At 35.9% G+C, this 62,650-nt stretch overlaps 6 protein-coding genes and 1 non-coding gene across 11 annotated transcripts in view; 5 read left to right on the top strand and 2 right to left on the bottom strand.

Annotated features, from left to right (window-relative positions):
- Positions 1-10,330: 10,330 nt before the first annotated feature.
- LOC116137863 (galactoside 2-alpha-L-fucosyltransferase-like) lies at positions 10,331-13,835 on the top strand. Of its 2 annotated transcripts, none has more exons than XM_031423557.1 (2): positions 10,331-10,843; positions 12,175-13,835. In XM_031423557.1, the coding sequence occupies exons 1-2, from the start codon at positions 10,678-10,680 to the stop codon at positions 13,617-13,619; spliced, it is 1,611 nt and encodes a 536-aa protein (XP_031279417.1). In that variant the 5' UTR covers positions 10,331-10,677; the 3' UTR covers positions 13,620-13,835. The 2 variants fall into 2 exon arrangements, with proteins under 2 accessions (XP_031279417.1, XP_031279418.1); XM_031423558.1 differs by lacking the exon at positions 10,331-10,843 and adding an exon at positions 10,895-11,023.
- A 1,734-nt stretch (positions 13,836-15,569) lies between these two features.
- On the top strand, positions 15,570-20,171 carry LOC116137865. 3 transcript variants are annotated; one of them, XM_031423561.1, is made up of 2 exons: positions 15,570-15,730; positions 18,146-20,171. In XM_031423561.1, exon 2 carries the CDS (start codon positions 18,173-18,175, stop codon positions 20,045-20,047), a length of 1,875 nt encoding a protein of 624 aa, XP_031279421.1. In that variant the 5' UTR covers positions 15,570-15,730; positions 18,146-18,172; the 3' UTR covers positions 20,048-20,171. The 3 variants fall into 3 exon arrangements, with proteins under 3 accessions (XP_031279421.1, XP_031279422.1, XP_031279423.1); XM_031423562.1 differs by having other exon boundaries at positions 15,574-15,730; positions 18,149-20,171; XM_031423563.1 differs by lacking the exon at positions 15,570-15,730 and adding an exon at positions 17,375-17,395.
- Positions 20,172-20,777: 606 nt separating this feature from the next.
- On the top strand, positions 20,778-25,820 carry LOC116137871 (putative KHG/KDPG aldolase). The gene is made up of 11 exons (XM_031423577.1): positions 20,778-20,938; positions 21,053-21,107; positions 21,682-21,717; positions 21,806-21,850; positions 22,283-22,366; positions 22,577-22,642; positions 22,870-22,908; positions 24,251-24,350; positions 24,792-24,942; positions 25,101-25,109; positions 25,573-25,820. Exons 1-11 carry the CDS (start codon positions 20,784-20,786, stop codon positions 25,610-25,612), a joined length of 780 nt encoding a protein of 259 aa, XP_031279437.1. The 5' UTR covers positions 20,778-20,783; the 3' UTR covers positions 25,613-25,820.
- Positions 25,821-26,121: 301 nt separating this feature from the next.
- LOC116137851 (zinc finger protein 1-like) lies at positions 26,122-26,739 on the bottom strand. Its single transcript, XM_031423550.1, has one exon. It carries the CDS (start codon positions 26,737-26,739, stop codon positions 26,122-26,124), a length of 618 nt encoding a protein of 205 aa, XP_031279410.1.
- A 14,690-nt stretch (positions 26,740-41,429) lies between these two features.
- Positions 41,430-42,074, bottom strand: LOC116137850 (zinc finger protein 8-like). Its single transcript, XM_031423549.1, has one exon. The coding sequence runs from the start codon at positions 42,072-42,074 to the stop codon at positions 41,430-41,432; it is 645 nt and encodes a 214-aa protein (XP_031279409.1).
- Positions 42,075-54,271: 12,197 nt separating this feature from the next.
- Positions 54,272-54,378, top strand: LOC116137874. Its single transcript, XR_004129238.1, has one exon. It is a non-coding gene; the product is annotated as a small nucleolar RNA R71 (small nucleolar RNA).
- Positions 54,379-61,161: 6,783 nt separating this feature from the next.
- LOC116137842 (putative pentatricopeptide repeat-containing protein At3g08820) overlaps positions 61,162-62,650 on the top strand; it is a 5,065-nt gene continuing 3,576 nt past the window's right edge. For both annotated transcript variants that reach the window (XM_031423544.1, XM_031423543.1), the window contains exon 1: positions 61,162-61,301. The gene's annotated coding sequence lies outside the window, so the exon portion shown is untranslated. The remainder of the gene's footprint in view (positions 61,302-62,650) is intronic.

Here is a 62,650-nt window from a genome sequence, read left to right as displayed (position 1 = left end):
TAAAGGATAATCTTATAGAGTTTTTGCTTCCCAGTATATAATAAGAAACCCTAGGATAAAACCCCTCTGCTAATCACCCGAAAAATCACTTTTTGCCCCACCTCTCATACAACAAAAATACACAACAGATTAGAGAATATATACACAAGAAAAGAAAGAGAACAGATGTGTAATAATCAAAGATGCCAAATCTCACCAATCTGTTAGATGCATCTTGCGATCTCCAAGGCTTCACCTCAATCTTCATTGTAACATATTTTCTCTCTTTGTTAACCAAGAGAGAAAAATCGGGAAAGAAATGACCCAAAATGTGATTAGCTCTAAAAGGAGAAAAGACATGCCCCTTAACAATTCTTTAAATACCCTCTAACCACATGTATTAGCATTGACTCCACATAAACACAAATTAGGTGCCACATCATCACAAATCTCCACCTTGACATTTGATTTCCTTATTCCCTACTGCCCTGGGAAATTTTTTCACTTTACTCAATATGGAGCAGGCCCTTGAAGAGCCTTAGTTTATCCAAAGTAACAACTTTGGTAAACATGTCTGCTGGATTCTCTTTTCCAGGAAATTTCTCTACCTTGATAACTTTCTCTTTAGTCATGTTTATGATGAAGTGCAACCTCACATCAATGTGTTTCAATCTCTCATGGAAAGCTTGGTTTTTGCATAGAAAAATAACATTTTGGCTATCACTTTTGATTGGAATCTGTGTCTGAATGAACGCCAGTTCACTAAGCATTCTCTTGAGCCAAATTGCTTCATTTGCAGCTTTTGTAATTATAACATACTTAGCTTCTATAGTTGATAAAGTCACAATAGCCTACAAATTTGCTTTCCAACAAACCAGATTACTTCATAAAGAAAACACAAAGTCAGTCATTGACTTCCTATTATCAAGATTCCTAGCATAATCAGCATCAACACACCCCATAATAAAGTTCATTAGATCTTGCCCCTTATTGTACACAATCCTAGTTGAGATTATTTCCCTAACATATCTTAAAATCCATTTCACTACTTCCCAGTGAATTTTTCCAGGATTACTCATAAATCTACTCACATAGCTTACTGCAAAAGCTAAATCAGGTCTTGTACAAACCATTAAGTACATTAAACTGTCTATTGCATTTGCATAAAAGATATTGGCCATTTCCCTTTTTTCATCTTCTAAACTAGGACATTGATTCAAACTTAGTTTAATATGTTGTCCCATTGGTGTCTTGATAGGTTTACAATCAAGTATATTAAATCTCTTAATAACTTTTTCAGCATACTCCCTTTGGGATAGTACTATACTCCCTGTTTTCCTATCTCTTTCAATGTTCATGCCTAAAATCTTCTTAGCCTGCCCCAAGTCTTTCATTTCAAACTGCCTAATCATTTTAATCTTAAATCTAGCAACTTCAGAAGCATCCCTACATGCCAACAACATATTATCAACATAAAGAGCTAAGTAAAGATAACAATCACCATACAAACATTTGAAGTAAAGACAACCATCAAAATTGCTTCTCTTGAAACCAGCATTAATCATATATTAAACTATCAAACTTCCTATACCATTGCCTAGGTGATTGTTTCAACCCATACAAAGGCATCTTTAAAAGACACACTTGATTTCTATAACCCTTTTCAAACATTTCAGGTTGTTCCATCAAAATTCTCTCTTCTAAATCACCATGCAAGAAGGCCATCTTAACATCAAACTGCTCTTATTCAAGTTCAAATTGAGCTACCAAAGAAAAGAGAACCTTAATGGTAGTATGCCTCACCATCAGTGAAAAAATTTCAGTGTAGTCTACTCCCTCAACCTGTGTAAAGCCATTTACAACTAACCTAACTTTAAATCTAGGTGCCCTTACCCTTGGAATTCCCTCCTTTCTTTTGAATACTCATTTACACTTGACAACCCTATCTCTAGCCAATTGGCAGTTTTGGAGCTCATTTTCTTCATCACGAGTTACATCATCCTCATTCTCCACTAAGGCAGGTTCCTCTTCTTGGGATTGAAAATCTTCTTGCTGATAATCTAGCTTCAAACCACCAAGATTATCAGTAGTAACTTCATCACCCCAATTCAAATCTAATTACTTCAATTCTTTCACCAGCTTCACCAGCCTTTTCACTCAGACCACCTAATTTTTCTTCATTGAACCTAACATCTCTTCTGACTATACATTGTTTCTTAGCAACATCCCAGCACTTATACCTTTTTACCCCACCAGGATAGCCAATGAAAAGACACCTAATGGCCTTAGATGTAACTTATCTGACTTGCCATGCACAAAAACAGTGCAAAAAAAAAACCTTCAAATTGTTACAGTCATTTGGATATCCAATCCATCTTTTAATAGGCATTTTAAATTCAATGGCTGAGGAAGGAATCCTATTAATTAAAAACACTGCTGTATGAGCAGCTTTTGCCCAGAATCTGGTGGGGAGTTTGGCATAAGACAATAGACTTCTAACATTTTCCAAGATAGTCCTATTCATCTTCTCAATTAGCCCATTTTGTTGAGGCGTATACCTAACTGTCATATGCCTCAGGATTCCACTATCCGTACACAAACTATCAAACTCCTCATTAATGAATTCTAATCGATTATCAGTTCTTAATTTTCAAATTATCTTCCCTGTCTGATTCTCAATCATAACTTTCCAGTTTAAAAATTTATTAAAAGCTTCTCATTTACTCTTCAACAATTATATCCACACCCTCCTAGAGTAATCATCTATGATGCTAATGAAGAATTTACAACCTCCCAAGGATGGATATTTTGGCCCTACACATCAGAATGAATGTAGTTTGGGATGGACCTAGAGCAGTGTTTCCTTACACTAAACCTAATCCTACTCATCTTTCCATAAATATAATGATCACAGAAGGTTAGTTTCTCTATTTTGTCTCCTTCGAAGACCTTTTACTTGCTCAGCTCAACTAAACCCTTCTCACTAACATGTCCTAGCCTCCTATGCCATAAAGAGGTCTTGTTAGGCTTCTGAGATAATGACACAACTGTTGTTCCGGTGATGGTTGAACCATTTTGAGCATACATCCCATATTTCTTCTCTCCCTTCATCACAACTAAGGACCCTTTAGTGATCTTAAGAACTCCACCTTGAGCCTTATAGTTATACTCATTTGAATCTAAGCTTTCTAAGGAAATTAAATTCCTTTTTAACTCAAGTATGTATCTGACCTCTGTGAGTAATTTTGAACTGCCATCATGCAAGCTTAGCCTAACTTCTCCAATTCCTAAGACCTTACATATAGCATCATTACCCATAAAGACTTTCCCAAACTCAACCTTCTTAAAGTTCATCAAAAAACTCCTATTTGGAGTCATGTGAAAGGTGCACCCTAAATCTAGAATCCACTCAGAATCTATTTCCCTTTCAGAAGCCACCAATACATTTGAACTCTTATACCCATCAGAAGCTACATTTACACTCCCACTAGCATCCTTTTCCCCTAACTTTTTCTTCCTATCTAGACAGTCTCTTTTGAAGTGTCCTTCCTTATGACAGTGAAAACATTTTCTCATAAATTTCAACTTTGATTTTGATCTCTCCCTAAAATACCATTTCTTATGACTTTTCTTTTTAGATCTACCTCTCATATTAAGCCCTTCACCATCTAGCTTCCCCTCTTTCCTAAATTCAGTATCATTTGCAGTGATTACCACCACAACTTCATCTAGCTTAAGGGTTTGCCTACCATACTTCAAGGTATCAACAAAGTTTGCACATATTTTTGGCAAAGAATTTATGAGAATGACAGTTTGATCCTCATCCTCAACCTTGACACTTAGACTCTCTAAATCTTGAACCAATTTCATTAAATCATTCATATTCTTTCCCAAAGACTTATTCTCATCCATATTAAAACCAAAGAACTTTTGTTTTAAAACCAACCTATTAGGAGATGATTTGGACAGGTACAGAGAATCTAACTTTTCCTAAACCCCTATTGCTGTACTCATTTTCTTTACCTCTCTCAAAACTTTGTCTTTTACCCCAAGTATCAAGGTGCTATGGACTTTGTCTAAGAGTTCTTTCTTTTCTTTCTCAGTTAAGGACTCTAGCAACCTATCCTAACCCTCTAAGATAACTGACAGACCATCCTTAACTAACACGACTCTCATTTTCATCTTTCATAAACCATAATCATTGTCTCCAGTGAATTTTTCTACCTCAAACTTAGACATATCTAGGTTTTAAACCCTCATAGTTACTAGGAGATGAAAAGCCCCAAAAATCAAGACCTAGAAACCCTAAGTCAAGAAAGCACGTAACCAAAAGTTTCAAATCTAACCCTAACCAGTCACAAATTCAAACAATCTTAAATACCTAGACCTAATCTGGCTTTGATACCACTTGTTGAAACAAAAGACTATTAGAAAAAGTAAAACAGGAAATCTTAAGTTTCTAATTGGGCAACAACCATAACGATTAATACTAGAAATGAAAATAAGCATAAAGAAAAATTAAAGAACACACAAGATTTATAGTGGTTCGGTAATCAATTTGATTACCTACATCCACTCTTTAGGACAGTAAGGAAAATGCACTATAAAGGATAATCTTACAGAGTTTTTGCTTCCCAGTATACAAGAAGAAACCCCGAGATAAAACCCTTATTTTAATCACTTGAAAACTCACTTTTTGCCGCACCTCTCATACAACAAAAATACACAACATATCAAAGAATATATGCACAAGAAAAGAAAGAGAACAGGTGTGTAACAACCAAAGATGTCAAATCTCACCAATCCGTTGGATGCATCTTGCAATCTCCAAGGCTCCACCTCAATCTTCATTATAACAATTCTTCTCTCTCTATTAACCAAGAGAGAAAAATTGGGAAGGAGATGACCCAAAATGTGATTAGGTCTAAAAGAAGAAAAGACCTCAAATGCCCCTTAACAATTCTTTAAATACCCTCTAACCACATGTAGTAGCATTGACTCCATATAAGCACAAATCAAGTGCCACATCATCACGGTAGGGAAGAAAAAGATGTTCAATGTTTCCTAGTATCCTTTAGATACTTAACATCTACCACGTACGAGTTACGAATTTCTTCCACATTACAAAGTTTTCATAATACACAAGCAAACATATGACAATGCTTTGCTTGAATATGTTAAAGCCATCATTTTTTCCCCCCAACTTTTCCAGCATGAGCAAAGATTGACTGAAAAAGTGCTGGAAAATGAACAAAAAAAAATATAAAATTCATTGCATTACATAAGAGAGTTAATTATCACTGAAATTATTGCTTTGAAGGGAAAATGTAGGATTCTCCATTCTTTTGTTTCATATGTGACAAACAACATGTTCCTTCAAGTTAGAGATTGATGGAGATGTTAACCTACATGTGTGAGGATCCCTAAATTGATGTCTTGTTTTATGATTCATACCATTTGACATGACACAGATCATGAATGCCATATCAAAACTACAAATAAGCTATATTTCGAATAACATACTTTAAGATGACACATCATTTGAACGATACCGCCATTGAACACTGAACGACACTCATTCATGATTTAACTATTTGATTCTTAAGCATTAGAAACACATTTTCCTTTTTACCACTTTAAACTGATTTGAAAATTAACAATTTGACCATAGTTTTCAACTATTATACACACAAATGCAAGCCAATATCTCTATTTTAGCGCAACTCGTAACCATTAACAATCCTCAAAATTTTAGTTAACATGCTTAATCAATACTTTCAAGAAATAATAAAACCCCAAAATATGATCATAGTGCCATTAACCTTTTGGTTTTTTACCTAAATTTTTTTTTTTTTAAAAGAAACTAAAGTATAGATGTAAAAAAAAAAAAAGCAACATGTAAAGAATGATGAATGGAAGAAAATAATAGAAAAAATAACACAACAAGGTAGAAGGACTTTAAGCGAAAAGAAAATGAAAAAGGAAATGTTAAAATTCTAGAGAGAAAGACAAAGAATGAAATTGTATTTCAAGTGTGCATTTTCCAATGTAAGCTCATTTATACTTACAATACATGCTAGAATCATGCTAATGATTATGCTAATCGCTAAAATCAAGCTTTGCTTGATTCAAGCCATGGATCAAGTTTTGCTTGATTATGGCTAACACCCTCAAGCTTAAGGTGGTAACATAGATTCCAACTTGAAATTGGAAACTAACTTTGTGAATCGTCCTAGGTGATGAGCTTTTGTGAAGATATCGGCAAATTGATCAACAGAGCAGACAAACAAGTCAACAATGATGTGGCAAGTCAACGATAACGTGGAATCGATGACATGACAAAAGCCAATAATGGTTTGGTGAGTCAACGATGGCACGGCATCGATGACATGGCAAAAGCCAACAATGGCTTGGCGAGTCAACGATGACATGGCAAAGGCCAACAATAACCTGGTGAGTCAATAATGACATGGCAAAAGCTAAGAATGGCGCATCGAGTCAATGATGGCATGTCATGGATGACGTGGCAAAGGCTAACAATGACCTGACAAGTCAACGATAACGTGGCAAAAGCCAACAATGACCTGGCGAGTCAACGATGACGTGGCAAAGACCAACAATGACTTGGCTAGTCAATGATGACATGACATCAATGACGTGACAAAAGCCAATAATGGCATGGCATGGCGTGGCGAGTCAACAATGGCACGGCGTTGATGACATGGCGTGGCGAGTCAACAATGGCACGGCATTGATGACATGGCAAAGCCAACAATAGCACCCACCAACTTGGCGATGTGACATAAATTCAACTTCAATACCCTTTCTCACACTTGGCGTGCAAGGTTGAGTCCAAACTTATCACCACCTCAAACAAACGTGGCTCTGATACCATGATAAAGTGGGCTTGGATAGAACTCATTTCAAAAAACTAGCTCAAGGGAGGAGGGAGCCCAACAACATATATACACTATAACACCCCACCAACTTGGCGATGTGGAACAAATTCAACTTCAATGCCCTCCCTCACGCTCAGCGTGCAAGGCTAGGTCCAAACCCATCATCGCCTCAAACAAACATGACTCTGATACCATGTTAGAATTCTAGAGAGAAAGACAAAAAATTCTAGAGAGAAAGGTAAGGAATGAAATTGTATTTCACGTGTGTATTTTCCAATGTACAAGAGCTCTATTTGTACTTACAATACATGCTAGAATCATGCTAATGGCTAAAATCAAACTTTGCTTGACAAGCCATGGATTAAGCTTTGCTTGATTGTGGCTAACAGGAACAATGCAAGTTACAAGAAGGTTGCAGATTAACGAAATGTTCTGACTCTGGCCATGTGACAGGTGGTAGTTGGAGAAGGTTTGTGAAGTGCAGTGACTGGTAGCGGGGACTATGAGCTTTGAGTGAGACTGGGAAGAGAAGAAGCAAAGCCAAAATGGAAAATATTATTAAGATTCACTATTTGAGAAACTAACAAAGACACCCCTAGATTTACCATGAAATGATGAAAATACCCCTGTTCATGTTCAAAAGCCTCACATTTTTCATGTAAGTATTGATAAGTTTTGAGTTATTCGATTGATTAATTTAAATGTTTGAAATTACATATAAGTTGTGTAATACAGCACAAGTTGCATTGAATCTTTGACCATTCAAAAATATGCTGATCTAATGCCTATAAAATTATATCATAATTTGTGTAAAAAAAGCTATGTCATCCAACTTGTCTCATAATTATAAGGTCAAACGACATGCACCCACCCATAGTTTGTTGTAAAGACATATTGGTATCCAAAAAGTTTGGAGATGACAAACACCAACTTTCCGTCAAGTTCTGTTAATGAATTCTGTCTGTTGAAGGATAGAGTGGTAAACGGTCGAATAGTTGGTTGCTGGGCAGATTGGGAGCTGGATACAACAAAAGGTTGAATATGTGGTGGGTGACAATAAAACAGCAAGATGGGGGAGCGGTCGTCGACAAGAAAAAAACACCACAACAGCAACACAAACACTTCTAAACATCAACCCACTGACCAAACACCAAAAAACCAACAAAATGCTAAAGAAAATGCCACAAAACACGATTGTCTCGCGGCGGCAGATGTAGGTCACAAGCGACAAACATGCTGCCACCATTAGCACCAACCAATCCCCACCATTGACATCGACACCAACACTACCACCCATAGCACCATATACCCTTAATCTAACTATGGAAACACAAATCTCTAAAAACCTTTGAATACTAACAAATTAGCACAATCTCTATTAGTGGTAGTGTGGGTTTATCTGTTTTTTTTTTTCCTTTTCAAAATCATGGTTATTTGGTCTGTGGGTTTGGTGATCTTTGTTAGGAAGAGGCAACGACCAGTGGGATTCGCAAGGAAAAACATGTATGGTAGGGCTGTGGGGAAGGAGAGAATCAAGTGGGTTGCGTGTCAGTGCACGATCGCTTGGTCGCTTGCTACTACATTGTGGCTACTGTTGCGGTGCGAAGGACAACAGCCAAATCTCCAAACTTCGTCTTTTGCAAGGGTGAAGATGGGTCACAGAAAAGAGGAAATTTCAGCCAAAAATGGGTCAAATCTGGCTGGGGATGGAGGATGGTGATGGCAGGTGAGATTAATTGAAAAGGTGAAGGAAAAAGGAAAGAAAATCGACGGCGACGATGGCGGCTTTGAAGAAGAAAAGTGGAAGATGAAGAGTACTTGAGAGAGAAAGGTGAGTTTAATTGAAGAAGAAAGGGGTAAATGACCAAATTACCCTTTATTTGTTTTTGAATTTACTATGCTAACTTCTTCCGTTAAACAATATTAACGAAAAGTGAGTGTTTGTCATTTTTGAACTTTTTGGTTACCACAATTTGTCTTTACAACAAACTATGAGTGGTTGCATGTCGTTCGACCTAATTATAATAAATGTAATTTACGTATGCATACAGTGTTAGTACGAATACACTTTCATATTGTGCACTTTTCAAAAGTGTAATGTTTTCGGTTCATAAACACTTTTCAAACTTTCCTTTCAAATATTGACTAGAAATATCATCATTCAATTACAAATTAATAGGATTTCACTTATCACTGACCATATTTGAATCATAGATGTGATATGCAATATAAACACAAGTACAAGTAAGGCTTTTCACAAAAAAAAAAATACACTCAGGGTTGGAGATAAGAGTTAAACCTTATTGCATGAAAAAAACACGTATCATATTTTAATGAGTCCACCACTCACATATACGAATGCATCCACATATCTTATTGTATGAAATACACATACCATATCAAAAACTTGGACAATTCATGAAGGATACTACACACTTATAAAATGACTCCACATAAATGGCATATCAAATAAGTGCCCTACTAAACATTAAAAAAAAAAATAATAATTTCTTAATACAATTAAATTACATTTCTAAGACAATTATCAAATCTTTTAACTATTCATTTGCATTCACCATGAATAAAAATGATGCATATGTCAATGCACCTTCATATATCAACGCTCACAAATGTATATATAAATTACATATCACTTTCAAAATTGGTATCTCACGATGAAAATAACATTATTCAAAACCTTCTTGAATGTAAACCCTTTTCTTGAAATCTCAACATTATTATTAAACAAAACCTTAAATATGGAAGTTAAATGCATTTTGATCCTTTAGGTTTGGTCTAACTAACATAAGGTCCAATAAAATTGAAACTGACTTTAGATCCTTATCACTTAACAATTATAAATTATTTGAAGAATTTTGTTAAAAATCTAAAATACCCCTCATCTATTAATTTTTGTTTTCTTTTAATTAGCAAAATTATCAACTAGCAGCTGTTTATTTATTTGTTTATATATTTTTATAATTCTGTTAAATTTTAATGCTATTTACTTAAGACAAGATTAGGGGTATTTTAAACTTCAAAAAATAAATAAATAAATAAATAAATTAAATAACTGTAAACGGATAAGGATTTAAGTGTTAGTTTTAGATTTTACTGGATCTGAATAGATTGCGATTAAACCTTAGGCACCAAACTAACTATTAAAAAATGCCACGAACATTCCCTCTTGAATAGAGTTAATTCTTAATTCCCTAAGTTAGGATATAATACAAAAGCTTGAGGATTAAAAAATAACTTAAATCTTTTTGTTGTTAAATTTTAAATATTATAATAAATTATTTATAATAATATAAATTTTAATAATTTATTATTTTGAAATCCTGTATTATACGTGGAAGATTAATATGATTAACTCTCTTAAATATCGACACTTTCATTGGTCACTCCCGCTAGCTGGCCAAGGCCAAGAAGAAACGGTAGAAACGACAGCGTAATCATCTTGTTTGTGTTGGGTTTTCTCATTCTTTTTCGTCAGCCTTCCAAATTTCAATTCTTAAATTTTCTCTTGTTTGTGTTGGGTTTTCTCATTCTTTTTCTTCAGCCTTCCAAATTTCAATTCTTAAATTTTTCTCGAGAAAATTACATAATTATTAAAAAATCTTTAACACATGACAATCATTTTTATTCTTTCCATTTTGTCTTTATCTTCTTTTCCTTCTTGGAAGTCCAGGAACTTCTGACGTTTCTTCGTTGAAAGGTCAACTCAACCGAGTTACAGTTTCCATCTTTTTCAGCTTTTGATTTTGTTACCTATGTATATATATTTCTAGGGACCTTAATGGTTTTAGATGGGCGACGGAGGCCTTTCAATCTGAATATGCAGCTGAAACGACATAGTTTCACCATGTTACGCTTCCCTAAGCTTGCTACATGGATGCTTCTTTTGCCTCTTTTGCTCTTTCTCTTGCTTATTTCCCATGAAAATCCCTTCAATCCAGTCACCCGTAAGACCCCTTAATTCAATTTAATTTAATTTCAGTTCATTGATTTGATTGATTGAAGTTGGTTGTTGTTCATATTTGTACTCTTTAATGTTCAAATTTGTTGGTTTGTTTGTGTATTCTTGAGATTATAAAAGATGTTTTAGGATCGAATCTCGCTCATGAGGAGTTTGGTTGCAATTGGTAAGTTTGTAAAAAATTAAAAGTTTGATTTTTTCCCAATATTTTTCAAACTTAACCTTGAATTCAAGCAGCTATGTGGCTGGTAGGGCACTTCAATTGTCGTTTTAGTAATGTCTAATTGTTATGGAATTTAATTAAATGATTGGTTTCTGTGAGTTGTTCAAATTGGTAGTCTTCAATGTTCAAAGAAGTTGGTTTTGTTCTTGAAAAAGTAAAATGATAATATAGTTATGTTTTTTCCAATTCGGTAGAAATCAGTACAATGGTTTGTTTTAAGAAGGAAACGCCGAGATTGTTTAGTATTTCTTCGCTCTAGTTCTGAGCTGACATTGTGAATTCTACAATATTTGATTTGGATTCCCCCTAAAGTTTAGAGGACAAAGTATGACTCAATTTCTGTTATCTTCTGTCTTCAATTGCTGATTTATGTTATGCTGAGTAATGAATTTTCAATGTTGATTGAGCTGCTGAATTCTTTGTATAAAAGTAATTAAACTTAGTTATTTTACAATACAGATTAGTTTTTAACTTTGTATTTTTAAGATAAAATCTAGACTCTTATAAGACTCAGAGCTTGTGTAGGTTATACTTTTTTTACGAACTTCAGTAAGCACTCAATAACTTTCTATATATTTCTCTAGCTTAAGCTGCCTACATTTTACAGGTTTTTCAACTAAAAACACTCTACTACCAAATGTCAACCAAGTTTTGACGCTAGATTAACTGTGGTTTAAAATGCTAGTTCTCAGAATTGCATGATAATTTTGGCCCTGTTTTCTCAAGGTTGCTTTATTTATTTTGGACAAATTTCTTCAGTTTGCACCCTTGGGTATTTGGCTTGGGTACTTGGTGCCGTCAGAAATGCCTTCTGTTTCTAATTGTATTCTTTTGTCTTTCTATGTTCTTTAAACGAAATATGTTAAAGATCACTGCAGAGAGGGGTACTCTGAATTATAAATTTATGTTGCTGTTTCATCCTTGGCACCGTATTTATATCAGAAATTTTAAATTGTGGTTTTCTTAACATGCTACTCTTATAAATAGGAGTGAGTATTAATTGTATTTGATTTTCTAATAAAAGTTCGGAGTAATCAGTATCCCCTGCATTCTTTTAGCTGTTAATTTTACTTGGTTTTCCTCACATTTTTCAGGTTTAAGAAATTTCTTTCAACCCAGATCACCAGACTACAAACGTCTTGATGGACTTCTGGCACCAGACTTCACTGAAAAGTCTTGCTTGAGCAGGTACCAGACTGTGTTATATCGCAAATCTTCACCCCATAAGCCTTCTTCCTATCTTGTTGCCAAACTGCGAAGTTATGAAGAGCTCCATAAACGTTGTGGACCTCATACTACATCATACAGCATATCCATGGAACAAATAAAATCTGGCAAAATTAATAGTTCCAGTGAGTGTAATTATGTTGTCTGGGTAGCTTTTTGTGGCCTGGGAAACAGAATACTGAGCATAACTTCGGCCTTTCTTTATGCTCTTCTGACCAACCGAGTTCTGCTCATCAACCAAGAACCTGAAATGGAAGATCTTTTCTGTGAGCCATTTTCACGTACATCATGGATATTGCCAAAAGACTTTCCTTTCAAGGATCAATTTGACAGTTTTGAACAGGATTACGCCTATAGTTACGGGAACATGCTCAAGAATAACACAATAAATGCTTCAATGGAATCGTTGCCATCATATCTACATCTTTATCTTTCTCATGATTATGATCATCATGACAAGCTCTTTTTCTGTGATCAAGATCAAATTCTTCTCAGGAAAATACCCTGGTTGATAATGAAATCAAATGTCTACTTTCTTCCATCTCTATTCCTGATCTCATCTTTTGAGGAAGAATTAAACAAGTTATTTCCAGACAAAGAAACCGTTTTCCATCACTTGGGTAGGTATCTTTTCCACCCTTCAAATCAAGTATGGGGACAAATTACTGGGTACTATAAGAAGTACCTGGCGAAAGCAGACGAAAGGATTGGCATCCAATTGAGAGTATTTGATAACAAAACTAGTTCTTCCCAATTTATGGATCAGATTTTGGCCTGTACTCTAAAGGAAAAGTTGTTGCCTGAAGTGGATATGTCAAAAACTATACCTTCTCCATCAGAAAACCAGAGATCAAAGGCTGTTCTTATAACATCCTTAATCCCTGATTACTTCGAGAAATTGAATGATATGTATCTCAAGCACCCGACTTTGAGCGGGGAAATGGTTTCTGTTTACCAGCCTAGCCATGAGGAGGAGCAACATTCTGATAATAATTTGCATAACATGAAGGCATGGGCTGAAATATATCTTCTTAGTTTGACTGATGTCCTGGTCACTAGTGCATGGTCGACCTTCGGTTATGTCGCCCAAGGTCTGGGAGGTTCGAGACCATGGATTCTATACAAGATATTGGATGGAGAGACCCCAGATCCTCCTTGTGGTCGTGCCTTGTCGATGGAGCCTTGTTATCATGCTCCACCCATTTACGACTGCAAGGCAAAGACGGAGGTGGATACGGCTACTCTTGTTCCTCATTTGAAGCACTGTGAGGATATCAGCTGGGGGCTGAAGCTGTTCAATTATGATCAATAATTTTTATAGTTTAGAACATAGTGAATACTTTGCATACTGCTAGTCTTGTTCCGCTTTTGAGGCATAGTGAGGATGAGTTAGAGGACTTGAAACTTTTTGATAGTTGACAAAAGACAATAGTTATAGCTGTAAATATGTTTACTCTTTTATCTCTCTTTATATTTGGAGTTTACATGGAAAATGAATGTGAGTAATAAGAGGGTGACATTATGGAAATGGTTTTCTTAATTATCGTTTAATTTCATCTACATTCATTGTTTTAAGAAAGTATTATGAACCCGCTCAAGGGTTTTTTCAGATGGTTTGCATATATATTAAAATTTTATATCTTTTGGAATCCTGTCAAAAAAATTTATTCTATAATTTTCTAGAAAATAATAGTTAAAATCGTTTAATCTTTTGGAAAATAATTTGTTGTTTTAGAATTTATGGAAACCAAAACCCGTTGAGTGAATGAGTATTGACCTTAAATTTATATTTTGGAAAGCCAATAAGATAAAGACTTTTTATTATTATTTATTTAAGGTAGTATTTGTGTTAAAATAAAAAAATTGATTTATTTGATCTTAAATATAATATATCCTTTAACATTAGTCATATCCTTGAATAAAAATAATTATTATATAATTGTAAAAGGTACATTACGATTTACTTATATTAAAAGGACATATAATAATGTTGTTAAATTATTTATCCAAAAGTGATAGCTTAGTAACTACTTTTGTTTGCTGTTAAAGTGAGAGGTTTAATATTGAAAAGGGATCATTTAATTAAGAGTTCTAAGATCGAATCTGCATAAGAAGTCCATAAATTATTTAATGGATTTTTTAAATAATTTAATCTTTATTATTTTTAAATATTATTCCCAAAATGGGTTAGATTTTGCCCTTTTTTTTTTAGTTAAAATTGATTTAAAATTTTTAAAAAGAAATCACTAACCAATCTTGGTAGATTGTGAGAGATTTACTTCTCCATTCTCATGATTTATACAAAAAATATTTAAAAGTGAAGTAGTAAGTAAATAAAACATTGATTTTTTCTTAAAAAACAATAATTATAATATCATTATTTAAGTATATAGAATTTTATAAAATAATATTTCAAATTATGTTCGTATCCAAGAGATCTAATTACCACATTTAACCAAACGTTATGATAACACTCTTGGATTCGTCACTATTTGTCTACGTTTTCCCCAAATTATCATAGATCTTGAACTTTGAAAATCCAATAACATATTTTAATATAAATATTTTGAAATGTATCTTAAATTATTGAAAATTAATTTTATTTTAAGATTTTTTTTTTTTTTTGTTGTAAAGTGTAAACAAATTAAAAATTTTCATTTAAGAGATCTATTAACGCCTATTTTTCTGTTAATTACTAATTCAAGTACAAATGGTGAATTAATTACTAATTCAAGTACAAATGTTCACCCGCTCGACGGCATTACGGAACTCCCAGGATTCTAACAGTTTCCGTTAATGCCTATTTTTCCTTTCTACACGGATCTTAAAATTAAAAATCAAATGAAAAATAATTAAAAACCCTAAATTAGCTGTATTTAAAAAACATAAAAGAAAATTATTTATTTTCATGTCACTATATTATTTTTAAATTATCATATAATTTACGTGATTATATCATATCTGATATATAATTTTAAATTAATTTAAGATACACTATAAAAACATCATAAGGAATCATATCACAATTATCGGATTTAATGGTTTGATGTACAAATGTACGTTAGATAAATATATATGATTTTAGAATTTATTAAAATAAAAAATATAATAATAAAAGGGCATAATTTTTAAAATTGAAAAATAAAATGATTATTATTGAAAAGAAAAAAACGAGATCCTTATTTTAGGCCAAAAAAAACAAAAAAAACCACCGGAACTGAAAGGCTACATTTAAATACAACATAATTGTAATTTCGCGTACAAGAACAAACCTTTGTAGCAAGAGGGAGAGAGAGAGAGAGAAAAAAAAAATCCATAAATAAATTAAAAAACAAACAAAAATTTACCCAAAAACAACGAGCGATAAACATCAAACACTCTCACAGTATCTCTTCTTCATATTCATCGATTTCTCCGTTTAAGGTTCGATTTTTATTACTCCTGTTCTTTTAGATCTTTGATTTTCCTTTCTGTTCATTTATCTCTGTGTATCTTCTGGGTTTGTTTTTTATTGTTTTGTGGGTTTGTTCTTTTGATCTCTTTCTTGATCTGGGTTTTGATTTGAGTGTGTAATTCAACTCTTTGAGATCTAAGCTTTAATGGGTTTTATTTGGTTTATTATTCATTTTTTAAATAATTGTTTTGTTTTTATTATGTTTTGCTAATTATGTTATATTTGTTTAGGTTTTGTTTGATTTAGTGGCTGTTTTGGACTGTTAATCTTGTGGCAACAATGTGGTGTTGTTTGTAGTTCTGTGTAGGCGATGGGATGTGTTGTGGCAATTTGCATTAAGGATTTGTTATGAATTTTTCGTGTTTTCGAATGCTTTTCGTTCTTTTGTTGGGATTATTTCATTGGTTTTGACGGGCTCGCATGTGAAATGGGAAATTAAAAGTAATTAAGGTATGTGCGAACGGGTTTTGTTTGTTACGATTAACTTGATGGTTGATGGTTGAATTCATTTTGGTTGTGTGACACGCGTTTTTCGAAAGATTAGGGGCTGTAAGGGATTTGAATCTTTGTTATGACATATTTGGCCGTTAAATTAGCGATCCTCTTGGATATGATTTTGGGGCTGTATCTAGATATGAGATTTGTATATCTGTTCTCTGTAAATGATCATTGTTTGAGTGAGATATGTGCCATGCGTTCCTTTGTGGTGTTATCTGAAGTTCTGTTGCACGTGCCATTGCGTCATCCACGAATCCATAGGTCTAAATACTTTAGTTGGCACATACGTTTCTATGATTTTTGGTTAAAATTATGTCTGGAATTTCTTCTAGAAGCTTTGGCTTGGATTGAATGGGTAATCAATTGACTAACAGCTTGCATTTTCCTTTTTTGTCATTTTTTTCACCCTAGCATATAGCCCGTAAAGTTGATACCTCATTTAGTATGTGTCAAATGGTTAAAGTTTCAGATGCATGAAGAGTTGATGCCCTTGTTTTCCTTTCAAAATCCATTTGGAACATTATCTCCTGGGTTTTCTTTAACGAGTGTCTGAATTTTATCACAGCACCTACGTCGAAAGTATTTGTTCTCTTCTCTCCAACTCACTTATATTCAGCTCAAAAGCTCAAAAATTTAAGGACTTGTAATGTTTGATGTAGTTATAAGCTATGATAATCACATCTGTGCCAATCAATCAGTCTTTTTTTATTTATTTATTTTTTTTAAAGCTATTTGTTTTGTCTCTGCTGGTGGGTTATCTAATTGAAAGTGGTTGGATTTTGTTGAAGGCATGCCATTCTTTTTTTCTTTCAGTCATCGTACTTGATTGCTGCATGTTTTTCTCCCATTTACTTCATATTTTATTTTATTTTAAATTTTACTCATTCCTATTCCTCTCGCTTCATATGTTATGTATATGGATATGCTAAATAGTAACAGGAAAATTTAATTTTTTCTTTTCAACTATTTTAATAAATTACATAGATGCTATCCCCAGTGTACATTTATAGATGAAATCATCATATTTGATCAACTGTGTGCACATTGTTATTCTTTTATTCTTTCTTGTAGTTCAGTTTTCATGGAGCTTGTTGGACTGGAGTCAATTGAGTGGTCAACCTTGAAATTCATACATTGTAGGACATTTTCACATATGTTAGCTTAACCATATCTTTCTTCTTGTATTTAGTGTACATGAAACTTGTGGGATAAATCCATGGTTTCCAGATTTAAATTAGTGTTTTCTCTTTTTTTTTTTTTTTTTTTTTTGGTAAGTTGATCACACAAGGAATAAAAAGATTAATAAGACTTTAATGCGAAGAAGAAAATTATTTTGTACCTTTGTTATTTATTACTTCGTTACACATTGATGCTTTGTAATATTTTATCATTTGAAGGAAAGTTAAATCAGAGCAAACATTTGCCCTTTTGCTCATATGTGGACATATATCTGTCTCTCTGTATTATGTGCATTTTTTTTCACTCAATGCTAATTTTTTGATACGCAAAATAACTGCTATTGTTATTCTCTGGGTTACGAAGTGGAAATTTTGGGCCAATTGTTATACTGTGATTGCACAACTGAGATTGGTATTCATGGACAATTTGCAATTTGCTCATTTAGGAGACTGTTCGATTGAGTTAATAAACACTCTCAAAATAGTGTCATTGCTGGAGGCCATTGTCTGCAAGTTCTTTGGATCTTTTATGGCTATTAAATGATTTCCACTCATTAAATCTTTGATAGAATGCGTTCTGTTTGTTCCAAACTTGGCGTGGTTCCCAAATCATGCTGTGTGTATTTATATATTTACAATATGTTTATCTGGATAGTGCATGTTTTTATTCCGTATCCTATCAATTGATTTTTCATTTATTTGTTTCAGAAGATCAGCGATTTGGAATACAGGACGATGTCTCCAGCATCTAAATCCAAGTCCAAGGCCTCTGGAAAAGCTGCCAAGGAGCAACAAAAGGCTGCTATTAAGCCTTCGGGATCTTCCACCAACACTGGGAATGGAACTCCAGCTAGTGCTTACAATCCTATCTCTGGGACATTCCATACCCTAGATACAGCGTCAATTGCCACATCTCCACCTTACCAAGACAATGGTCGTTTCCGAAATATTGATGAGACAGATGAGCATTCCAGTAGCCCTCATGGAACAGTGTCTGAATATGATTCCATTTCAAACAATGGCAGTTGCTCTGGTGAGTCAGAAGACACAAAAGATAAGTTTGCAAGTTCTACTCCCCGGCCAGAAACAATACCTGGTTCTGACAATGATAGGCGAGAAAAGATCCGTTTAAAAAATGAGAAAAAGCACCAGCGTCAAAAAGAGAAGCGAGCACAGGAGTTGCATGACCGTTGTTGTGGCTATCTAATGTCAAGAAAACTGGAAGCACTTTCTGCGCAGCTTGTGGGAATGGGCTTCTCTTCTGAGCAGGCAACCTTGGCCCTCATGCTGAATGATGGTAGGGTAGAAGAATCAGTCAACTGGCTTTTGAACTTGAAAGAAGAAGCACGGAATAAGGACCATCAACTGGAAAGTGGTGGTAACTTGAAAATTAATATAACTGAAGAGCTTACACGCATTTCAGAAATGGAGGTGAGGTATAAATGTTCAAAGCAGGAGGTCGAAAGAGCTGTTGTTGCCTGTGAAGGTGATCTTGATAAGGCAGAAGATACTGTAAAGGCGCAAAAGCAGGAGCCACCTGCCACTTCACTGAATCCAGATGATACTGCTGACATCAAGAACCAGTTGAGACCACAAGAGAAACTTGCGGCTTCAATTACAGTACAGCAGAGAAGGAATGAACGAGATTTTAACTACACCAAGGCAGCAGCCACAGTACCAACATATTCAGAACCTGGGAGTAGAAACTTACAGCCCACAGTTACAAATCCACCTAAGTCACTGCCAGATAAAAGGTGGGCGACCACTGGTTCAAGCCCTTCTGTTTCAATAGCTGCTGCAGCACCTATGCAAGTAGTGTCTCCTACAAAAGTTGATGTTAGGCATGCTGTTGTTGGAAATGAGGGGAAGAATATCCAGCAAGTTAGGGAGCCAGTGGTTGTGATGCAACGGCAACAATCTATAAATGCCAAGCAGATCCCAGTCTCTAGTATAACTGCCTCACCTTCCATAACCGCTGGTTGGTATGCGAAAAATGTTCCAGTTGTCGAAAATGTAAGGTCAGATGGGAAAGTACTTCAAAGCATGGGAAATGTTGGCACAGAGAACCGGAGCTCAGAACAGTTCTATCATCAAGCACCTTACAAGGAAACTCAATATGCGTACAGCCATCTAGATACTACGCCAGCTGGTTTGGGAGGTTCATGGAGCAGGGTAGGTACATCCCCATCACTTACAGCTCCGTCCAGGCCTCGGGGTTCTTGGAGCACAATGGGTGGTATGTCTTCTCCTTCACTTGCCGTTCCATCGTCTCTTGGACTTTTTGCAAGTTGGGGATCTGCCGGAACTTTAGGTTCTTCGCATGTAGATTGGAATACAGGAGGGTTGATGCCAGAGTGTGACTACAACAGTATAGATTGGACTTTAAACACAAACCTATCTTCATCGAAAACAAGTGGGTTATGGCTAGGCCTTTCTTCTCTATTGAGGAACAGTTCTGGAATGAGAATGGGCAGCACAAATGGTTTGCAGGATGGTGGAGTGGTTACAGAAACATCATCTTCAGCAGGTTTGCGCGAGTGGACGTCGCCTTTTGCAGAGAAAGACATATTCAGTGTGCCTAGGCAGTTTGTTACTTCTCCTTCTCCATAGGAATGTGGAAGAGGATGAGAATGCAAAACACAGAGGCTGGTGTAGTTGATGTTTGGTTGGCTGTGTTGATGGTTGTTTCTGGTTTATCAATCAAAATGAATCTAGTTGTTTCTGGCTTTTGATTTGCAGTTTTTTTCATTTCATTTCATGCATGGTTTTTTTATCTTTACTCAAGGCTCCAGCATTCTAACTCACATTCCTGCATTGTTGAAAGATACAAGTTCTATAAACCCAGGAAGCCAAACATTCTAGACTGGCAGTAAATAAACAATAAAGGATTTTTCATCATATTTTTATTTAAAGGAAAAACAATTACGGAAAATGATTAAAGATGTTTATTTTAAAGAGGTGACTGCATATTTACTATAAACAAAATCACACATAACGTTTAATTTAATCAGAGGATGGGAAGATATTATATACATATAAATAAAAAAATATTTTTCTTTCATAATTTTAATAATAATGAAATTGTAAAATCTTGTATTTATATCTCATTTTCTACCTTCAATAATGAAAATCAGAAGCACTTCTGAGTTATTTTATTTTCTTATTTTTGGAAACTTCAAATCAAAACTCTTTATCTATATCTATTATAAAAATATGATTTTTTTTTTATTTTCATATTTTAATTATTCTGTTATTCTCCCTCCTTGCGTGTAAGTTATATAAGCAGATACCGTTAAGTAGACAAACCAAAATATCTATCCACTTGAAGTTGATAATGGCCCTCACTATGACAGGCTTCAACAACAACTTCATTTCCTCACCATCCCCATTATCTACCTTTAAACTTTGTTGCTCTTCTACTTCTTCTCAACTTCAACTCAACCAAACACCTTTCAAACACATCCAAAATTCTGGTGTCATCGCTTGCCTTCGCGCCAACAGGTTTCTGTTTCTATATATTCTTCATTAATTATATTATTTTTCGGGCGCTGAACTTAGAGTTATGACTTGTCTCAGTTTTCAAACTCTCAATTTGTTTGTTCTCTTCTTTTTTAGTAAAGAGTTGGCAATGAAAGCTGCTCGGGTTGCAATCAGTGGCGGCATCTCAGTCGTGAGTCTTGTATTTTCTATTAATTAAGAATTGTGCCGTCCATCTCAAGAACTATTCCAAATTTGTTCTTATAAGTGAAGTTGGGGTGAATAATTTGGAATACTGCTCGTGAAGTTTATTTCTTTACTAATATTCTTGTTAATTTAAGAGCAATGCTACACTTTTAAAGTAAATATCTCAATTCAATTTTGAAATAGATTCATCATTTGCCATCATATCATTTGTATAGTTTCAACAAATCAATCATCAAAAGTTGTGATATTTACAAAAGGGTATCGTGTTATTGTTAATTTAAGTAGTTTTGGAGAACATTTTGCATAAAAAATGAAGGACATGAATGGATAGTGTAGTGTACTAATTGCTCCGGTTAGTTCTTCCTTTTACCATAACTTTATAATATCTCAATAATCTTTAAGGCTAATCACATCTTTTCATGTGGATGAATGGTTTAGTGCATAATAAATTGATCCTAAAAGTGTATATTCATACTGAATCGAGTTGCGGTTTTTTGAATATAGACTATCGATCAAGTCTTAATTAATTAATTAATTTTTTTGTTTCCTGTGATATGTAGTTGGAGATTGTGATGTCAACCCCAGGTGTGTTTGAGGTTGTTTATAAATATACTGTCTTTCCTTCTTTTTGCTGCTCTTATCACTTGGCTTTAGAATTTATGGCCTTTCTTCTCTTCTGCGCAGGTTTTACAAAGTCTGGCACAGGAACATCCTACAATGACCTTAGGGGTAAAGATCTTCAGCTCCTCCTAGATTTACATATATGCCATTTATGTTCAGTGTGGGCACAGACAAATTGTGCTGGACATGAACTGAAAAAGCTCAGCACATGTTTGACCAAAGAGCAGGGTGTTGTGCTTCTGGGCTTGTATGTGTTAGTACATCAAGGAATACTTGGAGGGTTTTCAAGACATGTCATTATTTATATTAGTTGAGCATCACCTTGAAAACCCTCTTGTCTAGTTTTTGATAAGTGATTCAAATTGTCATTTGTTTGATCTTGAGTGCCAACGCATAATGAATTTGTCAAAACTGTGAAGAATATATTAGTTTTGAAACAGCATGAAGGCCTGATGTGTATGTTCTTCTTATCTACATATGTTGTAGAAGTTACTCTTCTAGAATTTTTCTAGAAATTTGCTAAATTTCTATGTCTTGCAGGTTGGAACTGTTTTAAATGTCAAGGATGCTAAAAATGCAACAAATGCTGGAGCCAAGTTTGTTATGAGTCCTTCGACAGTTAAGGTATTCCTTCAGAATCTTAAATTTTCTATATTTAAACTGAAAGTATTGTCTCCAGATTTTGTTTTGTCTCCTTTTTCTCTTGATTGGTTATTTTCCCCATTTTCCGAGTATCTAATGAATAATAGTTACCTTCCATCTTGTTAACAAACCTAATAATATGTTTCAAATTCTTTCTCTGCTGTTTGTACTAAACATGCTTCTGTTCATCAGAGGATTATGGATGATGTCCAAGGTCGTGAAGTTCTGTACATACCTGGTGTGATGACCCCAACAGAGGTAGAGAACCTTGTTCTTTCACCTAATCTTTGAATATTCAGGCTTCTGTATAGTTATAATTGCTTATCATTGCTTCATAATGATGATCTCTACCCAGCCTGGATTTCTGTCTTTGTGATCGTTCATCTGGAAGGCTATATTCATGACACCGGTTGAGATTTAGAAAATTTGCAATTAGTTTTTCTTTATTTGAAAAACCACTTAATCTTTAATTTCAAAATTTACAGATATTGTCAGCACATGATGCTGGAGCCAAAATTGTCAAGGTTAGTCTTGTCAAGTTATCATTTTTAATGTTGTTTAGGACATTGGAGTCAAAATATATAAATTTAGAGATGTTGGAGTGTCTTGTCATTTTGCACAACGTGCATCACTTGTTGCATAGATTCTTGATTTTAATGTTGAAAAGCATTCTTTATTATGTCTAACTATAACTATGGAATGATATTTTCGCTTTACAATGATTTGGCCTAGATGTATTTCTTGGTTATGCCCAAATTTACTCTTTTGTTATGTTTGATAAATTTAGTAGGCTGTACTCTGTTGGATACCGTTAAATAAAAGTATACATTTCACAGTTGCGGTAATAGCGTATTTATATCCCAGAGTTATTGTTTCACTTTGACAGTTCTTTGAATCAACAATGTTTCTGGAGTAATTACTAACATAATCTTGTTTCCGCCATTTTTTTGAGAGCTAAAATCTAAGAATGTGAGTTAAAGTTTCAAATGACAGTTCTATGAGAACCGTTTTTCTTAATTGCTAACTTCATCTTGTTTCCAGCATTTCCATGAGAGAGATAGGATCTTAAAAATGCATTTGTTTCTTTTATATATGGCCTTAAAAGTAATTTCTTTGAATATAGGTCTTATCAAGTAAAAGGTTTCCTTGTCTAGCTTATAACATCCCATTTTTTAATATTCAATTCATTTATAAAGAAAAAATCCTTCAATGACTGAAAGATACAAGACATCAAAATGCAAATGAGATGCAAAATGTTAGTAGAGAAGGTAGGACAAGACTTGATATAGGGGATCTTTCCCAAGGTGTAAAGATATGATGTATTAATATTGAAGTTGGAGAGAGGTATCAAGACATTTCTTTTTGAAGAAGTTTATAGTGATAGTTAGCTGGCACCCAATTTATAAATGGTCCGTTTACATGAGATGCCTTTGAGATATAAACATGTATGCGCAGTTGAGCTGTTCTATGGGATAAACTTATTATCTAACACAAAGAGACCTTAAGTTTTTGGAGCCATTTCTATGGAGTCTTTCTGAACCGGTATTCATATATAATGCTTCTGGGTAAACTGCTAATCAATGCAATTTCAAAGTCACTGGACTAGGTTTCTTTATTACATAAACTGAGTTACTGATCATAAATTTTCTTTGCAACATAAATTATTGTTGTTGCAGCATCAGAACTGTACATGAGTTGTTTTAAGAAAGAATTTATATACTGCATTTTGTTTTTCATTTTTGCATTTATCATATGCTCTCAACTGTTCTTTTATCTGAAAGTCAGTTTAGTATGATGCATGTGTTAGAAAAAAATTCTGGTCCATACATGCCTTCTGATTTTAATTTCATTTAATTGGTGGGATAGGTTTATCCTGTTTCTGCATTAGGTCGTACCCGGTATATATCGGCATTGAAGAAGCCATTTCCTCACATCCCAATGGTTGCATCTCAAGGCATAACAATAGGTTGGTAATTTCAGTGCTGTCTTATTATCCCAAGCCATTGTTGCAATCATATGCTTTTTACTGACTCAGAAATTAAACTTTTACACACTTCAAAATTTGAAATATGGAGTTGTGAAGGATCTATTTTTTTGAAGTGTCTTAAGACATCCACTTTTCTTCTTTGTAATGCAAATCCCAACCCTTCTACATAAAAAGGGGGGGGGGGGGGGGGGGGAAAAAAAAAAAAAAAACCACAATGGGCTCTCTTTTCTTGTCATTTTTTTGTTCATGAGGTATCCTTACAACTTTAAAATTTGCAGTATGTTCAGGACATTTATTTTCGAAAAAAAATTGATAGAAAACTCATTGCCATATATTCTTTGTTGTGGTCGAAGAGTATTTCCATCAGTTTGTAGGATTTTCTTTTGTCATTTCATTGAATTTGTTTCAAATTTGATACAGATTTGATAGGGGAGTACATTGCTCAGGGAGCAACAGCAGTTGTGTTGTCAGATGCCATTTTTAATAAAGAAGCAATGGCTCAAAATAACTTTGATGCAATATATCAACTTGCCAGCCTAGCGGCTTCGCAGGCTAAAGAAGCTGTACAATGGTCAGTTCTCCTATTTTGTGTCTCACATGACAAACTCTTCATTTATCATAGGCTATATTAGCTGTATTCAAGGACACTATAGCACTATAGTTATTGCTTTTTTATTTTTTCATGAGAAATAATATTGTCATTGCCACTGTTTGTTTCATGATATGCAGGAAGAGAAGGTGCATGCCAGATTAATTGCTTTATGAGTGGCCTGTACATTTCATCTGTATCATCAAATACTGACTGCTTTAAACTTATCCTGAATAATATAATAGTGCAGATGCAATGTCCATATATCCAGCATTCCTTTAATTGTGGTTCATCAATCACTGGTTTTGTATAACTATCAATCATGTTATTTATTCCTGGAGTTTAGGCTAAGATTAATATTTATACTGTTAATAGCTTTGGACTTTGGATATTTATACTGAGCATTGTGACTGAAAACTATCAAGTTCATCAATGGAAACATTCTGATACAGGTAAAGTGATGAGTTTTATTGTCTTTCATCACTGTTAATGTCTTACTTCATTGTCGTGGCCATCATGAACATAGTTAATCCAACATTTACTTGCTTCTTTCAAGATTATTTCACACTTTTGCAGTTGAATATTGTGAATAAATCCAAGCTGGTTCTGCAGATGGACGGCAGCCTCGCTAGCGTTGTGCTTGGAGGAATGAGAGTATGTTGATAGCACAAAGGGCTAATTTTTCTTTGGAGGAAGAGATTTATGATATTCCTAATCTGGTCATACACTCAAATATGAACTGTGCTTTTAACATTACATTAAATATTTTAATGGGATTTTTTTAGAGTACTACTTTGGTAATGCTTCAAGACTACTCTTTGAAATCTTTAGATGCTCAGAATCATTTAAACACAACATGGCTTGTAATGAACAATATTATAAGATTATGAACTATCGTTTAAGATGATCATAATTGAGTATATGCGTTGTTAAAATTCAAATAGAGAAGGTAATTTCCATAAAACATCCAATTTAATTAGCCCTCAAATCTCAATGACCCCTCATTTCACATTTTTTTGTTTTTTTCCTTTTGAGATTTATATATAATATAATAATACTCAAACTCATATAAAGTTACCTCATCAAAGAAAATAAACACTAGTACATTAAATGTGTGTGACATGAACTCTTAAATCTAAAGTGCAACAATTAATAAATAAATTAAAGCTTGAGGGACAAATCAAGTGCTGATGAATCCTCATTATCATCACTCTTTGATATTGAAGGGTCACCTTGTTGATGATAATCACCATTTTTAGACCAATTTAGAGCTTGAAAATTTGTTGAACCACCACAAAATCTTGGAAATGATGGCCTAGAATTAATACCATTATCATTCATCATCCTTAGCCTTTCAATGGATGATATTTGTATAGTATTATTGTTGGTCACGCCAAGGCCAAACCAATTATATCCCGATGACAATGAAGAAGGCCATGGAAATGAAGGTTTATTGATCAGTGAACCGTAAAATGGATGTGGAGAAATAGTTGGATAATAAGGATAAGAGAATAATTTTGGAGATCCAAAAGTACCCAGTTGATGATGATGCTCTTCATTGATTTCTTTTTGTTTTTTCGCCAACGCTCGCTCTTGTTTGTGTGCATTTTGATGCCCTCCTAGAGCTTGTGATGTTGAGAACTCTCTTTCGCAGAAATTGCATGAGAAAACCTTAGTTTCTGATTGCTTATAATCACCCTCATGATTTGAAAGCTTCAAGTCTAACGAAACACTAATAGAACTTGATAAAGCTTTAACAAGTTGACCATCCTCTTTCATGTTGTGACAATATAATAATTTTGGAAGACGCAAGTTCAATTTATGTACTAAGAATTATATAATCTTTTTCTACTTATGGAAAGAAATCTCATTTTATAGTTATTTGGCTAGGATTAAAGTAATTTTTTATATGATAAGGCTTGCCTATAATTATTCCAAAAATGTGATTATTCAAAGTACAACGTGAACATGTTAAATAAATACTCGTTTATATAAGGAATCTATAATTATTTGCTTGATTTCATAAATGGAAGCATGATTAATTATTTAATGATATATGAAAAATTAAAAATTAAATATATTGGTGAAGTCCTTGTTCTTCTTTCACTTACAGAAAAAATATTTAAGTTTCTAACAACCTAATACAAGACATAAACAATTGATATGCTTACCATCAGTTGTCTGTCATTTATGTTCTAAATTTATGCATTGATCTTCCATTCTTAAAGGAGAAATTTTTGGTGTATCCCATGTGTTGTTTATAGATTTATATTTGTTTCTATAAGGGAGAAAGTCTTTTGTGTATCCAATGATGAAAGTGTTACTATGAAGAATGAAAATTAATGATGGTGTAATTGTTAAATAAAACATATAAAAGGAATTGTTTTATAGATAGAAGGTTGGTTTTAAGGATTTTTCTAAACATGCCAAGTGTTGTTTATGTTATTGAAATAAAATAAAGCATCATTAAAAAAAGATATTAAATGTTTGATAAATTAAGGAGGCAATTTAAAAGATTTTACATCAAATTACATGTGAATGATATATGAACTATTATTTTAAAACTTCAAAATCTACATGATGAATTAATGATAAACATTTTCCAGTTATACTGACTTTGGAATTTAATTAATAATATAGTTTAAGTAAATTAAATATTCAAAACTTTGTAGCTACCATGTAAAGCATAAATTTTTTTGATATTCCATATCTTCTAAATGAAAAATGCAAAGTAAATCCAACCAACCAAATTACCAAAATTAAAAACAAATACAATTATTTAAAGATTATATGGCTTGCTTTTCTTTAATAGACAAATATAGTGTAATTTAAAGTTGTCATGTATAGACATAAAACCACAAAATAAGAAGTAATTTGATTGATTTCAATTAGTGGATGCATGTTAAATAATATTATGAGTTGGCATTTTTAAGTTTTGCATTGGCAATCCATTTAATAGATATAATTTAATTAATTTATGAGATAAAGTTTAAATATATACTTTGAATCTTTAACTAATTTTAAATACTTTGCATTATAAATCTCTTAAAATTTGCATGTATGAACAAAAGATAGAAAATTAGTAGAATACCTTCAATTAAGATACAAATTATGTATACATGTTAAATCCTGACTATACATATAAATTTGATAAGTTGGCATTTTGTAGTTTTATGATTATTATTTTTTATGCCCAAAAACCAGGGCTGGCGTAGGCATGCATCAGTAGAAACCAATCAGAGTTCAGGAAGGTTTTCTATCGTCTGGATGCAGCCACGTTCCGCAAGGACGTGAGGGGTAAGGCCATCGTCAGTAAGGTAGGTGAACGCTAGACCTACGAGTGGCTGTGAATTGTCCACTTGCTGAAGCCCTACGCGATTTAAGGAAATCTTTCATGCAGATAACCAATGGGAAGCGGGTTAGGAATTGTACCACACCTGCCCGCACACAGAATCATGATTACCAGCTTGAATCCTCCAACTATAAATAGAGAGCTCTCCTCTATTTTATAGGATTGGCTCATCCACCACTTAAAACATATACTTTCTCTCTCTTTCTCTTTATCTCTCTCTCTACATTTATTTTATTTTCTCTATTGTAATTTAGCTCGTCAAGTGCGATTTGATTGTAATCAGCCATTAATATAACCACAGTTGATTTAGGATTTGCCTTAGAGCATCCGAACCACTTTAAAGATTGCTACCCGCTCTATATCTCCTTTTTGCAGTTCCATATCACGTGTGATTTCTAAGTCCGCTTAGCACTTCACATGTGCGAATAGTTGGTGTTAAAATCAAACATCAACAGTTTGACGCTAGAGGAAGGGCCTGATTTAGTGTCCGCTCTTCATTAGAACCTCTGACTGATCCTGTGCACCAACTAATGGCTAGCGGTTTCGAAATTGAGTGAACCAATATCGACAATGAGGAAGTCCCCCAGGAACAGACTGACACTTCTCTTGAAGTGCCGCCAGTCTAGCAGAGTATCATGGTGGATATTCCTTCTAGCTCACAACTTGACCCAACCGTGATGAATTACCTGGAGAGGTTCAACAATACTCTCCAAACGATTAGCCAGAGGCTGGACCATTTGGACCGGGTTATGCCACTGGAGTATAATGAGGCGTTGCCACTGCCAAAGACGCCTGCAGGTCACGCGAAAGTGCAGAAAAGGGCAAAGGCCTGAACCGCACGCACTGCAGCATGTAAAAGTAAGGGAAAACAAGTGGCGAGCAGTGGACTAGAAGGCTCTGAGGGGCTAGCGAACATCGGTCACGCAGCGGGTAGAATACCCGTGGTGTTGCGACTTGGTGACATGTCATAGCATGAGCCGTCCCGTGCCACGTCGTATGGGCACACCCGTAAAAGTGCAGGCCGGGGAGATTCCTAGCCTCATCAAAATAATGGTCCCAACCGTCGCCATCGGGGTAACCCCCACCATCCACTGGTCGGTTCTGACCACTGCGGGGGTTAGAAAAATTCCCCGAGCCATTTGCTACCCTTACATAGCTCTAGCTAGTGTGTGTCAGGGTGCGCCGAAGCTTTCGGTCGAGCAGCAGAAAGGCCCAACCTTCGGTCTTTCCTCAATTGTAACCATGAGGGTCGAACCCACGTTGGGGAAAGTAACCCCTCGATAGCTCTGTTATCTCAGATTGAAGAGCTGCAGCGACAATTGGATCAGCTCAAGGCTCAACAAAATGAACAGGGTAAGGTCGCTGAGGCGTCCCCCTTCTCTCTAGCAGTACTAGCTGCTCCTCCCCCATCGAGATTCAAAATGCTCGACATGCAGGCATTCGACGAAAATTCTGATCCGCAGGACCACCTCTACGAGTTCAATGACCTTATGGAACTCCACCAAGTCTCCGACTTGGTCAAATGGCACTGCTTAGCAGTGACATTAACCACCCATGCCAAACGCTAGTTCAGGTCGCTCCCTGCAGGATCAATAAGCTCATGGCTACAAATGAGCTCATTATTCTTAAGGCACTTCTAGGCAAATAGGATTCTCAATGTCGTTGAGCTACCTGACCAATATACGGTAGGAGAGTGCTGAGTCCCTCCAATCTTATATAGATAAGTTTCACCGCGAACTCCACAAAGTGGCTCACACTCCTGAAGAGTCCGTTCTGACTCTCATTATTACAGGGGTTTGCCCACAGACTGACTTATGGAAAGAGCTACAATCCGAGGACGATGTTTCCCTCACTCGTTTTTCGAACTCATCGAGAACTTTCTCCGAATAGAAAATTCTGTGGTTGCTCTCAATCACCACAACCCCGATCCTTCAACCGGTGTTCCCTGTCGGGGGGAGAACAGTAGAAGAGATGATCGCGGTAGGGCTAATGATGATCAGCAAAAAAGAAAGAAGCAGCGATTCGAGCCCAAAAAGTCTTAAGCCCCAGTTCCTCGTCGCGATCGCGACAAGAATCAGTACACTCATTTGAATGCCTTAGTATCGATAATTCTGGATAAATTAGAGGAGGCCAGCCTGCTCGAAGAACCAGAGCCCATGAAGAATCATTTCTCAGCTAGGAACAACAAAAAGTACTACCATTATCATCAAGACAATGGGCATCATACTAATGAGTGTTGGGCTCTCAAGCAAGCAATTAAAGACCTCATCAAACATGGGCACTTCAAGGAATATGTTGACGGTCCGACTCCCATTCGGGAAAAAGAAGGAACAGGGGAAGAGACACCGTGGTTGCAAGGGGCTCTACTGTGTAAGCATCATTTTCGGGGGGCCATACCTCGCGGGGAACTCTCGAGGTGCCAAAAAAGGTATACCTCGGAAGCTCGCCATGACCCCTTGAGTGTAATGAGCACAGCTCCGCCACCTGCTAAGATCCGTAGGGAAGAAGAAATTACCTTCTTCGAAAAAGATGCAATACGAGTGCATCACCCCCACAATGATGCACTCGTCATCCCGTCTGAAATAGGCCAGTGCGAAGTCCACAAAATGTTGGTCGACAATAGAAGTGTCGTGAATATCCTGTTTTAGCAAGCCTTCGAAAGAATGCAAGAGGACGAGGCAGACCTGAAGCCTGCCTCCTTCCCCCTCTACGGTTTTGCCAAGGATCACCTAATTCCTAAGGGAACAATTGCACTCCCCGTCACGTTGGGTGAAACCAATGAAATGACCAAGGTGACAGATTTCTTGGTGGCAAACTATCCGTCTACCTTCAATGGCATCCTGGGACGCCCTCTACTACGGAATTTCAAGGCTGTCACCTCTATCTACCATCTGAAGATAAAGTTTCCCACCTCGACAGGGATCAAGAAAGTGCAAGGATCCCAACATGAATCTCACGACAATTAGAGTAGGTGCCCTAGAGCCAATCAATTATTATAAAATTGACTCTGTAATAAATGTTTATTTATCAATAAAAGGCATATCCTACTATATCACGTAAATCATATTATATGTATTGATATATGTCCTTAGAATGGTAGAATTGTGACGAGGGTATCAAGTGTTTCAAATTTTGATAGTGAGAACCCTATAATCATATATGGTGGCCATTCTATAAACATCCATAGCCCCAATATTATTCTAACCAAGGACGCAGATAATACGGTAAGACTATCATAGTGTTGAACGACCCTGTCGAAAGGCAGTGACTGATCTCACTTGTTAAGGTTGTTTGCCGACAACCTGATGTAACGCATGGGTGCTTGCTAGAAGGAAGTTCACTGGACAGACCCACCAGAGGATTCCATATGGATGGGAACCTCAACGTTTATGGAATAAATCCTCTAACGGATGGTGGTGGATGTGATCCTTAGACTTGAGATCACCGGAGTGCCTTGTGCACCAATTGGTGTAGTTTGACACTAGTCCAACGTAGTTCTATTCAGAGTTATCAATATGGTAATGATTAACTACATTGAGAAGTGTATCGAGACTATGGTGGATCGACAAAGGATTCATCACTCTTGGGTACGGGAGAAGTTATCTCACTGGGTAATTCAGTAAATGGAAATAACACTAAATCTGTGGCCATAGTGGGATTGCGTTGATGCTCAATCCAATTTAATATTCCTATCATTGGTCTAGTAACTGAATATAAACATGTCGAGACACTATTTCTGTACCTCAGTCTCGATGAGATAACAGTTGATGAAAATATTTGATTGCACAGTAATCATACTGTTGACAAGCTGTGGTTTCACTAAATCTGAATCTATCAGGTGATCATGATACCTTGCTAGGGGCCAGTCTTGGTATGTGTGTAGTGAGATGATTAATTGGTGTTAATCGCGATACTACTCACTCCCGATATGATGAGGAGCCTACGGGTCACACACTTAGAAGATAATTTAAGAATCAATTTGTGAGAAGGGTATTTTCATCTTTTAGGATGAAAAGGTATTTTGGTAATCTCACAGTGCAATTAAATTTGTTGATGTTGTTGCATGTATTTAATTTTAATATTAAAATTAAATTAGTGAGATTATATTTAAATATATATCTCTGTATATATTTAAATGAATTATTATTAATTAATTAAATATTAATATATTATTATATATTAATTGATTTTAATAATAATAATAATTAATTAATTAAAATACCATAAAGGGTGTGTTTGGTTACAAGGGTGAACTAGGGTTGGAGCCCATGGCTATTTCTAAGTAGAATAGGGTTTTAATTGTTGCACTATATAAGTGCAACTTAAAATTAAAACATGTGGAATTATTCATTCAATTAAAACCCTAGCCACCCTGTCTCTCTCTCTCTCTCTCTCAAGAAGAAAACTTTTTTTGTTCTTCTTTCTTGATTCTTGAAGCCCTTAATTGTTCTAGCAAAATAATCAAGAGTTCTGTGGATTATCTTCGTGTGGACTTCTGTGAGTGTGATCTTACTTTGGATCGATTGGTGAAAAATCACGTGAATAGTAGATAGTAAACAGTAATCGTGAATAGTGTTCCTGTCAGAAATTAGAGATATTCGAAGGAACCTCCAAATGTACGTAAGTATTCTAATCCTTGAATGGATTTACTTTATACAAATTTTTTGTTTATAAACATGTAAACAGTATAATCTATACTCTGATCTAGGCAAAGAAAGGTAATTGATTTATAGATTGAATTTTTGTTTTCTGCTCCGTATGGTAGATCAATTACTTACAGCGAATGCTACATAAGGGCAGCCCAGATGGCGAGCAAGGGAAAGGGAAAGCCAATGGGCGTCCCCAAGCACATCATGGCAATCAGCAGGATTGAGCCACAACCTGGACCATCAGAGGACAACATGGATCCTCCCATCTAGGAGTGGCCTCATAGTGGGCTAGTTGAGGACCTATCTAACGTATCGATGATGAAAGCGAGCCGACCAGAGTATTAAGAATTGGGAGTAATCTCAACCCCCAGCTCGCCGAAAGCCTGACAAGCTTCCTCAGAGAAAATGTCGATGTTTTTACATGGACTCATGCTGACATGGGACATGGTTAGGATCAGTCTGAACATAATATGTCATGCTCTAAACATTGATAGTGCAGTCAAGCCAGTTCGCCAGAAGAGAAGAGAAATGGCTGAACGCTATGCCACCTTGAAAAGTGAGGTGGATAAGCTCCTCTTGAATGGGTCTATTCGAAAGGCACTTTACCCGAGCTGGGTTGTCAACCCAGTCTTGGTAAAGAAGCCCAATGGCAAATGACAAACCTGCGTCGACTTCACTGACCTCAACAAAGCTTGTCCGAAGGATAGCTTTCCCCTATCAAGGATCGACTAGCTCGTTGATGCCACTTTTAGGCATGAGCTGCTAAGCTTTATGGATGCCTACTCGGGATATAATCAAATCCTGATATACGCGTCAGACGAAGAACATATCTTGTTCATTACAGATTGGGGACTATATTGTTACAAGGTCATGCCTTCGGCTTGAAGAACGTTGGGGCAACTTACCAGCAGTTGGTAAACCATATGTTTTTCGAACAAATCGACAAAACAATGAAAGTCTATGTTGATGACATGCTAGTTAAGTCGCATGTCGCATCAGATCACATAGCGCATCCCGTCGAAATGTTCAACGTGCTTTGGAAGTATAGGATGAAACTCAACCCTCACAAGTGCTCATTCGGGCTATCCTCAGGAAGGTTCCTAGGGTACATGGTTAACCAGCAGGGAATCGAAATCAACCCACTAGCAAAAAGCAAGTTCAGAGCCTGAATGGCAAGATATCAGCTCTAAGTCGCTTCATATCGAGAGCAACATACCATTGCTTGCCATTTTTTAATGTGCTTAGGGCCAACAAGAAGTTCAAGTGGACTCCAAAGTGTGAACAAACCTTTCAGAGTATAAAAGAACACCTCGGAAGACCACCTCTCCTGTCCAAGCCCCTTCTCAAGGAAATTTTACTTTTACACCTGTCTGTCTCCCAATATGCAAGCAGCGCTGCTCCAGGAAGAAGGCAGAGTTCAATGGCCAATGTATTACGCGAGCAAGCGACTGCTGGACGCTGAGATACGGTACCCAAAAATGAAGCGATTAGCTTATGCCTTGCTGATCACCTCTAGAAAGCTGCGACCCTATTTCCATGCCCACATAATCCATGTTCTAACCCACTACCCGCTCAGGCAAGTTCTTCAGAAACCGGAGGCTTCGGGTAAGTTGCTTAAATAGGCAATGGAATTGAGTCAGTTCAATCTACATTACAGACCGAAAACAACCATCAAAGGGCAGGTTGTTGCCAATTTTATTTCGAAATTCTCATACTAGGCCGATCAAAGACCCTAGCAATCGACCGGCGAGGTCGTCCAGGAGACCATTCAGAACCTGTCGGCCTGGAGCCTTTATGTCGATGGTTCCTTAAACAAGAAAAGAGTCGGGATAGGTCTCCTCCTCCTCAATCCTGAAGGGACGCGCATTCATGGAATCCTCCGGTTCGGGTTCTAGGCTACTAACAATGAGGTTGAGTATGAAGCGCTGCTTGCTGATCTATGACTGGTGAGAGAAATGTGATCCGACGCGATCAATATTCACAGCAACTCCTAGTTGGTCGTAAATCAGATCTTGGGAGAATACCAAGCCAAAGAAGAGAACATGATCAGCTACCTAAAGAAAGCAAGGGTTGCACTCGAGCCTTTTAAGCATTTCACGATCACGCAAATCCCAAGAGATAGTAACTCTATCACGGACGCCTTGGCAAAGATAGCCTCATCGCTAGACTTAGATATGCCGAACAGTATTCCAATTTGGTACATAGAAATCCCGAGCATTAGCTCACCTGACCCAATAATAGCCACAACCGAATTAGTCTTTTGGATGACCCCAATCATTTTGTATCTCCAAGATGGGACTCTGCCTAGCAACAAGATTGAGGCAAAAATCCTGTGCACTAGAGCTGTTCGTTACACACTCGTCGAGGATCAGTTGTACAAACGAGGGTTTAGCGCCCCTCTCCTCCAATGTGTAACCAATGAGGAAGCAGATTGTATTATGAGGGAGATAAATGAAGGGATTTGTGGTAATCACACTGCCGCTCAATCCCTCACCAATAAGATTTTCTGCCAAAGATATTATTGGCCCTTGCTTTAGGAAGACACTTTCAACTTTGTAAAAAAGTGTGATAAGTGCCAGCGGTTCGCGAACATCCCACAAGCTCCTTCTCGCCAGCTGACTACAATGACCACCCCCTAACCATTCTCTATGTAGGGAATTGACCTTATTGGGCTTATGTCCACCGGGAATAAGGGCGTCAAGTATGTCGTGATTGCGGTAGATTATTTCACAAAATGGGCTAAAAACGAGCCTTTGGCCGCGATCACTACCAAGAAGCTCAAAGACTTCATCTTCAAGAGCATAGTGTGCCGTTATGGGATTCCTCATACTCTCATCTCTGATAACGGTAAGCAATTTGATAACAAGGAATTCAAGCAGTTTTGCGATGAGTGGGGATTCACAAAAAGTTCGCCTCATTCGCCAGACCGCAAGCCAATGGTCAGGTTGAAGTTGTCGACAAAACCATCAAGCACACCTTGAAGGCCAAGCTTGACGCTGCCAAGGGTAATTGGGTCAATGACCTCCCCGAAGTTTTGTGGGCATATAGAACGACTCCGAGAACCTCCACTTCAAAAACACCCTTCTCGCTAGCATATGGCTGCGAGGCAATGATCCCAGTAGAAGTGGGGACCAGTTCACTTTGGAGAGACTTGTTCAATGAAACAGACAACAATGTGCTTCTATGCGCAAGCCTAAACCTAGTCGAAGAACATCGCGACAAGGCTCGGTTAAGAATAGTATCTTACAAGCAACGTGCAAAAAGGTTCTTCGACTCCAAGGTCAAAAGGAGAGGCTTCTAGGTCGGTGACTTAGTTTTGAAAGAAGTCCTTCTCGGTACAAGAGAACCAAATGCGGGGGTATTAGGACCCAACTGGGAAGGTCCATACGGCATTGTCAAAGTGATACGACCAAGAATGTATCACCTCAAGAGGCTTAACAGTTCTGATATACCGCAAGCTTGGAACGCTGAACATCTTCGCCCCTATTATCAGTAATTTCGGGCTCGTTCTCAGTTTTTCATCTCTTTTACTTGTAAAGTTTTCCTTGTAACCTTTATGAATAAGGTCGTTCTTCTTCACCTTGAATAAATGTCTTACATAATCTTGTTCGTTGTAATATTTTTACAAGTTTCTTGATGAGATGTACTATTAGTTTTGTAAAGCACTCGAGATTGTAATAGGCTAAAGAAAACTCTTTTCATATATGATTTACAAAAGTACAATGGACAGCCAAAAAGAAAAGAGTCAAAAGAAAAGGCAGAAAATGAAAAAGATCACTGGCCTCTACCTCCAGGATCTTCAGGTGCAACCTCGTCATCCCTCAGATGGTCGTCGGATGTCAAGTCAATCGTTGGATCCTTAGGAACATATTCCTCCGGTTGATGATCCTCCGAAAAGGGCTCTTATTCCTCCCCCTCCCTGGCCTTGTCATCAACTCGGGCCATGGAAGCAAGGATGTCTTGATAATCAGGCGAGAGGTCGAAGAGATTCATTCCCAGGTTCTTTGGTCGCAAGCTATAAATGGCCTGAATTGCCTAGCCAGCGACTTTCCTTTCAAGTTCAAGGCTTTGTTGCTTCATCTGGTCAGTCAATGAAGTGAATCACCCTCGGGAAAGCTCGAGGTCCATTTCCAGTGCTCTCTTCTGCTTCTCGGAGTTCTACCACAATCTAGCTCTCTCTTCCTCCGCCTTCGCAAGACGCTTCGAGTTCGCCTTCAGCTCCTTCTATTTCTTGCCATCCTCTTTGGTAAGTTTGGCTACTGTCCTCTAGAGTTGTTTGACCTCTTCGTCTCTCCTTTCGAGCTTAGCCTTCTGGAAATCCACGGTGCTAAGGGCAGAGTTTTTCTCTGCCAGGTATTGATTCGCTTGGAGGTTGAACAACTTGGCCTCTACAGCTCGATCTTCGAGGTCCTTCTTCAGTTTGGCATTCTCCTCTTTGGGTCTTGGATCCCTCCGGCATAGTCTAGGTTGTCCTTCTGTTGGGCCATGTGCAAAACAAGCAGGGTCTGCAAAAGAAAGGAAACAAGAGTTAACTCCCATTTTTCTAAAAATTATTAAGACCAAAAAATCAACTAAGTTTGAAGTCCTCGATGAGGAAGAATTGCCCTACCTGATTTTGCAACTAAGAACAGTGGTCATCAAGTCTGTGGGCCAGGAAGCCACGAACTCCTCAAAGGCCAAAGCCAATTGACACTCCAGTAGGGTATACACCACCGGCTACAAGTGCTCCGGGAGTTGCCCCATGGAATCCAACACTAGCGTGCCTACCTCTGTAGGAACTGGCAACTTGTCGACTCGCTGCTTGCCTGCTCTTTTGTGAGTAACTACGGTTTCCCCCTCTCTTCGGCCCGAGCTCTCGAGGATCGCTGAGACGCCCGACGCGTGCCTCAAGCGAAAAGTCTGGTATGACTGCGAAATCTTTGGCTACACCCTAGAGCCCTCAGACTCCGATTCCTCAGCCCACAGCTGTTTTCTTTTCTTAGTCTTTTGGCCTGTGGTTTTCTACTTGAAGGCGCGAGTAGTCGTAGACTGAGGAGCTTCCTCATGTCGCTTCAGGGGTGTTCACCCTTCGGCACCAATTTGTATCCCTCCTATGGGGATATCACCAGGGACCGCCTTGACTAGCTTAGTCAAAGCGACCCGAGGAAATACTAACTTTCTCAGCACCTTAGGCGGTATGATCGTTGCGCACCATAGAAATATGTTAGTAAGACAGGTCGCCGCAGGCAACTAAAAAGCATTCTAAGTATGGGGATACTCACAGTCTAACTCTAAGGATGCTTTCGGATTAAAGAAGCCGTACTTTTTCAAGTTAGCAGTGGTCACGAGCAGTCTTGCATCGCGACAATGGTCTGGAAGACGGCCGAACGCAACGATTTGGTTGTAATCTATTAGATTTGCCAACTTGGTCGTCTTATTTCTTGCAAAGAGAATAAAAAGTTTCGTTAGATACAAAAACCAAAGGTGGAACAGTTCGCAAATGGAAAGGAAATACCTACTTGGCTCCCTAAACTGGCAGACGCCATCGTATTCATAAAAGAAAAATTTAGTTTCATAAGCCACGACATTGTTGGAATAATTAAACATTCCTCCCTCGATCGTAGATCGCTTCAAGAGGTAGAAAAAATCTTTATCTTTGCTCTTCTTCAGATAGTAAGAGCACGTGAGCTCCAATGCCGTCAACTAGCCATAGTCGTTTTCGCCATATGCGATATACATAGCAATAGCTATCATATACGCATTAGGTATTAACTGCATTGGTACGACCTCGAAATGGTTAAGGATTGACCTAACGAAAGGATGAAAAGGTATTAGTGCCCCATACTTAAATATCGTCTCCAAGATCGCGGCCTTTCCCTCTGAGGGATCCCAAGCCGTACGGGTTATGTGCTGATAGACATTCACGCTAAGCGCGTATTGGTCCACTGCCTTTTGTATCTCTTCTCGGGTGATCATTGACCAGGTCTCTGGCACGGGACCCGCTTGGGTGGTTGGTGCCTACGAGCTCTTGCCCTCAGCTACCTTGGTCGCTGAGGCGTCAATTGTTCCTAAGGTCTGAAAAAGGGGCGACGTAAAATATATATATATAATGTAAAATACAAGAAAGAAAAAAAGGCTCAGTCCTCGTACGATGTTCCGTACGGTGACGTAGAAGGACAAAGGAAACCCTAATGCATCCTTCTAAAACCCTAGTAAAACCCTCAAAAACCTTTTTGGGCGTGAACCCCCAAGGATTTGTGCCCCAAACTTCTCATCTTTAAGAAAAACTAAATCCCTCTCCTCACCACTATCCGGGGATACACACTACAAAAGCCCACCGGATAGACCATACCCGCCATTACCAAGCAAGTCGAACATAACCGTCGAATAATGGAAGAAAGCGAGAGAGAAACTCTTCTTACCTCTTGGCGGCGTGGGAAGAGTTTTATGTCATAACGGATAGTGCGCATCAACGGAAGAAGGCGAGTTGACTTTTGTGAGAGTTTCGTTCTTCTTTCTAAGAATGTGAATTATGTGGCAAAATCTGAAGCAAATTCGGGTTTTATAGGGGAAAAGCAACGATTGGTTTCCTGAGCAAGCGATGTTTGGGCGGGACACGTTTCTCGCCATTGATTATGACCATGTGTCATTAATCCGCGAGAAGAGTAACCCCCACGCTTCATAAACACCAATTGACATTTCCCTCCATTGGAATAACCAAACGATGGCATGACTACCCTCCTCCACATTAAATATGCCCCTATCCGCATTTAATGCCCTGAAGGAGAATATCGTTTCAGCATGGCTCGCATTAAATGCGCAGGCCTGGCACTTATTTTTGTAATGGACAAGCCTATCAGAATAAAGGATATTTTATTGGTTACGTGAACCGTTACGCACAACGGATAACATCTGAAGAGGTCATTCGAATTAACACTCTTCGTCGCGCGTCAATTTCAAAGCAATGCAACTCCTCGTCTTTGATAAGAGATGTGATGAGACTTTTTTAGGTAGTGAGTTAGGGTCGAGACCCAGGGCCTGTTGATATGACACTAATTGTGATATGAATTAGGTCACTGAACCAGCCATAAAAAAACCACATCGGGTTGCTAATACAGTTCTCAGGGATCCATACAGCTTGATCGGTTCGATCAAGCGTCATTCGGGACAAACAAAGTCGCGGTCTAATCATGAAGTTCTCAAGGTTCAATCCTTAAACCTTGAAAACTGGGGGCTTCTGTTATGCCCAAAAACCAAGGTTGGCGTAGGCATGCATTAGCATAAACTAATCAGAGTTCAGGAAGGTTTTCTGTCGTCTGGATGCAGCCACGTCCCGCAAGGACGTGAGGGGTAAAGTCATCGTCTGTAAGGCAGGTGAACGCTAGACCTACGAGTGGCTACGAGTTGTCCACCTGCTGAAGCCCTACACAATTTAAGGAAATCTTTCGTGCAGATAACCAATGGGAAACGGGTTACGAATTGTACCACACCTGCCCGCTCGCAAAATCATGATTACCAGCTTGAATCCTCCAACTATAAATAGAGGGATCTCCTCTATTTTACAGGATTGACTCATCCACCACTTAAAACATATACTCTCTCTCTCTCTCTCTCTCTCTCTCTCTCTCTACATTTATTTTATTTTCTATATAGTAACTCAGCTCGCCGAGTACGACCTGATTGTAATCAACCATTAATATAACCACAGTGGATGTAGGATTTGCCTTAAAGCATCCGAACCACTTTAAAGATTGCTACCCGCTCCATATCTCCTTTTTGCACTTCCACATCACGTGTGATTTCTAAGTCCGCTTAGCATTTCACACGTGCGAATAGTTGGTGTCAAAATCAAGCATCAACAATTTTAAACATACAAACTCTTTATTTATCATAGGCTATATATATTAGCTGTAATCAAGGACGGTATAGCACTATAGTTATTGCTTTCTTATTTTTTCATAGGAAACTATTCTGTCATTAACACTGTTTGTTTCATGATATGCAGGGAAGAGAATGCGCATCCCAGATTAATTGCTTTATGTGTGCCCTGTACATTTCATAAAATACTGACTGCTTTAAACGTATCCTGAATAATATAACAGCGCGGATACGATGTCGATGAATCCAGCAAAGTCAACTATGTCAAGATGTAATTGGTTCCTTTAATTGTGGTTCATCAATCATGTTATTTATTCCTAGAGTTTAGGCTAAGATTAATATATATATAGTATATTCTTCTTGAGGACAAAAATAAAAACACTTCTAGAAATTAGATTGTAATATATAATGGTATCTAAAAAAAAAGCAAAGGGCAACCAATAACTCAATTTCTCTTTTTTTTTTTTTTTTCTTTTGTGATTTATATTTTAATATAATAATACTCAAACTCATATAAAGTTACCTCATCAAAGAAAATAAACACGACAAATTTAATGCACTATATGTGTGTGACATGAACTCTTAAATCTAAAATACAATTAATAAATAAATTAAAGCTTAAGGGACAAATCAAGTGCTGATGAATCCTCGTTGTCACAACTCTTTGATGTTGAAGGATCACCTTGTCGATGATAATCACCATTTTTAGACCAATTTAGAGCTTGAATTTTTGTTGAACCACCACTAAATCTTGGAAATGGCGGCCTAGAATTAATACCAATTAATCCACCATTATTATTCATCATCCTTAGCCTTTCAATGGATGATTGTGGAGTATTATTATTGGTCATGCCAAGGCCAAACCGATTATATCCTGATGACAATGAAGGCGGCCATGGAAATGCAGGTTTATTGATCAATGAAGCATAAAATGGATGTGGAGAAACAGTTGGATAATAAGGATAAGAGAATAATTTTGGAGATCCAAAAGTACCCAGTTGATGATGATGCTCTTCATTGATTTCTTTTTGTTTTTTCGCCAATGCTCGCTCCTGCTTGTGTGCATTTTGATGCCCTCCCAGAGCTTGTGACGTTGAGAACTCTCTTTCGCAGAAATTGCATGAGAAAACCTTAGTTTCTGATTGCTCATTTTCTTGCTTATAATCACTCTCATGATTTGAAAGCTTCAAGTCTAGCAAAACACTATTAGAACTTGATAAAGTTTTAACAAGTTGATGATCTTCTTTCATGTTCATCTTCTTAGATTAAACCTGGTTTGTGACTTTGTGTTTTGGGAGAATATAATAATTTTGGAGATGCAGGTTCAATTTATATACTAAGAATTATATAACTTTTTTCACTTATGGAAAGAAATCTCATTTTATAGTTATTGTATGCATCAAATTTGGCTAGGATTAAAGTGATGATGACTAAGGTTTAACTTGTTCTAGAATTTTTTATCTGATAAGGCTTGCCCTATTGTTTTTCCAAAAATGTATTATTCAAAGTACAATATGAACATGTTAAATAAATACTCATATATATAAAGAATCTATAATTATTTGCTGCCAATTTACTTGATTTCATAAATGGAAGCATGATTAATTATTTAATGATTTATGAAAATTAAAAATGATATGTATTCAACATCTAATGATTTATTGGTGAAGCCTTTGTTCTTCTTTCATTCATAGAAATAATATTTAAGTTACTAACAACCTAATACAAGACATAAACAATTGGTATGCTTAACATCAATTGTCTGTCATTTCTATTCTGAATTTATGCATTGATCTTTGATTCTTAAAGGAGAAAGTTTTTGGTGTATCCGATGTGTTGTTTATAGATTTATATTTGTTTCTATAAAGGAAAGAGTCTTTTGTGTATCCGATGATGATAGTGTTACTGTAAATAATAGAACTTAATGATGGTGTAATTGTTAAATAAAACATATAAAAGGAATTGTTTTACAGATAGAAGGTTGATTTTAAGGAATTTTCTGAACATGCCTAGAGTTGTGATATGATTAGTTTTAACATTAAGTTATTTTGTTGAAAAAAAATAAAGCATCACTAAAAAAGATATTAAATGTTTGATAAATTAAGGAGGCAATTTAAAGAATTATATTAAATTACATGTGAATAATATATCAATTATTTTTTTTAAAAACTTCAAAATCTACATAATGAATTAATGATAAACATTTTCCAATAATATTGACTTTGGAATTTAATTAATAATATAGTTAAGTAAATTACATGTCATTATTTTGAACAAAAACATATTCCAAACTTTGTAGCTACCATGTAAAGCATAAAAATTCTTGATATTCCATATCTTCTAAATGGAAAATGCAAAGTAAACCCAACCAACAAAATTACCAAAACAAAAACAAATATAATTATTTAAAGACTATATAGCTTGCTTTCTTTAATAGACAAATATAGTTTAATTTAAAGTTTTCATGTATAGACATAAAACCACAAAATTTGATTGATTTCAATTAGTGGATGCATGTTAATTAATATTATGAGCTGGCATTTTTAAGTTGTGCATTGGCAATATATTTAACAGATATAATTTAATTATTCTAAAAAAAGTTTAAACATACTTTGAATCTTTTAACTAATTTTAAATACTTTGCATTACAGATCTCTTAAAATTTGCATGTATGGTCAAGATTTAATATGTATACATTAACTGATCTAAAATTGAATTACTTCTTAATTTTTAGCTTAATTGAAGATATTCTATATGTATACATTAATTGATCTAAAATTGAATTACTTCTTAATTTTTATCTTAATTGAAGATATTCTACTAGTTTTATATCTTCTGTTCATACATATAAATTTGATGAGTTGGCATTTTGTCGTTTTGTACAATGTTTTTAAAACAACCCGGGTCTTGACTCGGTCAAGGGGTCGGTCCCTGACAGGTTATTCGCAAGTATACGAAATCGCGCAAGTAATAAAGCTCGAGTAAACGAATGTTGAATCCCAAGGAAACTACCTACCAAGTACTAAACTAGTTTATTTTGTTCTATTTGACGAAACAAAATTTTAAGAATGAATTTAATGAAAAAGATAACAAACTAAAAATTAAAATAAAGCAGAATTTTATGAATAATTTGGTAAATAGACTAATATAACTAAATCTAGGGCACATATTTCATACCAATTTAATCATATGCATTGACAATTATTGCTAACCTAATTAAGTTTATGCTAAAGGTCAAACTCCCTGATATTCCACTAACTTTCTCTCAAACAATTAGCGAATTAACACTTAAGCATGCAACAACCCAAAATATCTTTAAGTTGAATTTAGGAGCTAAGAGATCATTAAGTTCTTTGAAATTTACCAGAGCCTCATAGATCGCGTTAACCTATCTCTAGCATTCACTCAATCTATGGTTTTATTACCTTAGACAAATCAGGTCTCATCTCTCGATCTTAACGCAACCCATGATTTCTTTTCGACAGTCATATAATCCCATTTGCATAATTCCAAATCTTCACAATGCTTTTCAATGCCCACTTTTCTTTCTTTTTTTTTTTTTTTTTTTTTTTTTCTCACAACCCCCAACCAGCTTTTTGCTAGTCTCTAGCAAACTAAGTGATAAAATAAGTCTCTAAGCTTGAAAATAAACTAACCAATTAAAACCTATATCTAAACTATCCTAAATCACTTTCGTAAATTGATACAATTGCATTTAACGTGTGCAACAAGCCTTTAAACCCCTAGGCGGCCCTAGTTAGACAAGTTGTAGTCTCGTGAGGGTTTCCAGCGATGATGCCCACAAACATCCACACTAGACTTAACCTGAACTCCAAAAATAGAAATAAACATAAAAAGAACTAAAACTAACAAAAAATCTTGGATCAATTCATAAAGGTGTCTTAAAAATAGCATATACACAAAACAAATAGAATAATTAAAAATCACCTAAACTCACAGACAATGCAAACATCAATTCCATTTTCGTTATTGACCCTAGAACATCCATACAACCACAAAGCATTAGTCTACAAACTCGGATGGTTTTATGCATAACATTCATGAACAAAATTTTGATCTCAGTATTCGAGTTATGACTTATATGTGAATCATGGAATCAAACTCCATAGGCTCACTTTTCAAACTACTCTCCACTAATGTAGAATTTCACATTACCTTGGATCAATAGGTCTTTGTAAAGGTTGTAACGTTAGGCTAGGGTATGAGTTCATGAAGGAACAAAAAGGGAAATTAACAAAAATCAAATTAAGAGACTTAATTTTCATTCATTCCTATTACTATCATACAAAAACACTTCCCTTTTTCACTCAGTAGCTTCCCAACCTTTATCGAGCTCTTTCTTTTCAACAGTCATATAATCCCATTTGCATAATTCCAAATTTCACAATGCTTTTCAATGCTTACTTTTCTTTTCTTTCTCTTTTTCTTTCTTTCTTTCTTTTTTTTTTTTTTTTTTAACAACAATAAAAAGAAGAAAGTAGAAAACACACACTCATAGCCCCACTGATCTTACAAACACTCCACAACCCCTAACCAATTTCTTCGCAAAACCTGGGTTATGGCAAAACTAAACTTCATCACCAATACTCGTACTAAGCTTGAATAACAATTAAGTCTCTTAATGATAAAATGGGTAGGATTTTGTTTTAGGCTCATAATCAGGGTAGGGTAAAAATTAAGTTCAAAGAAAGAAAAACAAGGCTAAATTATGTTTAAAAGGCTCAAAGGGTTAACTAGTGACGATAATAAGAAGGGTTGGCTTGAAAGGCTCAATCGGTCCAAAAACAGCCTAAATCATTTCCTAAGTAATGTGAACTCTAGCATTTCGCCTCGAGTGGTTGTCAAATGAGTTCTAGAATTTGTTGAGATCGCAAACAATGTTCATGGAAACTTCAGACATAAAACGTCTCTAAGTAGGTAAACTTAACCACCTCTAATCCACAAACCGCTAAGGTCTCAAACTAAATGTCATTAACATTTACAATCATCCGTAATTAAAGGTAAAAATTAATGCCCTCTACTTGCTAAATGTTATTGCAATTACATTCCTATCATAGACATATAAATTAATCCAAGAGAAAAAAACTCACAAAATAAAACAAGACAAAACAAAACTGCTCTCTAAATCCATATCCATAAAAAAAAATTCTGCTTAAATTAAATTCCTATATAAATTAATCCAAGAGAAAAAACTCACAAAAAAAAAAAAAAATTGCTCTCTAAATCCATATCCATAAAAAAAAATTCTGCTCAAATTAAATTCCTACCCCCAACCGTAAAGTCAACATTGTCCTCAATGTTAAGAGTAGGAAAAAGGAAAGAAAATGTTACCACATTCCTCAATGTGAAAACGTTGTCTAGTTCATATGCGCCAAATTTGTTCTATAAAAAACACACTAAACGGATATTGTCGGCCATCATTGTTGAAATAACAGTTCACAAGGACTTAATGAACAAACAGCAACAAAATGCAAGTAATAAAAAGAAATAAACTACACTGACAATAGCAAACAAAAACACAACTTAAACTTCAGGGCTCTAATAGTGGCACACTCCCTACTCCTCCATACTCTCCTCAGAATCATCATCAAGAGCATCGCCATCCTCCTCATCCGATGGGTACACAAAATCAGTTCATTCACACCCTAGCGCTGCTACTCCAGCATGAGCAAGTTGCTATCTTTGCATCTCATATTGCACCCTCATTTGCCCACTCATCCACGACATCCAGGCTTCTTGGCGATTCTGTTGCTTTCTCAACTTATCTATATCTTCATTCAACTTCATCAATTGATCTTTTTGGGATAGCTTCTTCGATGAAGAGGCTTTGGTCTTGGATACTTCCACTAAGTCCCCACTTGTGAGATTTTGCATAAATTGCATTGTAAGACATACTCCTTGCGGGATTAAAACTTCTTCAGAATTCAAAGGCACCTGAGCTTGCTTACATAATTCAGTAATCAGTTGAGGGAAGTAAAAACCAGTCTTGTTATGCTTTGCTGAATGGAGAATCTCATGAAAAATAATCGTACCCACATTCATCCTCATCTTGTGATGGATAGCATACATCAAAATTGCCCTAGCTTTGCTAACAATGCTCATGTGCTTTGAGGGCATCAATCTAGAGCAAACAAAATATAACCACATGCGTGAAATTGAGTCCAAAAACTTACTTTCAAAACGGATGTGTTCCCTAGCCGCAATAAACCATGTAGCTTTCCCTTCCGTCAGAAAATTAATTACTGCGTCATAATTCACTTCTTGCTTGTATGCGGCATAGGCATCCTCATCCATCTCAACTTGCGGCAGCCCCATGAAACTCATTAATAGTGTCTGCAGTAAATACCACTTCCTTACATCTTACCATTGTCCTTCTGTCAACATTATCATGAACGTTGGCATAAAACTCTTTTACTACAGAGGCAACCGCAAGAGCCAGAGGTTCTTTGCAAAATGTCTACCAATCCAGAGCCTGAATTACATCAGTGATCCCCCTAATATCCTCTGTAAACACTGGCCCTCTTTCTTCAATAAATCCACCAGGTTTCTTTGCAAAATTTTCATATCTCTCCTTGGCAGCCTGACTAAAAAACCAGACATCATTGGAGGCCTGCCCTTTTCCTTTTTCTCTCCTATCGCCTCCTAGCTTTCTCTTGGGTGCCATTATAACAATTTCCCACTCAACCAATACAATCAATTAAGCACAATTTCAACACCCACGTAAAGCACCACAAACTCTCTTCTTCAATTACAATTTCTCTTATTCAATCAAAGCAACCAATAAACATTAACAACACCCAATTTCAATCACAAAGCTCTTCAAGCATAACACAATACTCCCATGAAATTCTAATCAAGTGCTCCCAATCTTCAACAACCAAAAACACAATGCAAAACGGGTGAGAAACACTTTCTTGAACCTGATTATGTGCAAATGTGCCTTGAATTGATATGGATTGGCTCAATTTCGAAAACCCCCAATCTTTGAACCCTAACTTTGAATTTTTTTTTTAGAATCCCAAATTGCTTCCTTAGGCTGCGAAATGTGAGTTGAAATTGAGTGTGTTAGTGAACAATTGAGGAAAAAAAATGAAGATGGGTTGAAGGAATTATGAATGGAAATGATGGTTAGAGATTTGTATAAAGAGGAAGAGAAAATGGTGGGGAAAGGTCTGTATAAGAAGGAAGAAAAATGTGATGAGAGAAGGAAAAATGTGGGAGAGTGCTGATATAAACGCGATATCGCGTTCGATTTGTTTGCTCGCTGTGGCGATGGTATTTGTCATCGCAGCAAGCGTGCTTTTCGTAGTGGGTGTGCTCGAGAGTAACGCTCACTGCAATGATTGTAACGTTACGCCGCGGTGAGTGTGATGCTCCTTGTTTACGTGCACTCAAGTGATGCTCGCTGTAGCGACAGAAAAGTATCACCGCGGCGAGCATGATTTTCGTTTGATTTTTCAGCACACGATCGCTGCAACAATTGAGTGTTTGGCGGCAGTGAGTGTGATGTTGAAGTGGCTGGGTAACCACTGACTGTGTTTGCTAATGACCTGAAAAGAATAAAATCAAACATCTAAATTAATGAAATAATTAAAAAAAATAACTCAAAATTAAAATATTTAAAAAAATTAAAATAAACCAAAAAAAACAAAAACAAAAACGTAATCAAAATCTTGGGTTGCCTCCCAAGGAGCACTTGTTCAAAGTCTCAAGCTCGACTCCTTTCTATCGTCAATGAGGATTTTGAAGAAGGATTGAAACCCTCTTGTCTTCATTCCTATTCTCAATATAAGGTTTCAATCTTTGGCCGTTGACTTTGAATTTTCCCTTCGTCAGGTGGTGAACCTCTATCGCCCCATGTGGAAACACATGATGAACTATGAACAAGCCAAACCATCTTGAGCGTAATTTTCCTGGGAAAAGTCATAGTCTTGAGTTAAACAACAACACTTTGTCTCCCTCCTTGAATTCCTTGTTCACGATATGTTTGTCGTGCCACTGCTTAGTCTTTTCTTTGTAGATTCGAGCATTCTCATATGCATTGTTGTGGAACTCTTCTATCTCATTGAGTTGCCGTAATCATTTTGCTCATGCGGCTTGTAGATCAAAGTTCAAAAACTTTACTGCCCAATATGACCTGTGTTCTAACTCTACTGGCAAGTGACAAGCTTTTCCATAAACCATCCTATAGGGCGACATTCCTATTGGTGTTTTGAATGCCGTCCTATATGCCCATAATGCATCATCAAGCTTGGTTGCCCAATCCTTTCGAGAGGTGCTTACTGTCTTTTCCAAGATTCGTTTCAGCTCCCTATTGGACACTTATACTTGGCCACTGGTTTGACGGTAATATGGGGTAGCAACACGATGTGTAACCCCATACTTGCTTAACAATATTGCGAATTGGCGATTGTAGAAGTGAGAACCACCATCACTGATAATGGCCATTGGCGTGCCAAAACTTGAGAATATATTCTTCTTTATGAACTTGACAACTACGCGATCATCGTTTGTTGGCAACGCTGCAGCTTCCACCCACTTTGAAACATAATCTATAGCAACCAAAATAAAACGTTTAGAAAACGAGGAAGGGAAAGGTCTCATAAAATCTATTCCCCACACGTCAAACAATTCTACTTCTAGGATATTATTTAGAAGCATGGCATTTCTCCTAGATATGTTCCCTACCCGTTGACATTCTGACAGGCTCTTCGCAAGTGTACGAAATTGTGCAAGTAATAAAGCTCAAGTAAACGAGTGTCGAATCCCAAGGGAACTACCTACCAAGTACCAAACTAGTCTATTTTGTTACTATTTGATGAAACGGAATTTTAAGAATGAATTTAATGAAAAAGATAACAAACTAAAAACTAAACAAAAGCAGAATTTTATGAATAATTTTGTAAATAGATCAATATGACTAAACCTAGGGCACAGATTTCACACCAATTTAATCCTATGCATTGACAATTATTGCTAACCTAATTAAGCTTATTCTAAAGGCCAAACTCCCTGATATTTCACCAACTTTCTCTCGAACAATTAGCGAATTAACCCTTAAGCAGCAACCTAAAATATCTCTAAGTTGGATTTAGGAGCTAAGAGATCATTACGTTTTATGGAATTTACCAGAGCCTCATAAATCGCGGTAACCTATCTCTAGCGTTCGCTCAATCTATAGTTTTATTACCTTAGACAAATCAGGTTTCATCTCTCGATCTCAACCCAACCCATGATATCATTCAACCCTCAGACCCTTAAGAATTGAATGCATTACACACAATAATAAAACTTAGAATTAATGCTCAATAAGAATTAACAACAAATAAGTCAACACATATTCATAAATTGAGCTACATCTATAGCCCTAGAAAAGGGATTTAGTTCATAATTTTAGTAATAAAAACAACCATTGTATCCAATAACATGAGTTCAAGAAAGAAAAATATAACAACTTCTCTAATTGGCAAATGAGAACTACAAGAATTCCGATCTCCAAATAGTAGCCGTCCTTTCTCCTTCTCTCCTCTCCCCAAAAACTACTTAAAGACACTTATTTATAGTGCTAGGGTTTGGAGGTTACTTAGGAAAGAATTAAATGCTTAACCTATTCAGATTCGGACTAGGAGAATGCAATAACCCAAATAGGCCCGTGGCCCATCGCTGCGGAGATAAGAATAGTCGCTGCGGTGATCGTTCTTTCTATCCAATGAGTCTGTGATATCCAGAATTTGGTAAAGTCATCAACAAAACCTTTGTAGCTCTCTGAATAAGCTTTCCAACGCCATAAGGATGTTGAATTCTGATTTCTACAGCTCAAGTTATGACAGAAACATTAAAACATGCTCATCTTGAAGGATTTCTAGATTTTACGTTGTATCTTTGACGCGTCACAACTTTCTCGTTTCAACTCCGATTCTTGCACCGTTTGTTCCGACGCGTCATGAATTCCATTGTCATCATTCTTTTTCCTTCAAATATTGGTTTGAACCTGAAAATACTCAAAATACACCCATGATCCCGTAAAAGGTATTTATGAAAGAATTAATTCAAATTCCACAATTTAAACACATTTTTCCATAAATAATCCAATTAAATCACTAACAAAATATATACTTTCAAGCTCTTATCATATTCATCACAACTCATAACAAAACTAAAAGCATCTTTGAAAAGAGGGGGCCAGAAAAATTCTAATTGAAGAACTTTAGCGGTGGTCTTTGTCGAACCAAAATGACCACCAACTTCCATTGAATGACAATGATGAAGAATATTCGTCATCTCTTCCTCTGGCACACATCTTCTTATCATTTGATCGGCGCAATGCTTGTACAAAAATGGATCCTCCCAAAAGTAGTACTTTAAATCTGAAAAAAGTTTCTTTCGTCTTTGGGAGTTCATTCCAGGGGGCATAACTTTCCATGCCAAATAGTTAGTAATATCTGCAAACCACGGCCCTTCTTGAATAGAAAACAATTGCTCATATGGAAGTATTCGTTGATTGGCTTTTCTTACTCTCGAACTTCTTAATTGGACTCTAATCGAGATAGATGATCAGCTACTTGATTTTCTGTTCCTTTCTTGTCCTTAATTTCCAAGTCAAATTCCTGTAGGAGCAATACCTATCGCAATAATCTTGGCTTGGAATCCCGTTTTGCTAGGAGGTACTTCAATGCAGCATGGTCAATATACACAATAACCTTGGTACCTAGCAAATAAGAACGAAATTTATCAATAAAGAATACTACTACTAAAAAATCATTTTTAGTAGTGGCATAATTTAATTGTGGTCCCGTTAAAGCCTTGCTGGCATAATAAATCACATGCAAAAACCTTACCTTTTCGCTGTCCTAAAACAGCCCCTAAAGCGTAATCACTTGCATCACACATGAGTTCAAAAAGGTAGTTCCCAATCAGGTGTAACAATAATAGGAGCAGAGATTAATTTTTCTTTTAAACACTTAAATGCATCTAAACACTCTTGACTAAAATTAAAAGGAACATCCTTAGCTAATAAATCACAGAGAGGTTTAGAGATTTTAGAGAAATCTTATATGAATCTCCTATAAAAACCCGCATGCCCAAGGAAACTTCTGACAGCTTTCACTGAATTGGGAGGTGGTAATTTCTCAATGACTTCAATCTTTGCTCGATCCACCTCAATTCCATTCGCAGATATCCAATGACCTAACACAATCCCATCTCGTATCATAAAATGACATTTTTCCCAATTTAACACCAGGTTAGTGTCAACACATCTCTGCAAAACATTAGATAGGTTAGTCAAACAATCATCAAAAGAATCACCAAAAACAGGAAAATCGTCCATGAAAACTTCAATGGAATTCTTAACCATATCAGAGAATATTGAGATCATGCAACGTTGAAAAGTTACAGGAGCATTGCACAAGCCAAAAGGCATTCTTCGATAGGCAAATGTTCCGTATGGGCACGTGAAAGTCGTTTTCTCTTGATCTTCTAGCACTATAGCAATTTGATTGTAGCCTGAATATCCGTCTAGGAAACAATAGAACTCATGGCCAGCTAACCTCTCTAACATTTGATCGATGAATGGCAATGGAAAATGATCCTTACGAGTCGTGGAATTTAGTTTGCGATAGTCGATACATACTCTCCATCTCGTGACTATTCGTGTTGGAATCAGCTCATTGTTATCGTTACGGATCACTGTCATTCCTTCCTTCTTTGGCACCACTTGGACTGGACTTACCCATGCACTATTTGAAATTGGATATATAATTCCTGCATCTAAGAGCTTCAATACTCCTTCTTGACCATTTCTTGCATTGATGGATTCAATCTTCTTTGTGGTTGGATGGTAGGCTTATAGCTCTCCTCCACTAGGATCTTGTGTGTGCAAATTGAAGGACTGATACCTTTTATATCCACAATTGTCCATCCAATAGCCTTCTTGTATTTTCTCAATATGCACAGCAACTTTTCTTCCTCTACAACATTCAAAGAAGCATTAATAATGACTGGAAAAAATTTATCCTCTTCTAAAAATGCATACCTTAAATGAGATGGTAGTTGCTTGAGCTCAAGTGTAGGTGGCTTTGTGATTGGTGAAGTGGACTGAGACACCACAGCTCCAATTTCTTTGATCGATTTAGCTTCAGGACGAACCGAGGGTGGTAGAGCATTTAAGTACCTTAAACACTCTCTTATCTCTTCACTATCAACTTCATCCTCATGATCTCTAGAATTCATCAGACAATTCTCTAAGGGGGAAATGGGGTAGCTTTCTTCAAAATTCTGCTCCACTATGGTGTCGAGAACATTAATCTTAAAACATGTATCTAATTCAGATGGGTGCTTCATAGATCCAAAAACATCAAATTCTACTTGCTCATCTTCTACCCTTAAGATTAATTTCCCTTGGTGGACATCTATCAATGTCCTACCCGTGGCTACAAAAGGTCGTCCTAAAATTAAAGGTATTTCCCTATCTTCCTCCATGTCTAACACTATGAAATCTACTGGGAAAATTAGTTTGTCTACCTTAATCAAGACGTCTTCTACCACCCCCGAGGATATGTTATTGATCGATTAGCTAATTGGAGAGACACGGTGGTTGGCTTCACTTCTCCTAATCCAAGTTTCCTGTAAATGGAAAACAGAATTAAATTTATACTTGCCCCTAAATCACATAAAACCTTATCAAAATAACAACTACCAATAATACAAGGGATAGTAAAACTCCCTAGATCTCGTAGTTTAGGTGGTAGTTTCTTTTGAATCAATGCGCTACTGTTAACATAACTTTCTCGTGTTCCTCAAATTTTTCTTGTGCGTGAGGATCTCCTTCAAAAACTTCGCATATATTTGGCATCTGTTCTAGCATATCAACAAAAGGGATATTAATATTAAACTTCGAAACATATCAATAAACTTATCGAATTGCTTGTCAAGCTTCTGATTTTTCAAACGTTGTGGGTACGGAAGGTTTGCATGGCTCAAAGAAAGTTTCTGCTCAAATTCACGCTCACCGCAGCCACCAGATTTATCGCCGCAACGACTAGTTGCAACTTCTGACAATTGGGGAGTTGTTTCACGATCGCCGCGGCCACCCGTATCATCGTTGTGGCAATCATCCTTCATGCTGACAAGCTTCTCCAAATTATCAAGCTTACTGTGGCGATAAATTTCCTCACCACGGCGATCGTTCTTCTGCTCTTCCCTCAAATCTTTCTCTTGTTCTTGCTTCAGTTTTTCACCCTCTGAAGTCTCCAAAATTTTTCCACTCCTCAAGGTAATTGCATGCGCTCGTTCCTTGGGATTTTTCTCTGTATCGCTTGGCAAAACTCCTTGAACTCTTCTTGCTAATATGTTATGAATTTGCCCAATTTGAGTCTCAAGGTTTCTAATAGAGGCTGATTGATTTTGGGTTTGCACTTGCGACCAAATTGGTAAATTATGGTGAGGGCACCTCCGTAAGAGATCCTTATACCTTTCCCATGCTTCATACAATGACTCCAAATCTTGTTGGTAGAAGTTGGTAATCTCACTCCTCAGCTTGGCAGATTTGGCAGGTGGAAAATATTTAGTGAGGAACGTTTGAGCTAACTCACTCCATGTCGTGATACTCCTAGGTGGCAGAGAAATCAACCAAGCCTTAGCTTTATCCCGAATAGAAAATGGAAAAAGCCTCAGCCTAATTATGTCATCGGATACTCCATTATGCCTGAATGTATCGCATAACTCCAGAAAGTTGGCGATATGCAGGTTTGGATCATCATTAGGTAACCCAGCGAATTGGACCGACTGCTGAATTATTTGAATAATTGCTAGCTTGATCTCAAAATTATTCACTTGAACTGGTGGTTTCCTGATGCTAGAATAGCACGCATCAACAGTAGGACTGGAGTAGTCCTTCAATGCTCTTCAACCCACTACTGCTTCACCCATTGCATTTCCTCCTATGGTATTCTCATTCTCATTCTCTTGATTTTCCACATTGGGATTTACAATTCTTGTGTTAGCCATTGATTTTTCAAAGTTAGCTTGCCTCTTTTCTTTCCTCAATTGTTTAGCCGTTCTCTCGATCTCAAAATCTAGTGGATTAAGATCACCACCACATTTTGAACGTAAGCTTTCTAGGTTCTAGATAAAAGAAACAAACAAAACAAAAACAAAAATTAATTTCTAAGCAAAAATAAAACACATCAAAGTAGCAACTAAATATTTCATATTGATATTGGTAAAACAACATAGTTCTCTGGCAACGGTGCCAAAAACTTGACAGGCTATTCGCAATTATACAAAATCACACAAGTAATAAAGCTCGAGTAAACGAGTGTCGAATCCCAAGGGAACTACCTACCAAGTACCAAACTAGTATATTTTGTTACTATTTTATGAAACATAATTTTAAGAATGAATTTAATGAAAAAGATAACAAACTAAAAACTAAACAAAAGCAGCATTTTATGAATAATTTAGTAAATAGACCAATATGACTAAACCTAGGGCATAGATTTCACACCAATTTAATCCTATGCATTGACAACTATTGCTAACCTAATTAAGCTTATGCTGAAGGCCAAACTCCCTGATATTCCACTAACTTTCTCTCGAACAATTAGCGAATTAACCCTTAAGCAACAACCCAAAATATCTCTAAGTTGGATTTAAGAGTTAAGAGATCATTAAGTTCTATGGAATTTACTAGAGTCTTATAGATCGCGGAAGCCTATCTCTAGCGTTTGCTCAATCTATGATTTTATTACCTTAGACAAATCAGGTCTCGTCTCTTGATCTCAACCCAATCTATGATATCATTCAACCCTCGGATCCTTAAGAATTGAAAGCATTACACATAATAATAAAACTTAAATGCTCAATAAGAATTAACAGCAATAAAGTCAACACATATTCATAAATTGGGCTACATCTTTAGCCCTAGAAAAGGGATTCAATTCATAATTGCAGTAACAAAAACAACCATTGTATTCAATAACATGAGTTCAAGAAACAAAAATATAAAAACATCTCTAATTGACGAACGAGAACTGCAAGAATTCTGATCTCCAAAATAGTAGCCGTCATTTCTCCTTCTCTCTCTAATCTCTTAAAAACTACTTAAAGACCCTTATTTATAGTGCTAGGGTTTGGAGGTTGCTTAGAAAAGAATTAAATGCTTAACCCATTCAGATTCGGACTAGGAGAATGCAATAACCCAAACAGGCTCGTGACCAATCGTTGCGGCAATAAGAAACGGTTGTTGCGGTGATCATTCTTTCTGTCCTCCGTGATCTCTGGAATTTGGTAAATTCATCAACATGAACTTTGTAGCTCTCTGAATAAGCTTTCCAATGCTACAAGAATCATTGAATTCCAATTCCTAAAGCTCAAGTTATGATAGAAAAATCGAAGCATGCTCATCTTGAAGGATTTCCAGATTTTACGTTATATATTCGACGCGTCACAACTTTCTCGTTTCAACTCCGATTCTTGCACATTGGTTCCTACTTGTCATGAATTCCATCTACATCATTCTTTTTCCTTCACATATCGGTTTGAACCTGAAAATACTCAAAATACACCTGTGATCCCATAAAAGATATTTATGAAAGAATTAATTCAAATTCCTCAAATTAATTAATTCAAATTCCTCAAATTAAACACATTTTTCCACAAATAATCCAATTAAATCACTAACAAAATATATACTTTCAAGCTCTTATCAATCCCCGAGTCCGGTGGTCCAACTAGTTGGACCAATCGGTCGGATCGGTGACGTCAACATATCCTACCAGTTTGAAACTTAATAAACATACCCTTGAGAAATCCAACAAACACAGCCTTGTGGTCTGGCTAGGAAACCTTAACCGTTGCAACTACAATCCACCATAGATCAGCCCAACGTCAGAAAAACCACCACCAGGCCACCACAAAAACTCTAATTCACCACAAAATACCATCATCCGCCACAACAAAATTTTATAAATCCATGTCTCAAATGCCAACAAAATCAAACTCTCTAATCACTAATCACTCGAAGGCCGAGTGAAGTGTGACCGATAGAGTCGTGGAGCAGAGCGGTATGAGTAGGTTGATCAAAGGATGCACAGAGCAAATAATGAAGATTGAAAATTAGAATAGGGATTTTGTTTTTAGCGATTGTAGTGACCCGGTTTAGTCATCAGTTCGGTTGAACTGACCGTTCAGTTCTATGCCGCTGGTTCAAACCTAGGTCAATCCGATAGCTGAAACAGGGTTTATGGTGTTCCTATACCAGAGAAGGGGCCAATCCGATCTGGGTTTTAAAACATTGGTTTTGTATTGACAAAATATTTAATGGATATAATTTAATTTATTTTTAAGATACCAAAACTAATTTCAAATACTCATTTTTTAATATAATATTTTTAAAACCGTGTTTTATTTTTACACATCTTTTATATTCCCAATACATAAAAAAATTTAAAAAAAAAAAGGTTTTTACTTAACTGAATTTAAAATACAATAAAAAGAACAATTCTATTAAAAAATCATGAAAAAAAATTCTTAAAAGTTTAGTTATATATATACTACACAGTTAATTGGTGAAATACTTTTAAACGTGAAAATAGTCTTATATCATAATGGAGTGAGCAAATTACCACATTGATTTAACTACATGCTCTACATGCACATGATGATAAAAAATTAATTTTCGCTACTTACAAATTTTGTATGTTGTTAAAAACATAAAAATTGGTATGTTTACAAATGTATGTATAATACATGTAGACGTAGTGTCAACATATGAGTCATTTGGCTTGCTCTAGACCCTCAAAATCACCCAATGATCAAAATTTAAGATTATTCTAAGGAATATGGAAATATTAATCTTTAGCTTTTCATTGGTTCTATTTTCTATTTTTGAATAACCGTTTCCTTCACTCAACAATATGTGATCATCAACTTCTTCCATTTAAACGATTGTTTGATTTACTCAAGATAAAATGACTTTGATCATCTTAGAACAACCCATTTGCTGCTTTCAAGTTCTCTTCTCTTTTAAAAGTTTACGTGGTTCACGTTGGCTCTGCTTCTTGCGTAGAGTCGATTTTCAGATAAAGAAACTTTATGATTATCCTCTGCAAGATTTTAGTGGGTTCATTTTCTAATTCATTGGGAAGAAATGGATTCTAGGAGCAAAATCAAAATAACAAACGTAGCACAGAGGACGATAATTTGTTATTTTTCACCTACTAAATTGGTTGAGAGGAATCTTGGGGAGCTTTGATCTATTGGGTTTGTGTGTATTTAATTACAACATTCATAAATCCACGAGTCAATGAAGTGCAATTTGTTTTAGCTTTATTAGAGATGTCAAGTGTCATTTTATCAATTATTTTAAGATCAACATATTATTGTGTACTTTTTCAAAGACATATAGGATGTGTTTGGGTCGGGGGCAAATAAAATGACAGGGGTAATCTTCGTTTATTTTACAAGATTCCAGTATTTGGTTTGAGATAATAAAATATTACGGGCATCTTTTATTGCAAATAGTATTTACTGTTGATAATATAGGGGATAATCCGATACCCTCCCCTAGGGCTGTTATTAAAAAATTACCAGGTAATTTGATTTTTAAACCTATTTTGCCCTTAATTAAATATCATTTCGGACACAATTGCCCTCAAATATCTGTCAAATAACCGTTCGCCCAACCCCCCACATTTGAGAATTTAGCTAAAACATCCTAGCGACAAAAAAGTTTAAAAGTTAACAAAATACCCCCGCCACCCAAGACCACCACCGACGTCGATCGTCGTAATGGCACACGACCAGCGAGATTTAGCTGATCGTGCATCGGTAAGGCCATTTCACGACCACATCTTTGGCCGTGAAACGGCTATGGATTTGTGATCCATGGCCAAAATTGGCTTTGCCAACGCACAGCCGACCATATACAGCCAGTCGTGTACCATTTCGTCGAGTACCAGTGGTGGCTGGCTGCCGGCAGTGACTTGAGGTGGGTGGGGGGTAATTTTGCTATAAATTAAAGTTTTATATGGTTGAGATATTTTAGCAAAATTTTAAATGTAGAGGGTTAAAAGAAATAATTCAAATAATAATAATAAAAAATAATATTATATAAATATTTAAAAAGGAGGGTAATTTAGTAAACCGTATAACACACCCACCAAACATATTATTCATTAATTTATTCGAACCAACAAACACATTTTCTAAACATTTCAAGTAATTTTCAAGATGATTTATCTTCTATTAATATAACGTATCCCTATAATAAAACATTATATGATGTAAAGATCCTTATAATTATATTATTTGATATTTATAATATTTAGGCAAATAATTTCTTATTATATTGATTGATTCGACACATTTGACACTCTGAGTTTGATTGTGCTCATAAATATGGCCCAACAAGGTTCAAACACTATGTTAATTATCTAACACATATGTTTTCCCTTATAATTGTTATTTGATTTGAAACATAGCTTTTCTGTTCATCATACACTTGGAGAGCCCTAAAACATAAAAAATATTTATAACCATATATAAATATTAAATTTAATTATGTGTTATGTCATTAAGTATAATTAAGATTTAATAAGCCTAAATAATCCTTATGGAACGCAATTAATTATATATTAAGAAATTCCTAAAAGGGCTTCTATAGTTTAATGGTCTCTTATGTGATTACATAAATAGTCAATTGGTATATGTAAATCATTTATTGGCTTTGATATATAAAGCACTGAAAAATAAAAATTCAGTTAAAGCTTTTCGTATAAGAAATCCCAATATTTTTTCCCTTTTAATATTTATCTTAATGGTACAAATATTCACAATAGAATATTTTTTTGATAGTTTAAACTTTAAACCATATAATACGCAATAGATAATTAGGGTAATTTATTAACAGAAATGCAATGCAAAGGTTCCTAAATTCCCCATAATTTTTATAATATTCTCAAAATCTTATAAACTTTGTAAAACTTCTAACAATTCTTTTTTGGAACTTCATAATTCATATATAAAATTTGTCAGAAACCTATGAAAGATATCACTAGCCCAAAAAAAAAAAAAAAACTTAGCAATCTTTTAGAACGTATTCACCATTTTAAATACGTAAAATTAGTTATGATTCATAAAAACTTAAATTTATTTTTGAATTATTAAATAGATTGGGGATTTCATTGGAAAAAAGAAATGTATATATATATATATATATATATTTGCTTCTATATTTTTTTTTTCCTTTTCTATTAATAAATTCCCAATATCAATGATGGATGATTTTATAGCGAGAATACTTTTGATTTATATTTCAAATATAAATATAAAAAAATTAGGAATTGCAAATTACTAACATAATTTGTGTTAAAATTATGTTAATTAATACTTAATATTTCTATTATTATTTCAAAATTTAGAGAAGTAATTTGTTAAAAATCCCATTTAATAGTATTTTTCTATTTTGTTTTTTAACCTTTACCCTTTAGTATGGATGAAGTAACATTGTCCCATTTAGGTTTTGGAATAACAAAATACCCCCTAATGTCAGTGTCACGTTTGAGTTTCTGTCTCCTAATCATGTTAGTCTAGTCAAATGACTACTTTAACCCTAAATTACTATTCCTAACCATGCGAAAAGACTAACCTATCCTCACAATTTCCAACAAATCAAAACTTATCTTTACTCTTTAAAATTAGACAATTTACCTTTTAAATAATTTTTTTTTTTTTTATAAAAAGAAAAAGATGATGGAAGTGAAAGAGATGGGGGTAGCTGTGCACAGCCAATAAGGAAATCAAATCAAGGTTTATCTTGCCATGATTTTTTGTGTGTTGACTACAGTTAAGGGACATTACTTGAAAGCTTGATGGTGGGATCATGGTGGTGTTTTTGTGTGTTAGTTTGGGTAAGAAGACTGATGCTGTAATCTCGATGGTGCTTTTGTGTGTCGATTTGGATAACGATGGTGATTTTATGTTCATATTGTTCGGGTTTTGGTGGTTGATCGGTTTTTTTTCCCCTCAAATCTAAGTTTTTCTTCTGTTTACTCTTAATTTGATTTTTTGTTTTCCTCTAAACTTGAGTATTTTTGTTTCTTCTCATAAAGCGTATATTTTTAACTTTTTTTTATTATTATTAAAAAAAAAAAACCTAATTTTTGTTCCCTTTTTAAACCAATTTTGGGAATGCAGTTACCGTAGTGCCCTTGTCCGTTAAAATAAACGTTTGATTCCTTAACAGCACACTACGATCAGGGGAAATTGTTATTTGGAGTAAACCTCAGGGGAAAAATGTAAAATGGAATCTACTCACTCACTCGGCCGCTCAACTCAAAAAGCCTTCACGCCGGTTCCGAGCCGCGGTCTCCTGGTCGTCAAGCAAACGCACTCACCCACTGTGCAGCGCCTCTCTTCGCCACTGCCGGAATTGGAAAAGGAAAAAAAAAAAAAAAAGAACGGTAAATTTCTCAACTTAAAATCTTTTGAAATTTTAATTTTATATGGGTTTGTAAGTATATGCTATTTCTTCAATATTTGGGACTGAAGGCTATAACTCTTGGAACTTTGCATCTTTTTTAAATTTGAATGTTGGGAATGTTGTGTGTGTGAGGATGTTATTTTATTTATTTATTTGATTATCTAAGACCAAATAATTTATTGGTTTACAAGTTAACTTGGGAGTGAATTGTTGAATCTGATGGTGGAATTTCAGTAGTAGATACTCCAGATGAATTATACTGATTTTTTTGTATTTATGTTTCCCGCTTGGGAGCATAACCAAAGATTAATGGAAGTTAATATAACGGAAGCAACCAAAAATAAAGCAAATCCCTCAGATCAAGCAGAGAAAGTGGAAACAGATTCTTAGCCTAAAATCAAGGGTGTGAAAGCAATCAAATATTGCATTTATTTCTCTGCAACAGCTAGCATTTATTCTAGGATTCTTACTTAGAATAGCATTTGAAAATTTGTATTTATTCTGTGATATACGACTGTAATTGCTGTGTGTAAAATTCTGAAAGTTTAGCAGTAATACAATTTTGAGAATTCTCAAACATCATCAGTTAATATTGATTTAAGTAAAGATTTTAACAGCGAACTTTGAAAGGAAGCTATAGTTCGATGATTAAGCATTGTCCATAGACTCATTGAATTGATAAATACTCGTTCAGTCTAGAGTCGTAGTACACCCGTAGTTTTAGATTCTAGGAAATATTTCTTTTAAAATTTGGGAATAAAATTAGAAGAGAAAAAGTTAAATTAAAGGGGTGAAGAGAGGAATTAAAACATATTTCTTTTGGACATTGTTCTTTCGCTCTTGATAATTTATTTTCCATGACTGCCAAACTTGCTTTGGTTTCTTATTTATTTTGGCTGAGTTAGTTGTGCTATTTTAATGGAGATTTTCTTGAGAACCTATGTGTTATATTAGTTTTGGACATTGACATAGAGCCATGCTCTTTTATGTCAGTACTTTGTTAACTTTAGGGATATTATTTGCGCTTAGTATTATTTTAGAAGTTTTCTTGTTAAGGATATTGTTTGTTGATTTGGGTTCCTTTTTGGCTTTTGTCTTGCCTCTATAAGTAGACCTTAATATAATTCTTTTGGAAGTTGGGATTGAATTGAAATACAGAAACCGTATTATGAGTATTCACGCTCTCCTTCTTTTAGGTTTTGTTCACTCTTACTTTATGGTTAAATCATTTTGTTCTTTTGTTTACAAGATGGTTTTCACTCATTCTATAATACCCCAGGCACTATGGACCATTCCGTATAAACAATTTCCAAACGTATGCATCGGATA

Source organism: Pistacia vera, unplaced genomic scaffold (genome assembly GCF_008641045.1).
Source record: "Pistacia vera cultivar Batoury unplaced genomic scaffold, PisVer_v2 Contig336, whole genome shotgun sequence".
Taxonomy (NCBI): domain Eukaryota; kingdom Viridiplantae; phylum Streptophyta; class Magnoliopsida; order Sapindales; family Anacardiaceae; genus Pistacia; species Pistacia vera.
Note: the sequence above shows the minus strand (reverse complement) of the source record. Positions and strands in the feature narration are given on the sequence as shown.

Bases quoted from the DNA above. Each gene is read 5' to 3' on its own strand.
- LOC116137863 (XM_031423557.1), top strand. From the start codon at position 10,678: ATGGTTTTAGATGGGCGACGGAGGCCTTTCAATCTGAATATGCAGCTG. The intron at 10,844-12,174 runs GTAAGACCCCTT...CACATTTTTCAG, and splicing joins TCCCTTCAATCCAGTCACCC to GTTTAAGAAATTTCTTTCAA.
- LOC116137865 (XM_031423561.1), top strand. From the start codon at position 18,173: ATGTCTCCAGCATCTAAATCCAAGTCCAAGGCCTCTGGAAAAGCTGCC.
- LOC116137871 (XM_031423577.1), top strand. From the start codon at position 20,784: ATGACAGGCTTCAACAACAACTTCATTTCCTCACCATCCCCATTATCT. The intron at 21,851-22,282 runs GTAAAGATCTTC...TATGTCTTGCAG, and splicing joins ATCCTACAATGACCTTAGGG to GTTGGAACTGTTTTAAATGT. The intron at 22,367-22,576 runs GTATTCCTTCAG...TCTGTTCATCAG, and splicing joins TGAGTCCTTCGACAGTTAAG to AGGATTATGGATGATGTCCA.
- LOC116137851 (XM_031423550.1), bottom strand. From the start codon at position 26,739: ATGAAAGAGGATGGTCAACTTGTTAAAGCTTTATCAAGTTCTATTAGT.
- LOC116137850 (XM_031423549.1), bottom strand. From the start codon at position 42,074: ATGAACATGAAAGAAGATCATCAACTTGTTAAAACTTTATCAAGTTCT.